Source organism: Engystomops pustulosus, chromosome 7 (genome assembly GCF_040894005.1).
Source record: "Engystomops pustulosus chromosome 7, aEngPut4.maternal, whole genome shotgun sequence".
Lineage (NCBI taxonomy): Eukaryota > Metazoa > Chordata > Amphibia > Anura > Leptodactylidae > Engystomops > Engystomops pustulosus.
The window spans coordinates 117,279,877-117,351,965 of NC_092417.1; the positions used below are offsets into that span (position 1 = coordinate 117,279,877).

Sequence of the window (72,089 nt, forward strand, 5' to 3'; positions counted from 1 at the left end):
AGGGAGGGCGATGTGGCTTCCTCACAGATTATGAAAAAATAAAAAAGGTGTGAGAGAGACACAATCCGTACCTCCTTATATACGCAAATTCCCTGCGAACAGCTGGTCGGTCACCTGGGAAAATAGGCTAAAAATAGAATAAAAGCAGAAAATCTGGCTCACAACTCACGTTTATTGCCAAAGGGGTGATGGAAGAAACCAAAATGATCCCTAAAACATTAAAAACCATTCTGACAAAGAGGACCAAAAACCTGAGGTAAATATACCTTAAAATGACCAATTTTGACAAAAATTTACCTATACCAAAGGTATCCCGTGAGGGGCAACGCTCACTTAGTGCTCCTGCCACATTTCATTCTTATATGCAGTAGGCTGATTTCTAGAGGGAAGGAGGATCCCGGTCATTTTGTCCAGGGAGAACCCCTTCATGACTGGTCAGGGCTGGCACCAGCACTGGGTGTACCTGGACAAGTGCCGGGGGCCAGGGTTGCTTGAGCTGCCACATAAGGCTGTAAATAAGAGTCACGGCGAGGACGCCGCCGCCTCGTCACGTGACTTGGGGTGCAACTGTACGGGTTAGGCCGCGGTCACACGATGCGCCTGACGCATGCGTCCTACGTCTTTTTGACGGACGCATCCTTTTTTTTTTCTATGGTTATCAATGGCTTTTCTTTCTTTCCGTTTCGTCCTTGCGTTTCTATGCGCTTAGCGCATGTGTTTTTGCGTCCAGTTGCGTTTTTCATATTGTTGCTGGACGCATGCGTCTGGCGTGTTGTCAGTGAACGTTGTTTAGCTCTGTGTGCGTTTGACGGATGCGCCTGACGTTCAGTACCGGTTCTGTCTGCTTTTTCATGATGTTTTTCCCGCTGTTTACATTTTTGCAAAGTTGGCATTTCATTTCTTGTGGTATTTGTGTCAGGGTGCACTTGCCAGTATGGCATCTGGTGTTCGCTCGGATCTTGATGCCTCACATGTCATTTCTCTTGTAAGTTTTTTTTACTTTTTCTGTGTCTCTCATTCTTGCTTTAATTCCCTATAGCACCTTTTTTTTTTTTTTGGTGGTGGGGCAGGGGTAAATGCTGTATGCATTGTCCTTTAAAATCTTTTTATGTGACTTTGCTGTTGAGTTTACTTTTTTCTTTACTAAATTTTTAAACTAATGTGTTTCTAACATTTAAAATATGCTTTATAACACGGCGGCCTGGCAGTGTATATACACGTGTGCATTCAGATGATGCCTTGTGTTATGTTGTGTTGTTTTTTTTTGACACAATGTGGTTCATTTACTAAGGGCACAATTTGTGTTTTCCCAACGTCTTACCAGAATTTATAAGATCTGTTCAGATTTTCCCTGCATTGCCATGGGTTATTTTGCACACGCGATCTGATTGTGGTGCATTTGCGCTTGCACGCGCGCAATGGAAATCGAGGGGCGTGGATGAATGAAAACCCAACGTATTTTGAAAAAAAAATGCATTTTAAAACAGAAAATCATTTTTGGAGCTTGCGCTTACCTTCACTCAGCCGGCCTTGGTGTATTGAAGAGCATTCCGATGCTTTTCAGTGCAGCAGTGCCACCTGGTGGACGGCGGCGGAACTACCTTAATAAATCCCTGCCGGACCAGAATCAAGTGCAGAGAATGCCCCGATGGATCGCAAATGGGCCGGTTAAGTAAATCTGCCACAATGTATCCTTAGCATGTGATTGATCAAAACGCAACCCAACGCACTACACAATGCATTGTCTGAATGCGCCCTCACACTCCATAACATGTTGTGCACATTGCGGGGGAGAGGAGGAGGAGGAGGTGAGTGCTGCTCAGCCTTGACCCTCTCTATAGGTATATATGTTTCAAAGTGTCATTTGCAGCATAAATATTGCACATGTCAAATCTTTGGACGGGGTACGAAGCACAACGTGTGATGCACAGTACTGCTACCGTTGGAAGACTTGATCCCATTTGAATGTATGTTGAACATTTAATGGCCGTATATACGTCCATCTTAATTTTTATTAAATGTAGCATATGGGCATGGATACACATTCCACTCTCCGCCCGTTCATAGTGAAACGCTTGCACACAGGGTGCCGGCTTTGTCCCCAAATTTCTCAAAAATCTCCATTGTGAATCAAGAAATTGATCTATTGGTCACATTGTTTTCAACAGAAATGCATGTCTATTTTGAACTTGGACCGCCCCCTGTGCACTAGCATAGCATTATTAACGGATGGTTAGCTGAATGTGTCAACACGTCCTAAGGCAGTGTGCATGTAGCTACATACTCCATGGTGCGCGCAGGCTATATACTGTATATGCTTGTGTATATGCCTACTTTTAACATGCAAAATAAATCAAAAATAGCTCATCTTTGCTTATCCAATAGTCTTTATTTAAAAAATTCTGTAAAAAACATCCATTGTCCACAATGTTGATTGCGGCTTATGATCCCCATTGCGGCTCCCTGTGCTTCATTCTCTATCTTCTCTCTTCTCTAGCTGGCATAGTTGCATCCATGCAATCTGAAGGCCGTTGCACACTATGATGCAGCGCTGTTGCCACTGATGAAGTCATCAGTGTCAACAGGGCTGCATTGTATTGTGCTACGGCCTGCAGCCATCTACAGAAGAGAGAAGAATCCGCCGGGAGCCGTGGCGTGGATTGGGCTCAACAGAGAGTGAATATAAATTGTTGAGTTATGTCTTGTTTAAAAAATAGGGTGTCCAGGCTGTATACTACATGGGGGCTGCCTGTATACTGTATGTGGCTGGCTGTATACTACACCCTGGGCTTACACTGGAGACAATTGGTTAACGATTTTTTTTTGTTTTAAACTACTGGTCACGGCTTATATTTTCATCCACATATATTTTTATAAAAAAATTTTGCCAATTCGATTTTTCAGTTTGAACTTAAAAAATATAAAAAAAAAATAAATGCTCGAATACAATTTCAACGTTTTTTAAATAGTACAAAGTTTATTAAAAATTTAATTTTTAAAAAATGGCCATTAAAGAAACATTCAAAATATCACAATGAAAAGAAAAAAGATGTTTGACATAAATCCACATTTACAAATTTAAAATGTATAGTTTTTATTTACAACATTAAAACAATTTGCATTGTAAAAAATTTTTAAAAAAATGTGTGCTCATACATAGGTGAAGGAAAGACCAATGCTATGGGACTTACAACACAAACATTATGCCAGCAAAAGCAAAAGAAGTCAGGCATGGATTCAAATATGCAAGGAATTAACCAGCGATTGGGAGGAGATGGAACCACGTGAACAGTGGAAAATGGGTAAGTGCAACAAATTTATGATTTTATTTTTTTTATTAATAAATTAAATATAATAACAGAAAATAATTATCATTTAAAATAGAAGAGCAGGTTCGCACAAGGTGGCGGTCATGTAGGGATCGCTTCAGACGAGAAGTTGCAATAAATGAAAAGAGTGGCTCCTCCCCGTCTCACAAAAGGCCATATCAACATTTTGAGGAATTACTTTTTCTCTTACCAACTCGTACTCTTCGGCCGTAAGTTTATTTTAGAAATAAGATCATTTTGTATTCATGTATTGAAAAAGGTTAAGTAAATTTCTGTAAAGAAAAGAAAAAAAAAAAAAAAGGCAAAGCTTGATGGTCTTTCAAGTATTGCCATACTGTGAATGGCTCAGTGCTTGGACGAGTATTTCCCCAGCTTGAGATTTATCAGTTTATTATGTAAACACAGAGAAGCAAAGATATGAATACAAATAAATTCTTAAACACAGGATCATTGAATTGAAGAACACAGTGAAAAAACACAGAATACAACACATTGCCAATGTTACAAACAACTGATAATTTTATGGTATACACACATGCATAACTTTGCATGACTTTGGATAAGTTAGCAGATGTAGGTAACATCTGCAATGTGTGCAGATTACGGTTCTTTCAATGTGTTTATTCATTACAAAAAGCTCGTGTATCCATTTGACTTCAATGTTGTTTGTTATTCAATACAAGCACTCTAGCATTTTTTGGATTGATCCTCTCAAGTATAAATTTAATTATAAGATTATTTTACTTTGTTTCATTTTTGAATGTACAATGAAATTACTGCATCTTATTATGATCTTTTACCATACAATTATACTCTATTTTCTTTCTTTTTTAAAAAAAAAAAAAAAAAAGGACTCAAGGAAACATTCCAAAAAAAACAAGAGGACAAGCACACGAACATCTCGATACTGATGACCAAACAATGGAGCAGAGCCACACATCTTTGGTTGAAGATGCACATGGTACAGATTCACAAACAAACGTGGAAATTGATGACTCTCCACCAGAACCACCACCCATCAACACCAGGCAAACTCGAAGAAGGGCAGCACGTGTGCAGTCAGATCCAATAAGTGCTATTGAACATGAGGCGGTAAACATGATGCGTCGTGCAGGGTCACAAGACATGTATGATGGGTTGGGTGTTGTTGTAGCGGGCCAATGCAGACGCTTCCCTGCTGGGAAACGCAATTTATTTATTGCTTATGTCATGACTGTGGTGGAACTGTTTGACAATTGTGATATTTTGCCTAGTATTGATGTTTTGGTCAACAATTTAAAAGACTTATTGTGTCCAAAAACAACAACCACACAACCATTTGAAACTAGTCCAACTACTAGTCTTGTTGCATCACCTCCAAAAAAACAAACATGTACCCAAACAGAAACTACACAAACTCATGCATTGCCAAGCACATCATATTCCGAGGATCCAAATAGTTCCTATCTTCAAATGCTGCTTTCTGATTCAAGCCCATGGAGACAGCAAAGGCTACATGAAGAGTTGCAGACAGTAACTGCATTGCCAGCCTCAACATTTTCATTTTCACCAACACATAGTCCAAATGAACCCCATGACCTTACACGACGCAATTAGCAGTCTTTATTGTTACAGTTTCCGTTTAACTGTTATCCAAGTTTTAAGTTTCTATAGTCAAGCCATTACAATACAGGCAGATGTTGCTCAAACAGTCCGTTTATAATGCAACCCAAGTGAAAATGTGGTTAGCCTCTGCCCATGCACATATGCATTTATATAGAGACACATGCAATGTGTCTATTTGTCACATGCATATCCCTGTAAGCACATATGCCATTTGTCACAGTGCGGACACCTTGGGCTTGTGTTACATTTAAAACTGGCTCCAAGCAGAACATGTGTCAGTGGCTTTATTGGTCCAGTCATAATGAAATGCTGGTGCACAGGGGGCGGACCTTTGACAATACTTACAAGCCTTTCCATGCAAAAGCATGTGATCAATATGTCATTTGCAGAAGTATACCTCAAAATGCATTTTTACAAAGGGAAAGGACCGTCCCCTGTGCGCTAATGTTGCATTATGAAAGGACAGATACCGGAACGTGTGACCACGGCCTTACTTGCTGGGTTTAAGCATAATCCAATTTTATGCAATGAGGTTTAACCATTTTTGTTTTTTGAAAAATTTACTTTAAATTTTCAAAGAGATCCAATGGATCATATTGTGTTTGAAATCTTAAACACCTTTTTTTTTGTATTTTTCTAAATTTGGTTTTACAAATATAGCCTTTTGGATATTTAAAAAAAAAAAAAAAAAGAGGTTAATGTTTCAGTGCATTATAAAATAAAAAAAAAAAAAAAAAAGAGTTGTTTTTAGAATCATTGAACATTGTTAAACCACATAAGCCCAAAATAAAGAAAAATTAGATTTTATTACAACCATCAAAATAATGAAATGCAGATACAGTAAATGAAAAATATAAAAAAAAAAATTAAATGGCATCATACTGCCAAGCAACTGCCCCGTGCTCACTATTAAAATATTTGAGAAATTCATCTCTTGTGCGCCATCCAGATAAAGCACGGCAATTGCATTGGTCTATTGTATTTGCAAGGTTGACATCATTGCCAACGTCAAGCAGTGCATGTGGAGACATACCAATTCGACTGAAATTATGCAGAACACAGCATGCCTTCACAACTGTGTCTACATTTTCTACACTTAGGCATATAGCTGCTTTAAGTAAACGCCATTGCCCACTTAATATGCCAAAAGCGCACTCCACAGTCTTGCGGGCTCGAGATAAACGGGCATTATAAATCCGTTTCATATTTGTCAAACCCCGCTTACAGTATGGTCTCAATAAGTGAGTGCGGAGACCAAATGCCTCGTCGGCCACAAAGACATGGGGGAGAATTGTGGAGCTCCCAGTAAGTGCTTTGGCCGGAGGAATATTAATATGTTTTTGAAGAAGCTGTCTTGCCATTGCACTGGTTTCGAGTATTCTCGAATCATTTGTGCTGCCATACGAACCAGTTTCAATGGCAATAAAATTACTGTCACTGTCCGCAATGGCAAGTAAGACAATTGAAAAATATTTTTTATAATTGAAAAAAAAGAGTCCCTGAATGAGGTGGCTGTATCACACGGATATGCTTCCCATCAATTGCTCCAAGACAATTTGGGAAATCCGTCTTTTCCTCAAAACCTTTCGAGATGGCTTGAAAATAGTTTGTGGTGGGAAAAGGCATGCAGCGAGGCTGCAAAGCAGCCCATATCACCGCGCAAGTATGTGGAATGATCTTGCACAATGTACTTTTCCCTATCCGAAACTGATGCTGCATGGAGTGATAGCTCTCCCCTGTGGCCAGGAACCTTTATTGAAAGAAAGAAACAAAGATATCACTTTGGTGTAATAATTTCTTTTTTACAGGTTAAAAAATTTAAAAAAACAAACCTTAACGTTACAAGTAGACGTTGTTCAGGAGATATTGCTTGCCTCATCACAGTAGATTGGAATGTTATTTGCTGCTTAATAAGGCCAAGCAAAAAGTCATATTGCTCTATACTTAAACGGCAATATTCCTGAAATTTATTAGGATACCTATGAGACAAAGAAGAGATAACTTTTTTAATAAATATTTAACTATAAAGCACTTAATAAAATGCACACATACATAAAACCAATACAATTCTTAAAATAAGCCAGCTTTTTTTTTGCTTTTTTGAAAATAAAAAAAAAACGGGGGTCCAAAAAAAACAAAAAAAAAAACATGTAGGTTAAAATAAAAAATAAGGATACTTTCACAACAACAGCCGCAATTAAAAACATGGATCAACAATGTGTGCACGGGTACTCTTCTGTATTGCCCGTGTCCACTCCTCTGTATTTGGTGTTCTGTAACAGGCGGCATAGTTATCTGCCAGCTGTTGCATAATATGACTTATTAATCAGCGGCATCATAGTATGTGCCTGCCTGCATCTATGCAACAGAATACAGAAGTCCAAAAAAATAGGAGGAGCCGTGTGGAAGAAAGAAGATCAGCCACGTCAAACTCATGGAGCCACGCAGAGCATCGGGGCTGCCAAAGGGGTGAGTATATAATGTAACATCATTTAAAAAAGAATTGACCTGCCTGTATACTTCTGTTGCCTTGTTGGCTATATTCTGAAGTGGTGCTGTGACCAATGCATTTCCCACCCACACCTTAGACTGGAGTCAATATGGTTGTCCATTTTGTTGACAATACGGAACATAGCTTAGACGCTGGTCCACAGATATACAGGTATTTACTAAACCAGGATAATGTAAGAAACATTTTAAATATATATATATATACCTGCGTAATTCAACAAACAATTGAAAAAACTGTCCGTGGCTATCCCGTCCTTGCAACAAAGGATGAACCCATAATCGTCTTCTCAAATGGCGCTGACTTTGTTCCTTTAAAAGAAGATTAAAAAATAACTTCCAAAGCAGTTCTAGAAAAAATAAACAAAATGTAAAAGTGAAAGAAAAATACCAATTTGCGAAGCCTGCGACGACGCGCTGCAAGTCCAAGAATAACAGCACCACATCCCATGATAATATCTCTGCTTGGCCCAGTATATTGCTCCATCATTAGACACCACCATCAAACACAAACACCACAAAAAAACGGACCTGCGTTTGCACTTATATATTGCTACACAGGTGTCCATGGCTTGCAATTGGGGGTTGGCAATGCAAACGCAAGAAAGACGCATGCGTCACAGTAACGCATGCGCTCTTGAAGCATGCGTCAAACGCACGCGCCAAACGTGCGCCTTGCAACGCATGCGTCAGGCGCATCGTGTGACCGCGGCCTTAATTTAGCCTACTCAAACTTGCGCTCACCTTTCACTCAGGACACAAATTGAGCCTAAATAACACCTCATACAGATCCAGCAACCCCAGATCCGCTGCCACCACTTATTGCATTTATACTGGGACCAATAAGTATCCCACTCTACATCAACTCTTGCTACTAAGGGCACGTTCACACGTTGCGTTTTCATTGCGTTTGAAACGCATATACAACAGCTGATGAGAGGTGATTTGCCTAATTACATTACCGTTTACATTTGTAAACGCATGCGTTAACAAAACGCACATGTTAACACATGCGTTGACATCGTGTTTACGATGCGCTTTGTAAACGGAAATGTTAACAGTGATGTAATTAGGCAAATCACCTCTCCTCAGCTGTTGTATATGCGTTTCAAACGCAATGAAAACGCAGGTCAAAATGCAACGTGTGAACGCACCCTCAAGCAGTCACTTTGTCACACCACTAGACTTGCACACTCGGCACTCTAGCAGTAGCACAGCTAACCACACTTCACAAGGCTTTGAGTTCGCAGAGCATACAGGGACCAAAATTAAAGTGAAAAGCTTTCATTTCAAAAAGTTGGTCATTGCATAAAAAGGATATTAAAAACAAAAGGATTACAAAATAAAATGACACACAACACGGCAAAACAGTTATAAAATAAAAAGGGAGAAAAATAACAGAAACTTACAACTTAAAGTAAATCCTGATTCCCTGGAGGTGGGAGAAATAAGGAACACACTTAGCTTGTCAAGCAGACCCCAAAATGTGAACACCAATTCCTGGATTTCATATTGTTTTATTTCTTCTCAGTTTGGTTCAGGTTTCAGAACCTCCCATTCATTAATTAGTCCAGAGAGTCATTCAGGATTGGGCAAAGTGTTAATGAGGGGGAGAGTCCAGGAATATTAAAGGGAACCTACCACCACAAATCTACCTATAAAGGTAGATTGGGTGGTAGGTGGATCAATGGGACGTGAGGATAGCCCTTTTAAGGGCTAATCCTCACGTCCCCACACTTTTTTGTTAACTTTTATTAGACATATATTCAAACTTACTTATGCGGCTACTGGGGCGTGGAGTAGCCGCATCTGAGGTTACACGAGGCGGCTACTCCATGCCCCGGTAGCCTCTTTTCCCCTCCTACTCACCCATCTTCGGCGCGCAGCTACGGCAATCCTGCCGTCTGCGCAGAAGAGCAGGCCCGCGCCTGTTCCGGAGCAGTGACCGCGCAGGTGCGGGCCTGCTCTTCTGCGCATGCTGCGCGCCGAAGATGGGTGAGTAGGAGGGGAAAAAGAGGCTACCTGGGCGTGGAGTAGCCGCCTCGTGTAACCTCAGGGCGCGTTCACACGTTGCGTTTTGACCTGCGTTTTCATTGCGTTTGAAACGCATATACAACAGCTGAGGAGAGGTGATTTGCCTAATTACAGCACTGTAAACGTTTCCGTTTACAAAACGCATCGTAAACGCGATGTTAACGCATGCGCTAACAAAGCGTTAACACATGCATTTTGTTAACGCATGAGTTAACATTGCGTTTACAAACGTAAACGGTAATGTAATTAGTCAAATTACCTCACATCAGCTGTTGTATATGCGTTTCAAACGCAATGAAAACGCAACCAAAACGCAACGTGTGAACGCGCCCTCAGATGCGGCTACTCCACGCCCCAGTAGCCGCATAAGTAAATTTTAATATATGTCTAATAAAAGTTAACAAAAAAGTGTGGGGACGTGAGGATTAGCCCTTAAAAGGGCAATCCTCACGTCCCATTGATCCACCTACCACCCAATCTACCTTTATAAGTAGATTTGTGGTGGTAGGTTCCCTTTAAACAGTTCTTTGTTTCCAAATCCCTAGATTCAGGGATGGGGGTAGGTGCACAGAAGAGGTGACCAAATAGCTTTTGAAGTCACCACAGAACATTCTGCAGGTCAGAGTTTATCAGGTTGTAAGGATCTCCAGGATGTTGTAAACGAAGCCTGGACGCTTCAATGGATGCCATATATTTCCACAAAGTATGCAATTGCCCTGTAGTTAAACCCATCTTATACATTCACGATTAATATCTCCTTGACAATAAGGAATCCATGGAGGTGAGGGGGGCTGTACCGAATGAATCCATAGGGGGTGAAGGGGCCTTGTATAGATTAACCATGAGGGTAAAACTATGGAATATTTTAGGGAGCAATCATCACACCCTGTGACATCCCTGGTGGGCACTGATCAGTTGCCATGACAGCTAGACGCCTTTGAAAGGCTCCCATAGCTGTCATTTGACATCCTGTATTATAATCTGTCATAGACAAACTGTGGTGAACCCCATAACAGAAAGTGGAACTTAAATTTTCACATCACCAATTTTCTAGAAATTTCGCCTCCAATAAAAATTTTAATTATAGGCGATCAGAAGGTCATACAGTCTTCAAAATGGTATCAGTGAAAACGTCATCCCATCCATCAAACAACTTACACAGCTCAGTACACAGGGGAAAAGGTTACAGGTCTCACAATATGGTGACACATTTATTTTTTTAAAGGTTTTAAGACGTAATTAAACTATATAAATTTGGTATCAGTGCAATCGTGCTGATCCAAAGAATAGAGGGGAGATTTCATCTCGACCACACATTGAAAGTAATGCTGCATCATGTGTGCCACAATGGTCAGGATGGGAGTCCCCGCCTATGTGGCCTTCAGTGTCGGGTGGCACCACAGGAGAACGGAGCAAGGAGAGTGACGAGTGTTACCTCTGAATCTATTTTGGCACAATGAGCTGGTGACGGTTTTTAATTGTGAAATTTGCATTGGATTTATCACCAACCTGAGGAGTGTTTATATGACAAGATTTCAACAAATTTGAGGTGCATAAAGGGAGAAAATTTGGCTGACCGATATACAACTTTCTTGGCACAAAGGCATTCCTTAAAATGTGATCAATACAGTGCAACTATCAGTCACTTAACTTTTAAAAGTCACAAAAAAAACGCTGCATTGCGCAAAGGTGCACATAAAAGCACCTGGTTAAAGACAATAACCCCTAATAAGTCTTTTCTATTGTTTTTGCATCAGAAGGGGTTAATTTACCATACTTCTGTCTTTCATCACGTGCATTTATTTGCACCTATTTTGGTTCTGCCTTTTTTGCAATAAAGATATTCTGCGAACAGTTGCACTGGTTGATAAAAGTTCTAAGGAGTGTTTTTTTTCCTCAAATGCTGCATAATTGCGCTGAATTTGCAACATTTTTGGACCAAACATTTGGTGCAAACAAGGACATGCAATTTTCAGGGGTTGCAAAAACACTGAAAAAAAAAATGCATTAAAATGTCCCAAAAGTCCCTAACACATATAAAACAATAAATAATAAATATAAAATACCATCACTAGGAAATACAATTTGTTAAGCAGAAAACAAGCCCTCACACAGCTCTGTACACGTTAAAAAAATTAAAAAGTTAATGATTTTTGAAAGTAGGGTAGGCAATAAACAGAAAGTAAAATGGAAAAAACCTATCAGTGGGAAGGGGTTAAAATGCCCTCTATACCACATGATGAAAAGTTTACAAATTCTCTGGGATGAAGGCGTGTGGTATCTGAGGCCACGTTCACACGTTGCATTTGAAAACGCAATACAAAAATTCCACGTGATGACATATTTTGGTAACATTGGGGCACATTTACTTACATGGGCCTGTTGTGATCCCTGCTGTGTGTTGTCTGACGAGGATTCGGGTCTGCCACGATTCACTAAGGTCGTGCGTCACATTTCCTTCATGTGTTGCCTCCACACTGAGATCCGCCAGAGTTCACCTTTTTCTTCCTGGTGCATGTAAGTGATGGATCTTGCGTCACAATTTCGTTTTTAAATTCCGCGGTTTGACCAAATCCGTCTGGTTGTCCGAGCCCCCCCCCCCCCCCCCCGATTTCTGTTGCATGCAAGCTGGCACCGATGCGCCACAATCCGATCGCGTGCAGCAAAAACTTGGGGGTCTTGACAGAATCGCGGTCCGCGGACCCTTAGTAAATGAGCCCCAGTGTTTCCAACATGTTAACTGAACGCAAAGTAAATGTAATCTTTGGATTGTGTGTCAAAATGTTACCAAAATACCACGTGTCACCGTGGTATGGCATGTCATGGCACCTGAAAACTATCCTGAACTACAAAAACTCAATGGCTCCTTCCGCTCCGCACCTTGCCATGTGCAGTGACAGCGGGTTACATCCACGTATGGGGTATCCTCTTTCTCAGGAAAAACTGCAGAATATATTCCTAGATGTATTTTCTACTTTTATTCTGTTTATGTGGGTAAATGTTGCAGTTAAATGAATGTAATAATGATAAATATTAGTGCATTCCAAATCAAACCTTTGTTTTGTTTACATTTCTATACATAAAGGGTTCACCTGCTGTTTTGAATACTTTCAGGGTTGAAATTAATAGAATGGGATGATATGTGGGGGGTTTCTCTTAAAGGGGTTGTCCGAGAGTTGTGAAAAAAAAATAAAGGTGGCCGGAGGGGGCTGCTTAAAAAAATAAAGATCTACTTACCTTCTGGTGCTCTCCGGTGTCCCGCGCTGCTTTCGCTCCGGTCCAAGCGCCATGTAAACAAACATGGCCACAGGAGCAGTGCTGGACCCGACAACTTTCCGACCCCCATACACAATGCTGTGAATAGGGACGGATAGGTATGGCCGGCCACCTTTAGTTTTTTTTCACAACTCTCAGAAAACCCCTTTAACAGAACTTCCATAACACCTATAGAAATGAAATGGCCCCTAAAATAATTGACTGTAAAATTTTCTTGAAAATATAGAATGCCATTTGATTTGTGATCTTTCTAGCATCATTATAAAACAAAAGGACACTTCTAAAATGACGCCAACACAAAGCCGACATATGGTAAAAGTTAGTTAGTAATTACTACTTAGTTAGTTATTACTTATTATTTGGGTAATAAGACTATCAGTTTAAAAAAACAGAACATTTTGAAGTCCTTGAAAGCACTTGGATCTAGCCCCTTAATGACCGCCCTATCGGGATTCTACGGCGGTCATTAAGGGTACTTCTTCTGACGCGACGCCTTTCTACGGCGCCGCGTCAGAAGAAGATTTCGGGACATCGGGTCAGTTTAGTGCCGGTGTCGGGCTGTGATATCACAGCCCAGACCCGGCACTAACACCCAGGATCGGAAAAACTCCGATCCCGGGTGTTTAACCCCTTACACGCCGCGGTCAAGCATGACCGCGGCGTGCAAGTGTGTCCCCCGTGGATCGGACCCCCCCGGTGTGCTTACCGGGGGATCCGATCCCTCCTGCCGCTGCCCCGGGTCCCGGCGAGTGACCCGAGGCTGTCGGCTCCTCTTCTTGCCGCGTCCTGCCTTCCTGGCAGGACCCGGCTGTAAGTAACTGAGCATGCGCAGCATGCTCAGTTACTTACACTATACACTGCAATACAAGGTTATTGCAGTGTAGAGGCTTGAATAAGTGATCGGATGATCGCTTATTCAAGCCAAAATGTGGAAAATGTAAAAAAGTTAAAAAAAAAAAATTAAAACTTTTTATAATATAATTAAATAAATAAAATAAAAGTCCCATAATCTCCCCAGTAACACATAAAATGCATATACAGTAAATAAAACACAAAAACATACATATTTGGTATCACCGCGTCCGTATTAATCTGTACAATAAATCTAAATCAATATTGAACCCGCTCGGTGAACTACGTAAAAAAAAAACTCGGAAAACTTCCCATAATATAACATTTTTCATCAAACAGCATCACAAAAAATGTTCTAAAAAGTGATCAAAAAAAGTTACGTTCCCTAATATGATACGACTGAAAAGAACAACTGTTTTCGCAAAAAATAAGCCCTCAACCAGATCTGACAACAGAAAAATACAGAAGTTATGGCCCTAAAAAGTTGTCAATAGTAAAAACAAAGCGATTTTCTCCAATATTGGTTTTGCTCAGGAAAATTAAGCAAAAATAAGAAAAACTATATAAATGAGGTATCACCGCAATCGTAGTGAACCAGAGAATAAAGATAAAATATTATTTTTACGTTACGGTGAGCGGGGGAAAAAAAAATGCTAACAATCCAAAATAAAAATTGATGATTTTGTTTGTGTCCCCCTTGAAATAGTTAATAAAATCTCAAGAATAAGCTTTAGACTCCCAAAATAAATTATCTATACATTGTATCTCATCCCGTACATAATAAGCCCTCATATGTTTGTATTACCAAAAAAAAAAAAAATTTATAGGTCGTACAATGTGACAATACAAATCTGCAGTGAATGGCGCCTCCATTCATTCTATACTCGGCCGTGCGCCCGTACAGCAGTCACCACCACATATGGGGTATCAGTACACTCGGGAGGAATTGGGCATCAAGCGTTGCAGTGCGTTTCATCATTTAATTTATTCTGAAAATTTCAGTTTTGGCCTAAATGAATGTATTTTCCAAAAAAATTCAATAGTTTCTAAATCGCAGGTCCATATTTTTTAACCCATGTGAAACACTTAAAGGGTTAATAGACTTAATAGAAGTTGTTTTACATACGTTGAGGGGTGAAGTTTCTATAGTGAGGTAATTTATGGGGTTTTACTATTATTTAGGCCTCTCAAAGTCACTTGAAAGCTGAGTTGTCCCTCAAAATGTGAGTTTTGGCAATTTTCACGAAAATAAGAAAAATCGCACCTAAAGTTCTGCACCTCATAACATCCTAGAAAAATGACCGGAAGCATAAATTATCATCCCAACATAAAGCAGATATTCTGTAAATGTTAATTATCAAACTTTTTGGGTAGTTTTACATCTTGTCTGGAAACCAGAACATTTCAAACTTGGAAAATGAAGAATTTTTACAAACTTTTGCCAAATTTTCACTTTTTTTCAGAACGAAATGCAAAACTTATCACTTAAATTTTATAACTAACATGAAGTACAATGTGTCACGAGAAAACATTCTCAAAATCACCGGGATATGTTAAAGCGTTCCGAAGTTATAACCAATTATCGTGAGACTTGTCAGATTTGAAAAATCGAGTCTGGTCATTGAGCTGAAAACTAGTGTCGGTGATAAGGGGCTAGACACAAGCGTCCTGTCAGCCGTGGTCAGCTTGTCACCTGCCAGGACCTCCCAGCTAGGCCTCAGCCCTTCTATCAGTGGCCGCTCAGGTGTCACAGAGCAGGGTATGAGTGCACGTTATCTGTGTCACACACGGCTCTGCCCACAGCACAGGCTTCCAGTTTCTTCCTAGTACTAGAATTTGATCCGAGCCTTATCGCCGTGACGCCAGCAGCGCCCCGCCCTCTTCTCATGGCCATAGGCTTAGCGTTGGTGGATCTTCCCGTGACGTTTAGTAAGTGGCGATCAGCTCGCACATGCGCAGTGACGCAACGAGTTAGGGGGAGTGAGGAGCCGCCATAGCTGTGGCCGGTGTGACAGAAATCCAAACCCTGAGCGCATGGAACCCCTACACGTTTGCGGCCCGTAGCTCCCGGGGGCTGTGCCGCCATCATTGTGTAGCTTGTCAGCTCTTGTTTTGTTTTTACTGTAGTGTTAGTTAGAAGCGACAGACTGGGGGAGGGGAGTAAGAGCAGTCAGGGAAGCTAGAAGGGGTGTGGGAGGGAGGTAGTAATTGGGGGAGCCCATAAGTAGGGAGGGGAGGTGACTCACTCGTACGGTTAGATAACGGTTACCGCTCTTGAGCACGGAGGGGGCAGCACTCGGTGAGGACCGTTAGGATAGGAGCCCGTGCTGGTGAGAGGGCAGCCCCGGAGCGGGGGAGGACGGGGAGCCCCAGGCTCCGTTTGATGGATCCTCGGATCGCCTGGTTCCAGCCAGAACAGCTCGGGCCTTCTAACAGCTTGTGGATGCAGATTTGGGAGACTACGCAAGGCCTGAGGAACCTATACTTCAACCACAACAGCCCGGTCGCGTCCCCCGCACACAGCGGCTCGTCTTCTTCCACCACTAGCTCCTCCGGCTGTGAAGCCACCATGTACCGGGACAGCGGGCCGGCGCAGGCTTCTCCGCCCATTCCTGCCACCCCCCTACTTGCTGAGCAGGGCGACTTCTTACCGCTGGAGACCTCCAATAACAACAACCAGCAGCAGCAGCTTGTGAGCCCCGGGGCCTGGAGGAAGGGCTACGACCACAGCAACCGCAACAAGAGGAAGCGGGACAACAAGGCCAGCACGTTCGGACTCAACTACAGCCTTCTGCACGCCGCGGCCCCGGGCCACCACGAGCAGGGAGACGCCTTCAACAGCACGCCATGGAAGACGAGGAACTACAGCGAGGAGGTCATAGGGTGAGTGACCCGACCTGAGGCCTGCACATGCCTGCTACTCTAATACCTTACTCCTTATACCCTGCTCCTGCCAATCACATTTCCTGTCTCATACCATGCTTCCATCACACACTACATCATCTCATGCCCTCCCCCTGTCACGCATCACACTACTCCTGTCACACACACTACAGCATCTCATACACTACTCCTGTCACACACACTACAGCATCTCATACACTACTCCTGTCACACACACTACAGCATCTCATACACTACTCCTGTCACACACACTACAGCATCTCATACACTACTCCTGTCACACACTACAGCATCTCATGCACTACTCCTGTCACACACACTACAGCATCTCATGCACTACTCCTGTCACACACACTACAGCATCTCATGCACTACTCCTGTCACACACACTACAGCATCTCATGCACTACTCCTGTCACACACACTACAGCATCTCATGCACTACTCCTGTCACACACACTACAGCATCTCATGCACTACTCCTGTCACACACACTACAGCATCTCATGCACTACTCCTGTCACACACACTACAGCATCTCATGCACTACTCCTGTCACACACACTACAGCATCTCATGCACTACTCCTGTCACACACACTACAGCATCTCATGCACTACTCCTGTCACACACACTACAGCATCTCATGCACTACTCCTGTCACACACTACAGCATCTCATGCACTACTCCTGTCACACACACTACAGCATCTCATGCACTACTCCTGTCACACACACTACAGCATCTCATGCACTACTCCTGTCACACACACTACAGCATCTCATGCACTACTCCTGTCACACACACTACAGCCTCTCATGCACTACTCCTGTCACACACACTACAGCCTCTCATGCACTACTCCTGTCACACACACTACAGCCTCTCATGCACTACTCCTGTCACACACACTACAGCCTCTCATGCACTACTCCTGTCACACACACTACAGCCTCTCATGCACTACTCCTGTCACACACACTACAGCCTCTCATGCACTACTCCTGTCACGCATCACACACTACAGCCTCTCATGCACTACTCCTGTCACGCATCACACACTACAGCCTCTCATGCACTACTCCTGTCACGCATCACACACTACAGCCTCTCATGCACTACTCCTGTCACGCATCACACACTACAGCCTCTCATGCACTACTCCTGTCATGCATCACACACTACAGCCTCTCATGCACTACTCCTGTCACGCATCACACACTACAGCCTCTCATGCACTACTCCTGTCACGCATCACACACTACAGCCTCTCATGCACTACTCCTGTCACGCATCACACACTACAGCCTCTCATGCACTACTCCTGTCACGCATCACACACTACAGCCTCTCATGCACTACTCCTGTCACGCATCACACACTACAGCCTCTCATGCACTACTCCTGTCACGCATCACACACTACAGCCTCTCATGCACTACTCCTGTCACGCATCACACACTACAGCCTCTCATGCACTACTCCTGTCACGCATCACACACTACAGCCTCTCATGCACTACTCCTGTCACGCATCACACACTACAGCCTCTCATGCACTACTCCTGTCACGCATCACACACTACAGCCTCTCATGCACTACTCCTGTCACGCATCACACACTACAGCCTCTCATGCACTACTCCTGTCACGCATCACACACTACAGCCTCTCATGCACTACTCCTGTCACGCATCACACACTACAGCCTCTCATGCACTACTCCTGTCACGCATCACACACTACAGCCTCTCATGCACTCCTCCTGTCACGCATCACACACTACAGCCTCTCATGCACTCCTCCTGTCACGCATCACACACTACAGCCTCTCATGCACTCCTCCTGTCACGCATCACACACTACAGCCTCTCATGCACTCCTCCTGTCACGCATCACACACTACAGCCTCTCATGCACTCCTCCTGTCACGCATCACACACTACAGCCTCTCATGCACTCCTCCTGTCACGCATCACACACTACAGCCTCTCATGCACTCCTCCTGTCACGCATCACACACTACAGCCTCTCATGCACTCCTCCTGTCACGCATCACACACTACAGCCTCTCATGCACTCCTCCTGTCACGCATCACACACTACAGCCTCTCATGCACTACTCCTGTCACGCATCACACACTACAGCCTCTCATGCACTACTCCTGTCACGCATCACACACTACAGCCTCTCATGCACTACTCCTGTCACGCATCACACACTACAGCCTCTCATGCACTACTCCTGTCACGCATCACACACTACAGCCTCTCATGCACTACTCCTGTCACGCATCACACACTACAGCCTCTCATGCACTACTCCTGTCACGCATCACACACTACAGCCTCTCATGCACTACTCCTGTCACGCATCACACACTACAGCCTCTCATGCACTACTCCTGTCACGCATCACACACTACAGCCTCTCATGCACTACTCCTGTCACGCATCACACACTACAGCCTCTCATGCACTACTCCTGTCACGCATCACACACTACAGCCTCTCATGCACTACTCCTGTCACGCATCACACACTACAGCCTCTCATGCACTACTCCTGTCACGCATCACACACTACAGCCTCTCATGCACTACTCCTGTCACGCATCACACACTACAGCCTCTCATGCACTACTCCTGTCACGCATCACACACTACAGCCTCTCATGCACTACTCCTGTCACGCATCACACACTACAGCCTCTCATGCACTACTCCTACCAGTGACATGGCCTCATTTGTGTTTAATGTTTAAAAAAATTTCAGTTTTTTTCAAAATCCTAAATTCTCTACTTTTGAAACAGGTAGTCACAACACCCAAATTAATTATTAACTTGCATTTCTCAAATGTCTGCTTTATGTTAGCCTGGTTTTGTAAGATTCCACATATTTTACTAGAATGATATGAGGCTTAGAATTCAGGGTCCTTTTTTTTCACATTTTATGGAAAATCGCCAAAACCTGTATTTAGATGGATCTGCTTAACGTTCAAGACTCGTAATTTCCCAATTATGTGTTTTATAGGGGTTAAAACAAAATTGTATTCTTGTTGGACAATGCATTAATTTTGGACGGAAAATTAAACAATCGCAGTGGATTAAATGACAAAAAGCTCCACAAAGTTTCATACTTAAAGGGGTTATGCCACGAAACAATTTACTACAAAAAGCTGTCAAAGAGGTTAAAATATCTCAAAAATCTATTTGTAATGGTTACCTGGCATTAAAAATGCCTTTCTATTTGTTATTATGATGCTTGTTCAGCCTCTATTCTGCTCCACACAGAAGCAGATGTGGGAGGGGCTTAGCAATCAGCCTTCAGAGTCTCCTTCCACCTGCTGTGCTCAAATAGTCCCTGCATTCACTGATCCCCAGCACAGCAGGAATCTGCTATTGGTGTCACCTACACTGCTTCATCTCTAAGCTCAGTATAAGGTGTGTGTGTGTGTGTGTATATACCGTATATACTTGAGCATAAGCCTACGCAAGTATAAGCAGGCTTTACTAATAAACTTTTGTAAAATTTTTGTATGTTACTTTGGGGCCGTTAATTGCGTCTCTTTCTGTGTATTTTGTAAGGAATTGCAACTAAATCACAAGATAGATAGATAGTGGATGGATGGATGGATAATAGGACTTGGATGGATAGATAGGTGACAGCTTATCACATGTTGCTGATCTTTAGCTACTTCCCTGCTAGTCAGGGACAGGGGCCCCTTTGCAGGACAGCAGTGTAACATGGAGGGACAGTGCATGGTGGAGAGTACAGGAGGAGGACTGCATCAGGAGAGATCAGAGCTCAGCCTGTTACTTGTGTTATCTCTGCAGCCTCCTGTGTGACCTGACTAATGGTGGAGGGAGGAGAGGGCTGCCACATTGCTATGATCCATATTGGGGGAGGACTCCTCTGAGCAGCAGATCACAGCCATCACTCTGCCCCTCCTCCTCTCTCACTTCCTATTGGCTGCAGTGTGTCAGCTGATCTCTGTGTGGAGAGGAGCTCTGCGCCCATGGAGTGATCTGTAGTGCAGAGCAGCTGCTGACTCCCTGTGCGCAGACTCGGCCAGATCAGCTGTGGCTCAGGACGGGACACAGCTACCACCAGGGGGCGCCAGCAACCAGGACAAAAGGAGTTATCTCAGTAAGGCTGCAGATTTTGTAATAAGTGTAAATGGTGAAAGTACTTGTCACAATGCATTGGACCCAATTACAGCCATTTGCTATGGTGACACAACCCCTTTAAGTTCTCCTAATGCAAAGATGCCCCATATGTGGTGATAAACTGCTGTATGGGCACACAATGAAAGGAGCCCCATCAAGAGGAGATTTGCATTGTAATATTGCACAGGCTATAATTTTATTTTTAATTTTTTATAGGGGCTTATTTTTTTACTACATAAGATGCACTTTTACATAATTTTGGGGCATCTATAGCTAATTAAATTTTATAAATTCTTTGTAGGAATTGAAAATAATCAATTTTTGGTAACAATTTTTTTACTTTTTGGGCGGGCTTTTCACCATACCATAAATGATATGCTTTTATTCTTGCATGGCCGCATTTCTATAAAATATTACGGTGAAGCCAATTATATATAATTTATGCACTCCCCATAATGTAATGCCAGCCGCGTTCTGAGAGCCGGTGATATTCGAAAAGAGAGCCGATCACCAGCTCTAATAACGCGGCTGGTATTATATTACAGAGGAGCCTGATGGTGCTCTGCAGAGCGCTGTAGGCTAATATGCATATCTTATAAACTTATTCTTTTACAGAAATGTGATCATGCAAAGATTTAAGAAATGAAGCTTGGGACACACTGGGAAGGGGAGGTGCGTAATAGTCATCTACTATCAGGTAATCTGATGGTAGATGTCCTTTAACTCTTTACAGACCGTCCCTGGGTAGTCTTATCTCCTCAGCAGAATCGTCAAAGGAAATATGCTTTAGGTTGGTCCACTACAGACAGATACCTCAGACGGCTTTCAGATACAGTGGGGGGGAAATAAGTATTTGATCTATTGTGCCAGTTTTCCCCACCTACAAAGAATGGAGCGGTCTATTTTTTTTTTTTTATTTTTTTTTTTTTTTTTGAGGTAGGTACACTTTGGGCCACATTTATCACTTGTTTTTTCTGTTGTTTTTGCGCCTTTTCGTTTAGGCGCACCGTTTTTGCGCCATTTTTGCGATTAAACGTCAAATTAGCCGCGCAGCAAAAATAACCACCTTTCCCTCATCTATCGTTCAATTCCAGATGTTTTGCTGCGCCTAATGATATTCATCACGTGCGACTTTTGCATTTAGGCGCAAAAACGGGCGCAAAAACACTCCAGCTCGAAGGTGGCGTTATCTGAGAAGAAAGCACTGAGCCCCTTTGCAGAAGAGCTCATTTCTAGCAGCAAAGCTCAGCCAGACACTAGAACAGATAATAGATACAATTAGATACATTGCAGACAGGAGCTGCAGACTCTATTTACAGTTCATCATCTTCTATTTACAAAATATTTTGCAAAACCTGAGCTCAAAGCAAGAGCAAGAGAAGTTTGCACAAGTTTGCAGAAGCTTGCAGAATTTTGCAGATACTGCAAACAAGTGTCCCCCATGTAATTCTGCACAGTGTCTGAGGGGGATATTGTGCAGAATTACAGGGGTGCAGCAGGAGACCAGCACTGGGGGATCCCCTCCAGGAGAAGCCCCTGCTGAGGAGGTCACTGGGTGCAGGGTGTCACACACCTGGGTGCTGCTGTGAGTGTTATCTCCATTCTGGGCTGTGGGAGAAGCAGAGAGGAGCTTGTAGCAGGATCACATGTAAGTGCCCGAATCTAACATTGCGCCTAAACTGCGCCTAAACTGTGTTAAAGTAAAGTGATTAATAAGAGGCAGAAAATATACTTATCACAGATGGTTGTAGCTTGTGATAATTCTGGCAAAACAGTGCGCCCGAATTTAGGCGCAACTACTACACTTAGGCGCACAAAAGTGATAAATGTGGCCCTTTAACTGTAAGAGACAGAAATTAAAAAAAAAATCCAGAAAATCACAAAATTTGAATTTTTAATAATTAACTAGCTTTTTATTGTATGTTACTGTCACTGTGCAACATTGTGTTTTAGCTCCCTCCAAAGATTTCTGATTGGGTTCAGATCTCGAGGTTATTGTCATACTGGAACGGCCAACCACAACCCATCTTCAATAATACTGAATAATACTGAAAGATGGAAGTTTTGGTCCAAAATCCGGCCCCATCCATACTCTCTTCAATATTGTGAAGTCATCTTGTCCTCTTTGCATAACACAACACCCGCAAAGTATGATGGCACTAATGATCTTTGAAGCTGTTCCCAACTGGCTTCTGGTCACTGACCAGGTCCTTTTATCTTGAATGGAGCCTCGGACGGCCCTCTAGTTTGTTATAATTGTGGCAACCATTGTTGCCTTATCACCAAGCTACTTGTCTAGTGTTCTGTAGCCAATCCAAACCTTTTACAGGTCTACAATTTTGTTCCTGGTGTCCTAAGACAGCTGTTTTGCCTTGCCCATGGTGGAGTGTGTGGACAGGGGTCTTGTATACAGGACACCAGTTCAAACAGTTGCAATTAATACATGTAATGAGTGCAGAGTAGGAGGAGCTTCTTAAAGAGCACCTATCGCCCTATATAAAAAAAAAAAAAACGATGTTACCCTCCGACACAGTTAGCAAACATTGCAGCGCCATACCCTTGGAACACTGGACTAGGCTTACAGCGGCGCTGCCTCTCTGCTTATACCCCTGGATGGCCCATTCCACACCATAGGACGGCTAGGCTTCATGCAGCAGCGCCTCCTCGGATCCCCCCCCCCCCCCCTTCATGAATAAGCTGGACCTCTGTAAGCCTGTGCTTTTTTTTTTTTTTTTTTTAACCCCTTAACGCTCTGCGCCATAGCTCTACGGCGCAGAGGTATAGGGGATGTATGAAGAGGGCTCACGGGCTGAGTCCTCTTCATACAAAGGTGGGGGTTGTTGCATATTGCAGCAAACCCCCACCCCTAATAACCGTGGTTGGTGCTTGCACCGATCGCGGCTATTAACCCTTTGATTGCCGCCGGCAAAGTCGACGGCGGCATTTAAAAGACGGCGGCGCGATCGGTTGCCATGGTAGCCTCGGGTCCTTGCAGTATATGGTAGGAACGATCTGACTATCTAGGGTTAATGTACCCTAGATGGTCTAAGATATAGTGGAAAAAAAAAAGTAAAAAAAAAAAAATTTAATAAAATATTAAAAATTCTAATCGCCCCCCTTTCCCTAGAACTGATATAAAACATAATAAACAGTAAAAATCACAGACACATTAGGTATCGCCATGTCCCAAAATGCCCGATCTATCAAAATTTAAAAATGGTTACGGGCGACGGTGACCTCCTGAGACGGGAAATGGCGCCCAAATGTCCGAAATGCGACTTTTACACCTTTTTACATCGGATAAAAAATGATCAAAATGTCGCACAGACTTCAAAATGGTAGCATTGCAAACGTCGGCTCATTTCGAAAAAATGACACCTCACACAGCTCTTTGCGCCAAAGTATGAAAAAGTTATTAGCTTCAGAAGATGGCAAAAATTTTTCTTTTTTTTTGTACACATTCGTTTAATTTTTGAAAATGTATTTAAACACAATAAAACCTGTATAAATTTGGTATCACCGCAATCGAACCGAACCAAAGAATAAAGCTAAGGTATTATTTGGAGCGCACAGTCAGTCGTAAAAACTGAGCCCACATGAACGTGACGGAATTTTTTTTCAGCTTCGCAGTACACGGCATGTTAAAATAAATAACATTACGGGAAAGTAAAATTTGTTACGCACAAAATAAGCCCTCACACAGGTCTGTACACATAAAAATGAAAAAGTTATGGATTTTTGAAGGTGGAGAGCTAGAAATGAGCGAATAAACCCTGCATCCTTAAGGGGTTAAAGGGTGACAGGTCCTCTTTAACCCCTTAAGGACACTTTTTTTTTTTTTTTTTTTTTTTTTTTTTTGTGCTCATTTCTCACTCTGCACCTTCAAAAAAACATAACTTTTCCGTGTACAGAGCTATGTGAAGGCTTATTTTGTGTCTTCAACAAATGTTACTTTCCCGTGATATTTATTATTCCATGCCGTGTACTGGGAAGCAGGAAAAACATTCCAAATGTGGAAAAATTGAAAAAAAAAAATGCATGTGCCTCACATTCTTGTGGGCTCAGTTTTTACGACTTTGACTATGCGCTCCAAATAACACCTCTACTTTATTCTTTGTTTCGGTACGATCGCAGTGATACCAAATTTATACAGGTTTCATTGCGTTTTTAATACATTTTCAAAGTAAACAATGTCAAATGAGCCGACTTTTTCATTGCTACCATTTTGAGGCCTGTGTGACATTTTGATAATTTTTAATTAAATTTTTTATGTCATTTAAAAAGGTGTAAAAGTTGCGTTTCGTACATTTGGGCGCCATTTCCAGTTTTGGAGGTCACCGTCGGAAATAGTCTTTTATATTTTTAGAGATTGGGCATTTTAGGACCCGGCGATACCTAGTATGTTTGATTTTTACTGTTTATCATGTTTTATATCAGTTCTAGGGAAATGAGGGGGATTTGATTTCTTAAAGAGAAACCGTCATGCAAAATAACCCGCCTAAACTAAATATATTTTCATAAACTGCCATTAGAGAGCATTGCCTCTATCCCCTCATTGTCACTCTACATGCCGGTAAACCTAAGCAATGAGGTCCTAAAGCTGTATGCAAATGACCTGTGAAATGTCCAATTAAGCATTAGCATATTCAAGCTGTCCACCTTATTCATGAGTGGGAGGCACAGCCACACCCCCAGTGCATGACTGACAGCCTGTATAATGATGTGAGGCTGTATGATGTGCTTGCTGGTGGCCACACCCCCTGCAGCCTGTGTGTGCATGTGTGTGTATATAGGAGAGATACAGCAGCTCCAGGCAGCCATGTTACAGCAGAACATGTCAGATTCATGTGTAGCTGATGTCTGTGTCTCTCACCTGTATATTAGGAGGATGCAGCATGTCAGCAGATGCAGCACACACACTAGCCATGCTTTACTATACATTACACACAGACATGAGGAGGGGGAACAGGGGTGACATCACTGCCTCTGACCATGTGACCAGCTTCATTTACATGATAAAAAATAGATGATTTTACAATGAATAATGTATGAAATAACTAGATAAAGGCTGTGATGGGATCCTTGTGAGCTGCTCCAACAGGTAGTAGTGACAGGATAAGTGACACAGACCTGATGACAGGTGTCCTTTAATAATTTGTCATGACAACTGATCGCCGCCTTCCGATGACGTTTGGGGGAGCGATGATCTCAAGAAACATGGTGGCACCCATGCGCCGCCATGTTTTAAGTGCCAGCGGCGTCTTTGCCTGTGGCAGAGAAAAGGTTGACACCCGCAATCGGTGAAAGAACCGACCACAGGTGATAGCAATGGGTCTTTGCTGCAATATGCAGCAAAGACCATCTCTATATGAAGAGGGCTCAGCCCGTGAGCCCTCTTCATGCACCTTTCATAGCTCTGCGGCAGATATATCCGCTGCAGAGCGTGAAGGGGTTAAAGAAACTAACAGAAGGAATTCCTGCTTATTGGTAAGGGTTTTAATGCTTTTTTTTATGCAATAAAATGCTAATTATTTAAAAATCATACTGTGTGATTTTCTTTTTTTCTTTATAATTGGTCTCTCACAGTTGCAGTGTACCTACGATACAAATTATAGAGTTCTCCATTCTTTGTAGGTGGGAAAACTTGCAAAATTGGCCTGAGATCAAATACTTATTTCCCACACTACACTGCTAACTAGAAGAGAAGTAAGAACTTGTTTTCACTACTGGTGTATATTTGTTTACACCAGAACCATTATTTTTTTGGAAATAAAAATTAATTAAAGTAATTAAAAATTGGCTTCAAAGGTCTAGTTACTCCTTAACGATTGCGGTCTTTATTTATTGTAGGCATACACATCTTCAACCTTGCACTACACATTAGAGGCTTTTCGTGTTCTATCAACATTATCCCCCAGAAATTAGAAGAACATTAGGGTGATTGTCAGAGGTCGCACTAACATTTTTCCAGAAGGGTAATAATACTCCTCTCACCATTTTTGAGGAGTATTTTTAGGCGAGGAGGAGTATGAAATTTTCAGTAATGCATATAAATAAATACTGCCTGCAATCATTCATTTATGCATGAATATGATTGCAGACAGTGTTTTGTGTGCTTAAATAGCCAATTGAGACAATTGTATTAATTTCACATCATGCATTAAATAATGGGGCATAAGCTTTTTCCTTTTGTCTCCTTAAATTATTTCAACCTACATACCAGACAATTCCCCCCCCCCCCCCACCTTTCCAGACCACGGCTTACACCCCAGCCCCTCATCCAGACCATGGCTGACATCCCAGCCCCACCCCCATCCAGACCATGGCTGATGCCCAAGACTCCTTCTGTCCAGACCATAGATGACCCCCAGCACCCCACTCCAGACCATGGAGGCCGCCCCAGACCACCCCTGACCACGCAAGGGTTGTGATGCTGGTCATGCAGACCTGATTGTGGACAACGCTGGCCGCTAGACATGAGCAGTCACGATGTCCGCGTTCTGGTTCTACCGTGAGTCGCGGACCCAAACAGCCCAGCAACAATGCGGCAAATTGAAGCTCCTTGCAACTAGCTGTGACTGTGATTGGCCAGGGATGGCCATATCCACCAAAAATCATTATGGTCTCAGAAACTGACTGAAAGTAGAAGGCCACTGTCACCTAAAATGTAAGGCTGCCTTTACACATTGTATACATGATATATGCCCCTCCATGTATGCCCCTGCCTGGGCATCAGGCTGCTGCAGGTGTTGCACGGATGTGATTACTCACTATGGAGTCAGCTCTCTGGTTGATCTGTTGTCACCTTGTCCTCTTGTACAGCCCCAGCCTTTCATATCTGCCACAACTATCACACAGAGACATCGGCATGGGGAGTGGGCGTGGCTTCCAGTAGCTCCGCCCACTGACCCTGCTACAGAGAAACAGCATGAGGTCAGGGAGGGGCTGTGTCCCGCTGCTGCACTGCTCGGGGTCACACACGGAACTGGTCCCCTGCACCTCCATAATAACTCCATAGCAGCAGCTGTGCGGGGGCCGAGCTGTCAGGACATGGCACAACTGCTGCTGCTCAGCTCCTTAGTCTCCCCAGTCACAGGGAAAAGTCAGTGCGTGTTTAGACGCATGGGGGGCTTTTCAAAGAGTAATACTGTATTTGGAAGCGTCTATGACGCTTGTGGAGGGGTTAATGCAATCTCTGGTGATTGTGTTTATATTCTAGAATGTTTTTGTCCTAGGATTTGGAAAGTGGTGATAGCTGCTGTCATGGCATGGAAACAAGTTTATTGTGCTTTGGTATAAATTACATAAGGACCTATTACCTATATGTGTATACTATGAACTAAATCTAACATGTTCAATACTGTACAGTGTCTTGAATACATTTGATACTGAATGTCAGACTATCTGCAAAACTACTTTATCTGTTACAACTTTTGTACTTGTTTTTTTTCTGGATTGTGGACTTTGTAGCTCTCTATATGTGCCAATAAAGTTGTCACAGAAGCTTAGAGCAAATTCCAGTGGAACCTGAAGTTGTTTAATAGCTCCATTAGACTTCTTGGATCCATTTTTGATAAGGCATTGGTTATCTTTTCTAGGAGAAGACCCCCCAGTGTGTCCTGCGCCTACCCCCTTTCTCATCTTTACATATTTTCCTTGTGTACTCCAAGAGGCTGGTACTTCACACATTTCACAGCAGAAAATGCCTGGTTGTGAAACATTGGAAGCAGGTCTTCACTATATGCTCAGAGATAGTCCCTGGAGGAGCATCTAACAATGAAAAGATAATGTCAGGGTAACTAGTAGCCTTGGTACATTAATTGGATTACACTCAATTTGTGGTGACCTCCTTTGATCTACAAATCTACACCTTTCCATCCATTTTGTTTTGTGGTCTTGTCTTAGGGCAGGTTCACACTGCTGTTGTCAGACTGTGAACCACATAATGTTCGGAAAACTTTGTCCTGGACTGACAACACTGCAGGGGACAGCACAGCGATGTATAATGTAAGGAGTCACTAAACAGTACGGCTGCAAACTGTAATGGCAACTGGCAGCTGTGTTCAGTCTGTAGCATAGGAATCTGCACTGCCCCTCGTGCACGGACTGACAATAGCTTTGAAGCTGCCCTAAGTCTGAATACTTGTTATTAGTTTCATGTTCTTGCCCCTGTTCTTGAAGGTTATATATAATATTGCTGAATCTGTGTGATCGCTTCATGACTAATGGTACAAACCTTTGTTGGAATATGCAGAGTGTAACTTAACACCTTCCTGCCAATGCCTTTCTTTGTTTTTGCTCTGCTCCTTTAAAATTTCAGTACTGTACTTTTTATTTTTCGAACTACAGATATGTATGAAGGCTTGTTTTCTGTGTAAATAATTGTCCTGCCTTATGACACTATTAAAGGGAACCTGTCATAAGGAGCCCTTTTTTCAGGCTTCCCCCATGGAGAATACCATAGTTTACATATTGCAAAAGATTTTTAATAGTAAAACTGGCTTTTTCTGATCAGAGTTTACTTTCCTGTGTGCTGAGCTGTCGCTAGTTCCATGGGAGTGGCCAGTGAGCAATTCCCTCCCACCCTCGGGAAATCGTTCCGTCATGCATAAATTTCGAATATAAAAAAAATAGCCTCCCATGAGGTATCGGTACAATAGAAACCCCTGAGAAGTGACCCCTTTTTTTGGAAAAGGCACTCCTCAAAGAATTAATCTAGGGTTGTATGAGTATTTTAACCCCAAAGATGCTTGCTCAATGTAATACAAAGTGAATAGTGCAGAGATAAAATTGCATTGCAATGTATAAAATATGCCATTGTAGTGAGGGAAGGGGCATAGTTGAGGAATCTACCCTCAGGATTTACTAGGTTGCATTCACACTGCCGTTGTGGGGACAATTTGCAGCTGGATATAGGTCCCCATAGACTACTGGTGACTAAGCACCGTGCCTGGGAAATAGATAGAACATGCACCATTACTGCCTGTACGAACAGCTGTGCCGCGCTGTTTCTTATAGAGAAAGGTAAGCAGCACTGCCATATGCTCTCTCGGCTACAGCCAGACCAGCATATGTCTGTGTGAATGAACCCCAAGTAGATTCCTGGCAGTAGATTTCCTTTTAAGACTGGTTCCACATGACTGTGTTCTGTTTGTGAAAACAGGACCATGTGCTGGCTGGATTCGATGGACTGGGGCACGGTACCAGGGACCAGGTCATAACCGGTCGGTGCTTCTGATTTGCCAGAAAGCAGGAACTCATTGTGGCACATGTATCGTATTTCTGTTACCTCTTTTAAAAGTTGTCTGGTGTGGTGTATCTGAGAGACGCAAGAACATTTTTTTTGTTTTTGTCTGACTTTTTACATTTAAAATGTAAAACCTTTTATGAATGTATGGGTCAATTGTACTTCAATTTGCACCTATAGAGTATCTAATTTGCTCAAATTGGGTATGAAGAAGGCGCAAATAAATGAAAACCTCTGTTTTGCATACATACATTAGGAACACTGCAACAGAGACCTACACACTGATGAACTTCTTAAAGACCCTGACGTAGGCGCAAAAAAATGTGCAGGGTTTCATTTATGTTGGTTTCCTCAGCAGCGTTCAGTTTTTGTAACACAAATGGTTTAAAGGAACCAGAGATGCGTTTGTTTTTGTAGCAGCAAAGAACCTAATCCAATGACCTGCAATAACAAAATTGTGTTTTTAATTTTTTTTTTCTTAAATCTAGATACTTAAATGGCATAATCCATGTATTTATCTTAAATGCAACCTCCCATTTAAAAGCACCCAAAATAAATTTCTTTTACCCCTTAACGGCATGTGACATATTAGTTGCAAGTGTTAATGGTGTGTTTTTTTTTTTGTTTTTTTTTTTTTTGTGTAGAATGAAATCTAGTGCAGCCTACTCTCTATATGACTTAAATAAATACATGCATGCATACCTACCTCTGAACAAGACTTCTGTCTAGCAATGCACATGAGCCATCTCTCTAGGTCAGTGGTGGTGAATCTATGGCACGGGTGCTAGAGGCGGCACTCCGAGCGCTTTCTGTGGGCACCCGGGCCATTGCCGCAGCACACCAGACAGAACTCCTGCTGAATTTTCCTGTAGTTCCAAATAACCTAAACGATGCTGCTTTCAGTGATATTTTAAAGTGATACGTACTTGACTACATGGGACTGTAGGAAGAGGGGAATCTGTAGACAGGGACAAATTATCTTTGGAGGACCTCCTGCTGGCCTCATGATTCTCTGTGTGCAGAGAGACACTGGAAAGAAGCTAAAATGGTGCAAATTTTCCATCTTTTTTTTTTTTTTTTTTTTTTTTTCTACTATGTTGGTGTCCTCAGGAGGCCAATATGATTGAATGTTGTTGAAGAAGCAATAAGGGAGGGAGATATAAGTTACTGCTTTATTTTTTGTTGGGAACTCGCCATAAATCGGGGGGCTTCGTGGTTGCAGTTTGGGCATTCGGTCCCTGAAAGGTTCGCCATCACTGCTCTAGGTCCTGGAGCCCAGAATCGCCTCCTCTTCTCCCCTAGGGACGGTGATGAACAGTACCTAGAGCTTCTCAAGCTGAACGATTCTCTGATGTAAGAGATGGTGTAAATAATAGTGGTTATTCGGGAATTGAGGGAAAAAAAAAGCTTCATGCTGTAGCAGGTGTACAGCTGTGTTGAACGTAGGTGGATGGGAGTGAGCTGTAATACCAAACATGGTCACTATATAATGTACTCACTATCAAATTTTGTGCTGCTTTATTCTGATGAGCTTATTTTTATGGTCTGATTTAAGTTGTGTTGAATCCTTATGTGTGGAGACTTGGGAGCAAGTGCATATGAATACACAATTTTTAGCTTGTTTGCAGTTTTTAAATAGTTATATACCAGTCTAGATACTAAACCAGGTAGATTATGTTTTGCTTTAGTCTAGTGCAGAATAGTTTTTATCTGATCCTTTTTCGTCGTCCTGGAGAATATTGGTTTACTGTTTATTAATATTTATCAGTTCAAGGGGGTGATTTTGAATTTTTAGGTATTTTTATTTTTTGCTTTCACTATTTTTCAGACTACCTAGGGTACTTTAACTGTAGGTTGTCTGATCTATCCCATCATATACTGCCATACTACAGTATGGGGATTTTCCTCCCATTCAAAATTGCAAGGGTTAAAGGGGTTTGCCCAAAAGCTCCAGTTAAAAGGGCAATTTAATGAGAAAAAGAGGGCATTCAAAAATATAAATCTGACGGGTCACCTGAGGCTTTCAATACTTAAAAAATTTCTTTTGCTATCTTTAGCCACTCATTTTTCATTTTGTATTTCGGATGATTTGATTTCCCTTTTAGAGAATTTGGTAAGTTTTTTTTGTAAGTATATCAATGCAACAAAAAAGGGTCAGAACTGGTTGGACCCCTGTATTCTGAAAATGTGTCATCGTTGACTGGAGACCAAAAGAAGGCGGAGATACTTACTTAATAGGTGTTTTAGCTCCATTTTTACGATGGAAGAAAACTTCTGAAGTGGGTGGTGCCAGTGCGGGTCATGCACCCTGTAATATACTGGAGTATGTGAGACCAAATAGTATAATAAGTGACAGCCAGCATGGGTTAACTAAGAATAGAAGTTGTCACACTAACCTGATCTGCTTCTATGAAGAGGTGAGCAGATGTCTGGATGGAGGAGCTGCTGTGGATATTGTGTTCTTGGACTTTGCAAAGGCATTTGACACTGTCCCTCATAGACGCCAGATGGGTAAAATAAGGTCTATTGGTTTGGCAGAAATCATTTTGCAATTGAATTAAGAACTGGCTGAAGGATCGTATCCAGAGAGTTGTGGTCAATGATTCCTACTCGGAATGGTCACCAGTTATGAGTGGTGTACCCCAGGGTTCTGTGCTTGGCCCACTACTATTTAATATATTTATTAATGATATAGAGGTAGGAATTAATAGCACTGTGTCTATTTTTGCAGATGACACCAAGCTGTGTAGTGTAATACAGTCTATGGAGGATGTTCATAGGCTGCAGGGCGACTTGGACAAAGTGACTGTTTGGTCATCCACTTGGCAAATGATAATGCATAATAATATCTAGTCAAATGAGCGACAGACATACCACCATATTCTTATGGTAGTGCATAGGGCTCACCTTTTAGGCCTCTTACCTGGCTAAATAAAATGATTGATGACAAGCCTGGTCTTGACGTGAAACACACCTCGTATCTCATGCACAACATGTTTTTTGCCTAAATTTTACCATTGTTATTTCATACAAACAATCGGTATGTCCAAGGACGTACGAGATCCTCATCTTCAGAGGGCTATCATTTTGGGCCTGTGGTACCTAGAATCTTTATTTTTTTTTTTCTTCTTTCATATGAATTTTAAAGTTCTGTTTCTAGGTGCGATCAATGTTTAAAGTCATCATTTTGGGTGCAATTATTTTAAAATCCCTCCTGATGGCACTTTAACAGTTAATAGCTCCGAGGGTTCTGATAACGCTAGCAGGGTAACACTGCTGCATCGGATATAGCGCTAGGAGATGCTTACTTTAGTAGTGGTTATGGGTGACAAGTCCTCATTAAAATTGTAAAACTTCCTCTGACGAATTAACATGACAAACTTTATGGAAACGCCAGGGAATGGCCTAAGCCAACTAATAAACATCTACAGGCGGTCCCCTTCTTCAGAACACCTGACTTGCATACGAATGCTACTTCCAAAAGGACCTCTAGATTTTGGTAATTTGCTGTACTTTAGTCCTAGGCTACAATGATCAGCTATTACAGTTATCAAATGTGTCTGTAATTAAGATTTATTGTGAATCCTGGTTCTTATGACACCCCAACATTTTCAACCCAATTGTCATGGAGACCAAAAAAAAGTTTGACTAGGGTTACAATAATAAAGTATACAGTTCCGACTTACATACAAATTCAACTTGAGAACAAACCTACAGAACCTATCTTGTACGTAACCCGGGGACTGCCTGTATACCCATTTAATTTTATGAATTCCCCCTTAAGTAATACAATGGTTTAAAACGAGACAGTCATGGCAACGGATCTCCGCTCCCCGATGATGTTGCGTCAATCTCCAACAAGATGGTGGCGCCTAAGCGGTGCTAGCGCCGACCACGGGTGTTACCTGTAAGTGTTTGCTGCGATATGCAGAGACTACCGGCTATGGAAAGGGCTCAGCCCATGAGCCTTCTCCATGTACTCGCAGCCGACCTGTGATGTGCTAATATGTCATGAGTTGTGAAAGTGTTAAGTTTTGTGTGTTATAAGCACAAATCCTATTATAGTAGACTGGAATATTGTGTAACCTGAGTTACAATTGGGACTAAATAACTGTGTAGTCTGTCTGTAGTAAATTCTTTACAAATGTACCTTGAGCCTTATTTTCTCATTTTGCAGGGTTTTTTTTATGAATACTTGCTTTTTCATCCACCCTCATAGGATTTCATTGTAAGATTCAAGAATTGCGGGGTGGTGCGATAGCTGCCTTTTTTGAGCTAAATGAGACCTACCAGGAAGTCACAAAATGCCCCTAAATGTACACGAGATGCCATATGGTCACTCTGTAGTCCTGTTACAGCTGCTTATAGCAGACATTAAAATTATGTATTTAAATTAAGCTTTGTGTTTTTGCAGACTTCATGAAGAGATTCTTGACTTCTACAAATATATGTCCCCACGACCTGAAGAGGAGAAGATGAGGATGGAAGTTGTAAATCGAATAGAAAATGTAATAAAGGAGCTGTGGCCAAGTGCAGATGTAAGTATTGTGTTCTCCAGGTAACACTCCATTGAGCCTTTCCTACTACAAGGACGTATCTGGTGAATAAGGTTTGCTGTATAGGACCGGTCATCACCAGAGCAGATGAATGTTGCTGTACAGTCTGCAGAAGTCGGTTAGCATTAACTGCATCGTTCACACGGGGAGAATTTCTTTAGGCAAGAGACAAACTGGTTGGGTTCACTGCAGCATGTCCCCAGCAATGCTTGAGTTGGCAAAAATCACTCTATATTGTTGGGATCTGTGAGTCTTTCTGATCTGAATTTGCAGAGGCCTAGGGTGGAATTCAGTTGATGTGTATTTTTCCTTGAATATGAACCTTTGCAACACAAAATTATTACAGTTGTTTAAAGGACATCTACCACCAAGATGAGACTGTATGTAAATGAGCCTGAGGGGTTCCAGGCTCTATTAACGCCTATGGAGCCCCTCATGCTCATTTGAATGTAGTCATTCATCCTGGTGGTAGATGCCCTTTAAAGTAATGCTTTATTTATAAATGGCTTTTGTCATGTTGCAGAACTTGGACCTGTTGTTGTTACCAGCAAGCCACCATTCTTTGCGAATTTCCTAACCCATAAATCTTTCTTCTTTATACTTAAACAGTAACGCATAAGCGGGATGGCTGCATCAGTGTAGCTATAGCTACAGAACCTCTGTAGATGGCAAAGTCTCCAGTAGAGTTGAACAAACCCCCAGTTTTAGTTAGCCGACATGACGTGAATGTGTTGGCAAACAGCCAATGGGGTGGGGGGTGCATATACATGAGAAGCTGCTTCTTCCCCCCTGCCACCCCTCCCATAGGTCGACGGTGACTGAGAGGCTTTATGCGGCAGTCACCGCTTCTTGGTCACGGTAGGCCGCTGTAAGCTCATTCCGACTTTCTCAGGGTATGGTAATGCGGTGTTTGCTAGTTTATAATAAAGCTAGCAGTTTAACACTGCTACATCTGGGGTAGCACTAAGAGCTGCTTACTTAGGTAATCAGCTCCTAGAGCAGTTTTTTTTACGGTGATTCACAAACTCAATCCAAAAATACAAAGAAACTGGCAGGTGCAGTATTTGCACCCAAGATGCCTGTCGTCCAGCAGGAGAACGGGTAATTTCTCTGGCTGAATGGCTCAAGTATAAACCAAGGGGAACTTTTTCAGCATAGTAAATGTGCTGACAAGGTTGGCTTATACTAGAGTATATACCATACATAGTAATCGTTCCTGAGTTATGTTCAGCTACAGCGCTGCTCACCTGTTCTCTCTTTGTTGGGAGACATGCTGCCAATCCGTACTTAAAGGGAACCTGTCATCAGGTAACCCAGATTTAGCACACCCCCAGTCCCCACAGAGCATAGTACATGCACTGCCAATGTGTTTTCTATAAGAAAAGGTTTTACAGAAAAAAAAGATATGTTATATAGATCCTTTCAATACCATATGCTGTGTGACTAGTCACCTGGGAGTGACTGGAAAGGAGCAGTCCCCCCCCCCCCCCCACCCCACCTTTGGGAAACTGCATGTGTCCTTTTCAAATAAATAAATAACTCCCATCTCTCAGGATTGGCTGTAGAGGAGCAGGGGGTGTTGCTAAGCCAGTTGATGGGTGTTTTCATATATTTGAAAAGGACACATGGAGGAGCAGTTTCCCAAAGGTGGGGGGGGGGGGGGAACTGCTCCTTTCCAGCCGCTCCCAGGTGACTAGTGCCTAGTCATAAAGCACATGGTATTTAAAGGCACTATATAACATATAATTTTTTTTTTTTATTTTATTTATTTTTTATTAATACAAGAACACTTTGACAGTGTAAGTGCTAAAAATTGATCTCCTAGTGACAGGTTCCCTTTTAAGGCAAAATACAGAGCACCCCTTATCTTTTTTCCAGCGCCACCACAGTAGGGTGATATTTGTTTGCCATGCCATGCACTAATATCTGCCTTTCTTATAGTCTGCATACAGCCACTGTATACGTTTTGTCTGAAAGCAGTTTTGGCCTCCCCCTACTTACAGAACTAGGATTTGTAATGCCTGTTTCATAACATATTTTTCCATGAGGCATTTCCCTATTAATATTTGGTTACCTGTAGTCCAATGTTTGTATGTGTCAAGGTCAAAAATTACCTTTTTATAGTCCAACATGCGTGCTCTAGATAACTAAGGCAGTTGTAGATTTTCCCATCTAGGAAATTTTAATTTTGAGGGTCTGCTAATCCTGGTTTGTTAAGGTAGCTGCAGATTCTTCATGTAGACTTCACAATATTTGTGCCCAGCAATCATCATGTAGTTAAACATGGTAAACGGTATGAAAGCAAGCTCTGTACCAGGGATTCGGTCTAAGCAAGGGATGGGGGGGCGGGGCGTCAAAGAGTCCTTGCAATTTAAAGGGGTAATCCAGGAATATGGAGTCTGATAAAATAAAATAAAAACCTCAATACTTTCAATAAATGAATATAACATAAGCCCATAACATTTTGTGAATCAAAAGCAAACTATTTAAGCTCCATTTTATGTCTATAGTAGGCAAAGATATTACAAGGATGGCTGCCACTGGAAACTACAAGTCCATGATCCTTCAGTTCTCAGTAGCTCCTCCTCCTCCCTTCTATGTAATGATCTAACAGACTGTTCTGCTCTGTTACTACAGTAAGGATGTGTGTAACTGCCACATAGCACATTACCCCACTGTGCAACCAACTGACTACAGCCAAACACATTGATCACATGACCTGCCCAGGCAGGTGCAGGACATGTGATGTGGACATGTGACCAGCAGCCATCTTCTGTCCTGTGTGAGAAAATCGCTGATTAAAATGGTAGTAGCATTTTCATTCTTCCTTAGTGTGCATGTCAAAAGCACTATAGGGAAGCAAAATTTGAAGTGACTAATTATATATTGGCTTATATTTTTAAGGACCCATAATTTATGCTTATTCTTGGAATACCCTTTTAATAATACCCTCTTTAAAGGGCCAGTTTATAGGAAGCAGGAGGAGAGGGAGGGCAATCCTAGCAGAGTAAGGTAACAATTTGGAGAAGGAAAGTGGAGAGGCTTCAGCAGGAGCAAGATATTGTATAGAACTGAAACTTCATCACTTTGTTGACCATTGAAAAACCTTAATTTGTGTGTGCACTTGTGTTTTAGGTTCAGATATTTGGGAGTTTCAAAACAGGACTGTATTTGCCTACCAGGTAAGGAGTTTTCTTATCTATTAATAACTATATAAATGGCTAAAATTATATTGTTGGCTGAATGAATTGGCGCTCACTTGTCCTAGATATCAGTCTGTATTTATCGCATTCATAGGTGTAGCCATGGTACTGTTTCAAGGTCAAGTCCTGCAAGCAATGGCTCTTTATTTCACACTTCACATTTTACAGCTGTAGGCAGTAGAGGTTTCCATTCAAGCATACAGATTTGGATGAAGGAGGTGATCATATACCCACCTATATTTCTCCTGGTGGTATAGGTGATATTTTGAGTAAATGTTTGTGTATCTCCTTGCTATGACTGTACAAGTGGACAGAGATGATGGTGGTGATAGGCTGTGAGATTTGTTATGTTCATTGCAAGCTCCCACGCCCTGGCTGAAACATAGAACCAGACAGGGAACCTTTCTGAATATTGAGGCTTGTCTGGTTGTACATAATAGTTCTTGCAATAATGTGGGTATTATAGTTCATATATGGTGTTGTTTAAGATTAGATGGATGCCTATGGCTTTGGGCATAGAATTCATGTGCATTGTGATTGGCCTGGATTAAAGCCTACATCGCGAAACTGAAACACGCTCTTGGGCATGTGGGGGCCTCGATGCAGTTTTTCAAACGTAAATATTCTTTCCAAATATAGTAAAATAACCTGTAAAAACCTCTCCTCGTTCTATATTGGGTGAAGATTGATGTTGAAACACTATTTATGCTCCAATCGAATAAATTATTTGATTTGTTCTTGTAGTGACATTGATCTTGTGGTTTTTGGGAAATGGGAGAATTTACCACTTTGGACTCTTGAGGAGGCATTGCGAAAACACAAGGTGGCCGATGAAAACTCTGTCAAAGTACTGGACAAAGCCACAGTGAGTTCTGGGTTTTACCACTGAATAATATGTCTCTGTATTAATGAGAATATTTCATCATAATGTAATATATTTTCATAATTTATTTTTTCTATATCCTATATTACATGGGATTTATATGTGCAGTTGTGGTCTTTGAATTATTTTGCTTTCTCAATATTCAATGAAGTGAAGATCAGAGGCAGACAATTTAGTAGTATGGCAAACAATCCCACTTCCCAGGGCTTTGTGTTTTTAACCCCTTCACGCTCCGTGGCGGATATATCCGCCACGGAGCGCAGTGACTTAGCGCTCAGTGGCGGATATATCCGCCACGGCGCTTATGCCGGCTCGGCTCTGGATCAGAGCCGAACCGGCATCGGGAGACACGGGGTGCCGGCTGTAACTAATAGCCGGCACCCCAGTGTAACACCCGCGATCGGAGTTGTCTCCGATCGCGGGTGCTTAACCCGTTAAATGCCGCGGTCAGCGCGACCGCGGCATCTAACATGCATCTGGGGGATCTTTCCCCCACGATCGGCCCCCCCGAACTGTTTTCGGGGGGCGCCGATCGTTGCTATAGTAACTCTGGGGTCCGATCTGGACCCCAGAGTTACCTGCAAGAACTGCCAGTAAGATGGCGTCTGTGACGTCATCTTACTGGCACAGTGCCAGCCTATGCAAGTGTATAGGCTGACACTGCTAATATCCTGCAATACATGAGTATTGCAGAATATTATCATGAAGAAGCAATCAGATGATTGCTTCTTCATGTCCCATGGTATAAAAGTGAAAAAGTTAAAAAAAAAAAAAGTTATTCAATAAAAAAATAGTCATAAATCACTAAAAATGCCCCAAACTCCCAAAACATATAAAGAGACATATAACTCAAAAAAAAGTCTAAATCATAACACAAACCCCACATATATAGTATCACCGCGTCCGTAACAACCCGTAGAATAAAAGTAAATCATTATTGAACCCCCACGATAAACGCCGTAAAAAAAAACTGCTATAAACCTTCCAAAAATTATGATTTTTACCTTTTCAATCCCACAAAAAATGCTATAAAATGCGATAAAAAAACCATATGTACTCAGACATGATACTGGTGCAAAGTACAACATGTCCCGCAAAAAACAAGCCATCAACCAGCTCCGTAGCCAAAAAAGTAACAATGTTATGCCACTTGGAAGACGGCAATACATAAATGATAGATTTTTTCCCCACATTAGGGTTTTGTTTGACAAATTTAGTAAAACGTAAGAAAAAATATTCATGTCTGGTATCCCCGTAATCGTATCAACCCATAGAATAAAGATAACATGATTATTAGTCTATACGGTGAACACCAAAAAAAAAAAAAGTAAAAAATCCAGTACAGAATTGATGCTTTTCTACTCCTGCCCTCAAAAAAAGTTCCTAAATTTTCAACAATAGGTGATACCAACCCCAAAATGGTAACAATGGAAAAAGCATCTCGTCCCGCAAAAAAAATGCCGTCACATGGCCCCAATAACGAAAAAGCGAAAATTTTATAGCCTTCAAAAGGGGCCAATGAGGAAACTAAAATCCTGGCAGCTGCAGCGCCCTCCTTCCCTTCTGCACCTCGCTGTGCCCCCATAACACAAGTCACAGCCACATGTGGGGGGTCTTTGTACTCAGGAGAAATTGCAGAACAAATTGTATGGTGGGTTTTCTCTTTTTTTATATTTTGGAAATGTGTAAATTTTAGTGCTAAATGAACGTATAAGGGAACAATATGACCATTCTAAATTTCACCTCCATTTTGATTCAATTACTATGAAGATCTCAAGGGGTTAACAATCTTCGTAAAAGCTGTTTCTGATAGCTTGAGGGGTGCAGATTTGAAAATGGGTAGATTATATAGGGGGTTTTGATGCTAAATATGTAAAATTTCATTCAAAACTGTATTTATCCCCAAAATAGTCAATTCTGAAAATCCGGAAAAGCGATATTCTATTTGCAAGCCGCGTGACATCAAAATAAATTATCCAAACATTTCAGAAATTATGAAAATGTAAAGTAGACAAATGGGAAATGTTATTCAGCAACTTATTTAGGTGGTAAATCTATCTGCCTGAAAACGCAATGACTTAGAATTTCGAAAATGGCAAATTTTTCAAAAAATTTATCATATTTTTTTTTTTTTTTGTAAATAAACGCAAAACTTATCAGCCAAAATTTACCACTAAAATGAAGTACAACATGTGGGGAAAAAACAGTCTCAGAATCGCTTTGATAAGTAACAGTGTTCAAAAGTTATAACCATATAAAGAGACGCAAGTCAGAATCCAAAAAATCGGGCTGAGCCTTAAGCTACAAAATGGCTGCGTCCTTAAGGGGTTAAATTAAATAATGTCAAAATATGTATAAATCTGAGGGTACATTCATAAGCGGCATGCCCGCCGTGTGCTGGAGAGGAGGTGGTGGTGACCCCTCCTCCTTCCATAGAGAATAGCGGCGCACGCCACACTCGCCGAGAGAGAGGGCATGCTGTATCTTTGTGCGATGTGTGGCACCGTATCCCGGCCATGCCACTATTACGTCTATGGGGACGTACATGCGGCTGCAAATTTGCGTCCCCGCAGACGGCCATGTGAATAAGCCCAAAGATGACACAGTGGTGAAGATTGATGCAAACTAGCACAAAGGAAGATAAAGTAGTTGTCCATGGTGGCTAGTATCGTAACATGACAGGTGGGTACAAGTTACCTCTGTGACAGAGTTCTTGTATATGCACAGGGCAGTCTGTAGCTGAAGGTGGTCAGAGAACCTCCTAGCACTCTCCTCGACTTTATGCTTTTTATTTTTGAATCCTTTTTATTTTTTGGTCTGGAGGTCTGCCCAACACAAATGCCCCCCACCTTCTCATAATTTAGAACTGTGATCACCAGGTGTATCTGTAAAGCGCTACAAAATATGATGGCGCTTTATAAATATATTATTTTCCTGTGCACAGGCAAGCAGCTAACTCAATCTGTCTTTTGAGCTTCTCCATAACCGCTTTTGATCCACAAAGTTGACTATCCAAAGATTTTGTTGGTAGAGGAGGTCGCTTACTGTGACCCCCCCCCCCTACCGAGGAAGTATGTATTTTGTTTTATTGAGTGACTGATTACAACATTGTGACCCTATGCACCCACCTACGACCTTCCCTCCTGGTCTGCTACCTGGATGTCCCTCTCCTCGTGCTAAAAACTGCCGTGTATATTTCTTCCCATTCTTTCTATTAATAGGATTAGTAAATTGTTTGTTTCTGTGCATTTTCTCTATCAAATCTTTTTATTTTAGGTACCCATCATTAAACTAACCGATTCGTATACTGAAGTCAAAGTTGACATAAGTTTTAATGTTCAGAATGGGGTAAAAGCCGCCCAGCTCATCAGGGATTTTATCAAGGTCAGACAATTTTTTTTTGTGTGTGTATGTATGTATATATATATTTGCATATTACTGAGCCACTTAGGTGATTGTCCCTTGCCATTAGAACTTTAATACCACTTGCAGTGGTTTCAAATTGGTTTCAATTAGAAGAAGGGAGAAGATGCTTGGAGAATTCTCCCTGCCTTTTCTTCTTTTTCTTCCTTCTTTCTCTCACTATTACTATGCTAAGAAGGCAAATTCATGGTTAGTTCTTTAGATGCTGCCGATTCTGCGAGGGGCGGCTGCCTGCAGAGATCATCAGCCAGGGGCATAATGAAAGCCCACATGTATGCCCTTAAAATATTCTATTAACAGTAACTCATTTTGGTACACTGTACTACATGAGTAGAGTGGTGCAATTTACAAATGAACGTAAAAATATATATATATCCCATATATTTTGGCTATAGCCACGCCTATTGCAACTTGGTAGCTAAACCAACTAAAATAGCCCTCATATGGCTGTGATGGCTATAAATATGGGTCAAAAGGGGATGGTGAGAAAAATGTGTTCTGCCCAAAGCAGACTAAACAGTTACAGCAGGTAACTGGTGGGTATATTCAAATCGGGATCGGGAACTCTCAGCCAAAAAGGTTCCCAATCCCGATTTGACTATACCCACCAGTAGATGGTTAAACCAAAAAAGATAAATTCCAGCAATCATGTTGAAATAAAAGAATCAATGTTTATTGTAAACAATCTTAAAAAGTACAGTATTTTTTTATTAGACACCAATGCACAGGAGAGGAATAACCTGGCACTAAACAGTGTGGGCTAGTTAAATATATAGGAGTTATAGATTGATACATGGTCAATATATTCACAACAGTGAAAACAATAATATAATATCATATAACCATTGGCAGCAAGAAGGATGTAAAAAGTGTATTATACCAACTCATCCTACAGGCACAGTGACTATATCACATCATGTTGTTAATAGCAAAATATTCTAAAAGCCCACATGCCCTTGCCAGTGGAAAAGGAGCCACACACCGACCCTGATGATAGGTAGTCATAGCAAAGAAAATTCAAAACTAACCTACCTATGCTCCCTGCAGATGGAGCCTTGCCACTCCCTTGCTGTTCTCTATGACCCTGGCACCGCTATCATTGCTTAGGCAACGGTGTCTGGGTCACGAAGAGGAATGAACGCTGGCATCCAGTGTCCCCCTACTCTTTAAGAGCCAGGCGCCGTCGCCTAAGCAATGATACTGGCAGCAACGGCACCGGGATCACATGTCTGGTGATCATAGCTGTGTGTGTCTTGGACGCACACTGCGCCAATCATTATTTATTAATTTGTCCAAGATGCAGCGATCAAAAGAGCCACATCTGGCTCCCGAGTTTTTTCCAAGAATCCTGGCATGGGTAACAAAAATAAAAGCACACTAAGGCCCTATTCACAACTTGTTTTGTGCATCTGTTATTACCATACATCAGTAAAGCACTAATGACTGAGTATCAGTTCAAATGTTTGATTTCCATGGACTTCTAGGTGCACAACTTCTTCCGTTACTGCTTCCGTTATTTGAGTGGAAATGTTGAAGGAAAAAGCAGCTCTATATTTCCAAATAAACAAAAGTAATGCATTTGGTACAATAGAAATTTAAACTGGTTCGTTATACTGCTGTCATTTTCATTTTGGTGATTGGCAATAAGAGGTTTTAAGCCTTACCCTGCTCCCGTACCCCTTATGCCACTCTAAAGTTTTAAACGCCTTCAACTTTACTTTTAAGGAACAGGCCGCTTGACCAGCTGATGTTTATACATTTTAGCTTCTATATAGTGCTATGTCAATTTGTCTCAAAGGAACTGCCAGACTAAAGAGACCTTTTGGGGAATGGATTTGTTAACTCTGACCTAATCCTTCAGTGAGCATTGTGTAATTTCTTCTCCCATTTTAGCTATTAACTGGGAAGCCTTTTTAACACATGATTTGTGGGAGGAGGCTGTACTGGTTCTGCTTACAGTATATAGAGGATGTATTTGTTTCTAATACTACAGTAAAAATGTTCTGAGTTGGGAAATTAATTTCTTTTCTTTTCTGTTACAGAAATACCCAGTTCTTCCATACCTAGTGCTGGTTTTAAAGCAGTTTCTGTTACAGAGAGACCTCAATGAAGTTTTTACTGGTGGCATAGGCTCCTACAGTCTCTTTTTGATGGCCGTCAGCTTTCTGCAGGTAAGATGGTCTTGTTGCATTATTGCTACTTTAGCAGTCCTGCAAATACATTGAGTAAAATGAACTCTTGTGTTTTTTGACCTGCAATCATTACTTACTGTACTTTTTATGCTTTCCATGCTAGTATTTATCTTCAAACTTTATGGGAAGTTCTTCTTTTCCTTTAACCCCTTACCGAGGCCTCACGTACTAGTACGTCACGCAACGCCTGCGGGTGATTGAAGAGGGCTCACGGGTTGAGCCCTATCCATAGCTGGTGTTTGCTGCATTATTGACCTGAGGCTGTATGGTTTTTTCCTATTCATTACAATGTGCAATTTGCACGTTGTAATGAATGAGGAGGAAAATCCCCACCTACTGCCATACCGTAGTATGGTAAGATCAATCAGACAACCTAGGGTTAAAGTACCCTAGGGATTCTGAAAAATGGTTAAGAATAAAAAAAATTAAAATCACACCCATCGACACTGCCCCCCTCCCCCAAGCCCCTGTGTGCCCCCTCCCCCGTTTCTTAGAAGTCATATAAATAAACCGTAAAAACGTAAATCAGAATGCCCGATCGATCAAAATATCATAGCGGTTAACCCCTTAACAGAAAATAGCGCACAGTACTTGCCATGGAATATTAAATACCATCACTATGAAGTGCAATTTGTTACACAGAAAATAAGTCATCACACAGTTCTTTACATGGAAAAATAAAAAAGTTATAGATTTCTGAATGTGGGGAGTGAAAAATGGAAATGCAAAAACAAACGGGCCTTGGCGTTGAGGGGTTAAAGCTTATTGAGCCCCCAAGATGTGGAGGTAAAAAACGCCAGGTGTATATTAGTCCCTCAAACACAATATTTTATCTTCAAATTCTCCCGGTAGATGAGAAAAAAAATTTTATTTGGGGTTTTTTTCATATACAAATGCAGGGAGATTTATTGGTGCTTCTACGCCAGTTTTTTAACCGGTTAAGGACCGGGTCCTTTCCTGTTTTTTCATGTCCATTTTTCACTCCCCACCTTCAAAAATCTATAACTTTTTTATTTTTACACGTAAAGAGCTGTGTGATGGCTTGTTTTCTGCGTAACAAATTGCACTTCATAATGATGGTATTAAATATTCCATGCCATGTACTCGGAAGCGGGAAAAAAATTCCAAATGCAATGAAAATGGTGAAAAAACGCATTTGCGCCATTTTCTTGTGGGCTTGGATATTACGTCTTTCACTGAGCGCCCCAAATGACATGTCTACTTTATTCTTTGGGTCGGTACGATTAAGGGGATACCAAATTTGTATAGGTTTTATGTTTTCATACATTTACAAAAATTAAAACCTCCTGTACAAAAATAATTTTTTTGATTTTGCCAACTTCTGGCGCTAATAACTTTATTATACTTTGGTGTACGGAGCTGTGGGTGGTGTCATTTTTTGCGAAATTTTATCATATTTTCAATGAAATCATTTTTAGGACTGTACGACCTTTTGATCACTTTTTATAGATTTTTTTAGATTTTTCAAAATGGCAAAAAAGTGCCATTTTCGACTTTGGGCGCTATTTTCCGTTACGGGGTTAAACGCATTGAAAAACCGTTATCATATTTTGATAGATCGGGCATTTTCGGACGCGTCGATACCTGATGTGTTTATGATTTTTACTGTTTATTTATATTTATGTCAGTTCTAGGGAAAGGGGGGTGATTTGAAATTTTAGGTTTTTTTATTAATTTTTTTTTTTAAACTTTTTTTTTTATTTTTATTTATACTATTTTTCAGACTCCCTAGGGTACTTTTACCCTAGGTTGTCTGATCGATCCTATCATATACTGCCATACTACAGTATGGCAGTATATGGGGATTTTCTAACTCATTCATTACAATGTGCTATCAGCACATTGTAATGAAGGGGTTAAAACGAAATAGCCTCGGGTCTTCGGAAGACCCGAGGCTACCATGGAGACGGATCGCCGCCCCCCGATGACGTCACGGGGAGCGGCGATCCCAGGTAAGATGGCGGCGCCCATGCGCCGCTATCTGTTTGAGGCTGCCGGCAGCTTTGCCGGCAGCCCACGCTGTGAAAACACCCGCGATCGGTGCTAGCACCGATCGCGGATGTTACCGGTAAGCCTTTGCTGCAATATGCAGCAAAGACTTACCGGCTATGGAGAGGGCTCAGCCCCTGAGCCCTCTCCATGCAGGCGAACCGGTTAAACATATAATTACTGACCTAATCACACAAGAAATTGCACAAAACAAGAAATTGCGATTTAATCCGGTGACACCACCTCCACACCATTTGAGTATTGAGGGGTGCAGCAACTAGTGGAGTGGGTGGGCACACGGCGTGTCTGTGCAAGTTGAAAATTGAAAACTACACCAGCTCTGCCCTAACGGGATCACTGCCCGCAAATGTAGTTGTAATGGACAATGTGAACAATCTGTTTAAAATATAAAGCATGTCCTAGTCAGAACTGTTCTTCACAGACCACTCATTGGCATACGTTTGTCATGGATTATGGAAAACTATAGGTTGACTGACGTAAATCTACCCTTAAAAAAAAAAAAAACCTGACGCTTGCACCCATTTTCAGAGCCAATTTTGCACGTATTCAGAATTTAGATGGAAATGTATTTCTAGGTAATGCATATGGCAATCATCAAATTAGTGTTTAGTGGGATTTTCTGATCCAAAAAACATCCACCTGTTGGCTTCCTTGTTTACTACTTCAGATATGGTAAAGAGTGGTCGTATTTTTTTACTTTTTTTTCCACCCAGCGTGTCCATGATAATCTCCTTGCCATTGGAGTCTGTTTTGAATATGTTGTGTATGCCGCAGGTTTATGGGGCATTCTGTGTGTGTTTTTTAGAAGGCATACTTTGGGATAAGAATGTCCATTTCTCTTAAAATTCTTGTGGGGCAATCTTTTTGTGGCATCCTGGATGACCCCTGTAAAAGTGATCACTTTGAACAAATGCTGTAATGTTTTAGATTCTAAGTTTCCTTTCCAATGCTTTTTTTTTTTTTTTGTAGCTGCACCCACGAGAAGATGCCTGCAGTCCAGATGCCAACTATGGGGTTTTGTTAATTGAGTTTTTTGAACTTTATGGTAGACATTTTAATTATTTAAAAACTGGAATCAGAATAAAAGATGGTGGTTCATATGTTGCCAAAGATGAAGTCCAAAAAAGCATGTTGGATGGATACAGACCCTCCATGTTGTATATTGAAGATCCTTTGCAGCCTGGTAAGTATGTTACAGCCTCTGTTTTATAAAGTTCATGTTTCTCCTTGTGCACAAAATAACTTTTTCCCCCTACCCGCTTTTTTTCTAGGCAATGATGTAGGAAGAAGTTCTTATGGAGCAATGCAGGTGAAACAAGCCTTTGACTATGCTTATGTTGTCTTAAACCACGCAGTGTCTCCCATAGCAAAGTATTATCCCAACAATGAAAGCGAAAGGTAAGGCTTGTTAACTGTTGGTAAGTGTATTGCACAGGCCCATTATGAAAATAGCAGTAGTATCTTTTGAGTAGTAAAAGAGAAATGGCTATGTGGGTCATTGGATATCAACATGCAACGATGCCAACAGAAGAATGGATGCATCCTGTCCGCTAGCAAATTAATGTAAGAAGCTGATAGTAGAACAGGGGACTTGTGTGGTGCTGAGCATGTGTCTTATAAACAGTTGCTTGCTTAAAGGTGTTTATTTGGGTGTCTTGTGTAGAGGTTCAGGTTCTCCGTCGATAGAAAAGGTTGGCTACAGAATAAATGATAACTCGTCCCTGACCACCCACTGACTTGGGACCAGCACCTGCTGACGTCTTAAGCCTACAGCATCTTATTTTGATGTCACTGTAGTTTTCTTCTGCTCCTACACTAAACGAGGAGCAGGACCCAAAGGAAATAGCAGAATTGGTTTATTACTACTTATTCGCCCCTCAGTGCTGTTCAGTGAAAGCACTGCTGCTGTTCTATACGTAACTTCTGGGTCTGCAAAGGTTAGGCCCCATGCACACGACTTTTGGGGTGGCCGCACATTCGTCCCACATAGACGGCAATGGCCACACAGAGTGATGCTGTGCAGCACCATACCGCTCCGGACACTGTGAAAAGATAGGACAAGTCACCACTCCTCCCCCCCCCCCCCCCCCCCCCCATCAGATATGCCCCAATGGGCATATGTTCGTGTGAATGTAGCCTTAATCAGATCAACTTACAGCTATAATCAGACCCAATACAGCTATAACATCAAACATCTACCTCCAGAATGTTTCCCAGGGGTCTTCTATGACATATAAAGTTAAAACGCACATCAAATAAAAAACTAAACTTTAATATTACCAAATAAACCACCTGCTACACTGTAAAAATCAGTGGCATCAAAACTAGCGAATTTATCATGCTCGTTTAGAATTTGAAACTGAAAAAAAAAAAAAATCTAAACATTCCAACAAAAAGTTTGGTTTTAAACTAAATTAAAAAATAAAAATTCAAATAACCCCCCCTTTCCCTAAAACTGATATAAAATATAAACAGTAAAAATTATAAACATTTTGGGTATTGCCGTGTCCCAAAATGTCTGATCTAAGTATAATAATGGTTATTCCCGGCGTTTAACTCTGTAACGGAAAATGGTGCCCAAAGTTGAAAATGGCACTTTTTTGCCATTTTGAAAAATATAAAAAAATTCTGTAAAAAGTTATCAAAAGGCAGCCAAGTTATTAGTGCCAGAATATAGCAAAATGAAGATTTTTTTTTTTTTTTTTGTACAGGAGGTTTTAATTGTTGTAAATGTATGAAAACTTCATAAAACCTATATCAATTTGGTATCCCTGTGATTTCACTGACCCAAGAACAAAGTAGACATGTCATCTGGGGCGCACAGTGAAAGCTGTAAAATCCATGCCCATAAGAAAATGGCGCAAATGCGGTTTTTCAATTTTCACTGCATTTAAATTTTTTTTTTTTTTTTACCCTGCTTCAAAGTACAGCATGAATATTAAATAACACTTCAATGAAGTGCAAATTGTTATGCAGAAAAATAAGCCGACACTCGGCTTTTAACATGGAAAAATAATAAAGTTCTAGATTTTTGAAAGTGGGGCGTAAAAGAATTGGGAATGAAAAAAAACTAAAAATTACCTCGGCGTTAAAGGATTAAGTAAGAAATTAGTGTGTCACTTCAAAGACAGAATTACCGTATATACTCGTGTATAAGCCGAGTTTTTCAGCACAAAAAATGTTGTGAAAAAACTCACCACGGCTTATACATGAGTCAAGTAAAAAATAAAAAACTTAATACTCACCCTCTGGTGTCCGTTGGCGCGGATCCCGGCATGGACGCGATCTGCCGGTTACAGAAGAGAGGAGCCGCCGGGACCTGCGCAGAAGATCTGGAGCCTCGTGCTGAAGATCGGGACCAGAAGGTGAGTATTAAGTGTTTTTGTTTTTTTTTTTTGTTGTTTTTTATGTGCTTGGCTGGGGGCTGGCTAGCTGTCTACTACACCCTCTGCTTATACTCGAGTCAATAGGTTTTCCCAGTTTTTGGTGGTAAAATTAGGGGTCTCGGCTTATACTCGAGTGTATACGGTAAGTCCTGGAGGCAAGTTCTCCCTGGCAGATTCTCCCCTTTATGTTAATTGACTGCCCTGCATACAGGGACATCACTAGCCAGAATATTTATTCTATAATTGTAGCTCCAGACAAAATTGTGTTGGTTCCTGTGACAATTGGATTTTTTTAAATTTAGTGCTGTCACAGGAACAAGGATTATCAATGAAGCCTCATTACAAGGCACCTTACAGCTGATCACTGCAGTCTGGAGCTAAAGAGAAAAGAGAGCCTCCTAGGGAGTCAGTGGGCAGAGAGACCCTTCTGTAACTAGGAATCATCTGTTAGTTGGGTGACCTTAACCCCTTACCGACATGTGACGTAGTGTTACGTCACATGCCGGGTGCGGGTGCATGGAGAGGGTTTATGGGCTGAGCCCTCTCCATAGCCGGTAAGTCTTTGCTGCATATATGGCAGCACAGATCGCGGTTGTTTCCCCACTGGTCGGTGCCGCCAAAGTTGCTGGTGGCTTCAAAAAGATGGCGCCGCAAGGGTGCCACCATCTTTCCAAGGATCGTCACTCCCTGTGACGTCATCGGGGAACGGCGGTCCGTTGCCATGGTAGCCTCGGCAGTATATGATAGGAGCGTACAGACAACCTATGGTTAAAGTACCCTAGGGAGTCTGAAAAATAGTAAAAATAAAAAAAGTTAAATAACTCAAATCACCCCCTTTCCCTAGAACTGATATAAATATAAATGTATATTAAAAATCCTAAACACATTAGGTATAGTCGCGTCCGAAAATGCCCGATGTATAAAAATATGATAACGGGTGCTCACTGCGTTTAACCCCATAACGGAAAATCGCGCCCAAAGTCGAAAATGACACACTTTTCTCATTTTAAAAATAAAATAAATTCTATAAAAATTGATCAAAAGATCGCACAGTCCTAAAAATAACATTGTAAACGTCATCAAAATATTCAAAAAACGACGCCTCCCAAAGCTCCTTACACCAAAGTATAAAAAAGTTATTAGCGCCAGAAAACGGCAAAATCCCCCCAAAAAATTTATACAGGAGGTTTTAAATTTTTTTTACATGTATGAAAACATTATAAAACCTATACAATGTTATCCCCGTAATCGTACCGACCCAAAGAATAAAGTAGACATGTCATTTTGGGCATACAGTGAAATCCGTAAAATCCAAGCCCACAAGAATACGGCACAAATGCAGTGAAATTGGTAAAAAAAAAACCTATTTGGATTTTATTTCCTGCTTCCCAGTACACAACATGGAATATTAAATGCCACCGTATTGAAGTGTAATTTGTTACGCAGAAAATAAGCCATCACACAGTTCTTTACATGGAAAAATAAAAAAGTTATACATTTTTGAATGTGGGGAGTGAAAAATGAAAACGCAAAAACAAAAAAGGGCTGTGGCGGGAAGGGGTTAAAACCGGAGGCTTACAAAGGATGCTTCAAGGAGGTTGGTTTACTACCACATGTGACGAGCAGTATTTTTTAAATTATTTATTTATTTTTTTTACAGCATTTTGGGACGTATCATTAGGGTCACAGAAGAAGTAGTTGCCTACAGAGAATGGATATCGGCAGAATGGGGGCAACAGAATAGATCTGACCCAATTCACAATGGTAAGAATTTAATTGGATTTTTAAATTTCCATACCTGAAATATGGGAGACAATTCTATTCAGAATGCCCTTTATTGCATGGATCTTATTTATGATTGCGTTATGTTTTTATCGTTTTTTTAGGAAATGATGTTACCTTGATTGTGGATGTTCACAATTTGGATCAGTGTAATAATAACTTGTCTGGGCAAAATTCGACCTTGGGACAAACGAAGAATAAAACCGCTGAAACACTTGGAAAACACTCGTCCAATTCCTCTGGTCCTCTGTCTTCCTCCTCTTCCACCCTTTCCAGTTCTAGCGATGTGGTGAGTTAGACACTTCTGATCTAAACTTTGCTAATTAGTTGACTGTTGCTTTGCTTTCATGTGATAACATCAGTCAATGCTAATCTTTTTTCAATACACATCAAAGCCTTACACCTATTATTGATGGTGAAAAGTTTTGCTTACAATCCAATTGCTTGTATCTGGCCTTTGACTGCTCTAAAGACCGGTTTGGCTTTTCGATATTTTTTTCTTAACCTATACAGTTTACATGTCTGATACAACAGGATTAAGTGGAAGTGAGGTAGGAGATAAATCTGTCAATGACTTCTCCTGCTGTCCCAATCCAACTTGCTTGGTCTTTTTCTTCCTTTCTCCCCTGCATTTGGAACAACTAATTAGCAAAAATGCTTTGTCATCACAACCTATTCTGGTGTTATATGGTGAAGTTTTGTTAGCTTTAGTTTACTTTTAAAGGAAACCTACCACTTGAAATGGTAGGTGTAAGATGCAAATACCGAGCACCAGCTCAGGGTGAGCTGGTGCCAGAGCTTACTTTTGTTAGTGTCATAAACCGCTGTATTGCGGTTTTAACACTTTTTAATCTTTATATCTGAAGCAGCTTTGGCGCACGTGTTTAAACCACGATACAGCGTTTTAGGACACTATCGAAAGTAAGCTCCGGCACCAGCTCACCCTCAGCTGGTGCTCGGTATTTGCATCTTACACCTACCATTTCAAGTGGTAGGTTTCCTTTAAGGGGGTTTGTGCTTTTCAAATCTTCTGACAAGTGAGCAAGTATCATTGTAAACAGTGATACAAAAGTGATACAAAATTACAAATTCTTCCGGCTGTTGGGTACCATTATAAAATGCTGACCTTTTCAGTGAATTGATAGCACAAAAGCCACATGAAATAATATATTTGCATGAAAGAGATCCACTGCAAAGCCAGTGGTATTAAGTCTCATTGCATGACACATCACGTGTCTCCCGTAGAAGAAAGTCATTAAACGTCTGTGCATTCAGGACTCAGACGGAACACCATTCAAGACTTCAAAGCAGCCCAGTTGTCGGCAGGCAAACGAGAGTCGAATTCCTCAGGAATCCTGCACCAGCTCATCACAACCCAGCAGCAAACCACAAGCTAACCAGAGTGTCAGCTCCTCAAACAGCAACAAGGCCCAGGTATTAAGAGCACTTTTTATGGATTTTAATGTAAATGGGGAGCTTGAATATAACATAAAAAGAAAGGGCCTGTTATTGGAAAGGGGCACATGACAAAGTCTTTTTAGTCTGAGCTCAACGTCTTTGAACAGCAGAATCAAATAGATAAAACCAAAATAGATCTATTAGATTCTGCTGTGTGAATCTCATAAATGTACTGATATGGTGTCTTAGAAACAAGACTGTGTCCTTTGGATACGGCCACCTGCTGGAGGGATTGCACAAGGAAACAAAGTTTCTTAATATTAAATGTAGTTGCTGCATATCCTACAGCCGTCCTGTGGTAATGAATGCTGAATCCAGGGGGTCAGGCAGGGCTCAATAGCACATGTCTGGCCACCGCTGCCAAAATGTGAGGTGAACGTATCCGAGGAAGCTATCTCATTCGTAAGGGACAACATGGCCACCCCTATGAGAAATAATTTTCACACAGGAACATTTTTTTTTTTAATTAACATCCAATTGAAGAAATGTTTACATATGGCAAATGAATTTAATTTAATGTGAATGCCCAGATGGGAAAACCCCTTTAGCAATATTTGGATAAAAATTTGCAAGGTCATTTCAAGCTGAAAAAAGCTCAACAGAGCAGAATAACACTGCTGAGAGACGTATTAAAGTGGCTTTTACACTTAGAAAAAGTGATGGGTACATCTGCCTCATGATAAATGTCCACTATCTCTATGGTCTGGAAGAAAGAGTTCTCCCCACGGAGACTGGACATTTTCCCAGAATCCCCCTTAGTGGAGCATCATGGTGGCCCTAATTGGCAAAGTTTTCTAGGATGGGATAAGGAAAACACCTTTTAGCTACCTTGTAAGGCCCTTATGACATAATGCGGGATTAAAACCAATATTTCTGTTCCAGAAGGAACTGACTCCCAACTGTAGACAGCAGTGTTTCGACCTGATTTGGTTTCCTCAGTGTAGCATGGGGAACTGGTTAAGCCTCTTGTAGGTCATGCCTGATGTCAAGGAAGCTTTCTTACAAGGTAGCCAAGAGGTGTCATTTTCCTTATCCCATCCTGGAAAACTTTGCATATTTTCCCAGAATCCCCCTAGTGTGGAGCATCCATGGCTAGAAGACTCCATACGCCTAAACTGGCAGTCTCTATAAGGAGAACTCTTACTTCCCAACCCGAGTCACAAGCCTCTCGCCCAAGCCAAACCAGTTCCTTATGCCGGACTAAAGAGACCGAAACATTGCTGTCTACAGTTAGTCTGTTCCTTCTGGAATAGATATACTGGTTTGGTTTTAATCCTGCATCATGTCATAAGGCCTCTTGTAGTTTGATGTCAAGGGAGCTGCCTTACAAGGTAGCTAAAAGAGGCGTGGTTTTCCATATCCCATCCTGGAAAACGTAATTGCATATTTTCCCTATCTCTAAGAAAAGCTACACAACACGTCAATATAAGCCAAGATGCTTGAGGCCTGTTAAGCTGGTGTTTACTGCTTTACAGTAACAATGTAAAACTTCTGAGAGCTCCTGTGCATTTACTGTTACATGCTCTGCTGCTTTCTGTAGAGCCACTAATCCATAAGAAAATGTTTATTTTTCCAGTCCACCTTACCAAACCATGTTACTCAGTCTGTGCCATTCTCGTGCCATCCTCCTGACTGCAAGGGCATCATTTCATGTTGCATTACTAAAAGCACTTTTTTTTTTTTTTTTTTTTTTTTTTTGCTTACATTTTATTTGCAGATGTTACTAATGTTGCAAAAAATCAAAACACATGTATTTTTAAATAAGATCTATCAATTGATTACATTAATTTAAAATTTAAGACAGAAAAGTAAAAAGATTAAATTTGGGAGTGGTGATGGGTTAACAATCTGCCTTCATTGTCAATGGGCTTCAGAGACTGACCTTTTCTTTCATTTGTGTGGGCATTATAAAGAGTTTAAAGGAATACTGATGTGTTTAAGTAAATATCCATAAAACTATTTTTGAATATTATAATTTGTGTAACATTACAAGCAGTTTACTGTTTTATTTTATGTTCATTCTTTTCCATTACGATAATACATTTTTGCTCTAAACTTTCAGCATGGCACAACCAGACTCTATCGTTCAATGTCCTCCAGCAAAGGTTTCCAGAACCAACCCAACACAAGCCAAGGCACATCCATGCCAAGCCGACACCTTCAGAGTGGTAAAGCACAGCACCAGCACTACAATAGCAAAAAGCGCAAGCACAAGCGGGAAACGGACCTGTGTAGATAGCTGACGGAGCTAGACTTATGTGACACTTCCATCTTGTGCCCCAAGACAGTTCAACTGTATCAAACGGCTTCATGACTGTCCGGAAGCTTATAAACTCTTGTGTCAGTTTATTTTTATTTTGTTTTTTTTTCCTCCCAGCATACCACAGAAATGGATCATGAACATTAAAACACAAAAAGAAAAAAAAAACAAAAAACAAAAAAAATCTATATATAAAATGGCTGCTCATTTGATAAAACTTTAAGGAGCTAAAACAATTATTTGCACTTCTTTATCAGCACCAACATGCTGGTTTATAGGACTTAAAAGATAGATAAGAAATAAACAAACTTAGATTTCAGCAGGGGTGCAATTTGCAGATACCCCATTGTTATTTGGGAACTTTATTTCTGCATGATGTTTTTTTTATCATTTTGATTATTCTTCAATTTTATTGTGCATACCACAGTATATAAAATTGCACCTTTGTCATGGTGCAAATGCTTTTTACATAAATCTTTACAAAAAAATTGGTCTAGTTTAGGGAAAAATGTACATCTGCATTGAGATTAATTTGGTCACCTGAAAGGATTATTTCTACTCACTGTTGCCCTTTTGTCATTTATTTATTTATTTTTATATATTATATATTTAAATAATGGCAAATTATTAGAAGGCAGATGGCCTGACCATGGAAGGAATGTAGCACATTTTTTTTTAATAATATGTCATTTTGACAGTCATAAATGCTTTTGTCATTCATTTTGAGGCGTTGGACTTTGTTAGAGTTGAGTGAATGAGGGACAGGAACATGAAAGGCGTATCGAAATAGTCTGTGTGTGTGTGTATTTCAGGTATTGTGTATATGATGCATAACTTTAAATACTATATTGCAGGAACATTTTAAGCAGCTTTCCTGCCAATGGTGCATAGCTCCAAGACCTGAGACAGCAGTGCATAAATGCCCCATGTGCACATGCTTTATTGGAGTGCCAGAAATGGCCTTGCTGGAAGTACCACAAAGTGAATGGTGCCAGATATACACGACCTTACTAAGACACCCAGCAATCAGATGATTTCCCTCTGCTGTGGGTATGTAAAAGTGCCATTTGTGGAACAACCCCTATTAACACCATACAATAGTGTTGCCTAAAAGCCATCAAAATGAAGCTCCATGTGCTTCATCTCTTTTCTCATTCCCTGGACGGTTTTCTATAGAAAAGGAAAAAACTAAAAATAAAAAAAACCCTTAACTTTAGAGTGTCAACAAAATGCATATGGAAACCACAGCTTAAGTGTGAATAGGGCTTTCGATAATCTGCTGCTGCTGAAAATGACAGATTTTTCTTTTCAGCATTAGGTTTCAACAGATTGACGTGTATAGAATAAGACTAGAAGAATGATCTTTTTCCTCTCAATGGAACAAAACAGAGTTAATCTCTATTTTAGCAGCTATATGCTGTGGCTACTTTTCTCCAGAACCCAACATCTTGTATGACAATACAGATATTATTTAACTTCTTGGTTTCGTAAAACAATCTGTTTGAGAGGGATTTCCGGATGGTAAACTATGCATAACGTACATCTCTGAGCATGGCGTCACTTCCAAACTGTAACATTCTTAATTCTCACACTTCATGTAGAAGTTTCCTACATTTCCACGTCTCTACCACTTGTCATGTTGTATTTAAAGCATGTATCCAGGGACTGAGATTCCCTACAGTTTTGTGGGTTCTATGATCCCCTATGGGGGAAAAAAATAAGGGTTTCGAGGAGGGTGCTTTCCTTTTTATAACATTTACGTTGTCAACTAAATGTAGGATTGGTATGTTATATGGTTTTTGTATTTTGATTGCTTAGTATGGATGCCTGCCTGTAGCCTGGGTAAGGATCTGTGCTTGGAGTGTTACATTGCATAAATGTGGTGGTATAGTAGTAGATAATTAAAGTTCACTTTAAGCCTATGCAATATCTACAGCTTTGAATTGGACATGATCAAAAAACATTCAACCCTCTTTTTAATGTCCTTTTTATACTTTTTAAAAATTTTTTACCACTTATATTGTTTAGAAAAATATTAAAGGGTTTAAAGCTGACTTCTGAAACCATCATTGTTTTATATGAAAAGTTTTGCCTAGTCATCCATAATGCAGTGCCCATCGGCTTATTAGTTTCATTCAAATTACTCTTAAAGGCTTGTTAAAAGTGTAAATCTTGTAATTGAGATCACTGTTTCTTGACTTGCACCCTACTGTCATCAAAAACACTTGACAACCTATTAAAATATCTCTTGGTAGGTATTGGAAGTTGAGCTTCCCAATAACAGTGATATAAGTTTTGTTGATGTAATGCTTCCTTTGAGAAGCACCCACCCAAAAAAACAAAGAAAAAGAAAAAAAATCCTGCTGTATAAATCAATTGTGGTGTCACCTTTTTTTTTTTTATACCAGCTCATATCCATTGGATATTGGTTTCCTCTCCCCTACAATCAATAGGGTCCTTTCATATAAACAGTTAAGCTTTGTCCTGTAGGTGGTAAATGAGGGGAAAAAAAGTGATCCCTGCACGTACAGAGGACTGCAAAAACCAATATGCATTGAACGTTTGGTAGCCTTTCTGTGCTAAACCACCTCATGCGTGTGAAAACCAGATTTTCTATTAAGATTTTTATTATTTGTTCTATCCCATGGAATTAAATGTTAAACTGTGACTGGGCTTGCTGTTACTAAAAGGAAATCTAGCGTTGGGAACCTACTTACCTGCCTCATCCCTATACAGTTTTTACTTTTTTGTGTAATGCAGCCTAAACATTTTAATACTTTATTTGGTACATATGCAAATTACCTGCAGCGGCTACTCGAGTCTTGGAGTAGCCTCTGAGAGCTCCTTGGACTAGTGTTACTCCATGCCTTGCATATCCACTGCTTGTGTGCCCATACCACTTGTGCAGAGCTCCCTTCTATCCAGTGATGCGCTGGGAGCCACTGCTCCTGTGTGGGCTATGCTGGCACGTCCACAAGTGTCATGGACGCGGAAGGAGGTGGATCTACAGGGCTATGCAGGGTGTGGCCTTAGCCCAAGGAGCTTGCAGGGGCTTCATGCCCCAAGTACCCTCTACAGGTAATTTACATTTATATCAAATAAAATATTTAAATATTTAGGCTGGGAAAATGGCAAACATTGTATAGGGAAGAGATAAACATTTTGTAATATGAAAGAAATCTACTCATCTAGATACAGAGGTAAAGTAAAATTAGCCTGCAGAAAGCCTTAGGCATTCTTCACATTTTTCTGTTCAGTCCTGTGCTACAGACTGATCCCTCTGCTGGGGATTGAACTGTGTGCATCATATATCAATGTAATGCACAGAGTTGCCAGCACACGATGAGGGATTTTGGATCTGGCTAGCCGTTCCAAATTATTTACAGCTGACATAGGTCCTTATTCTTTTGGGCTCATACACAGGCGCTGTGGATTCTATGGCCGCGTGCATGAGCTGATAGTCTGAGCCGCAAAAGTAAGGGCAGGTCCTATTCCTGCCCTTATTGCAGTCTTTTAATGTGATCATCACTGGGTGTGGGGCACCTGCCGATGATGCATGTAAACAAGGGTGCTCGGGACCATTGTTTGCAGCCAGTTGCACTATAGCCCTAGTTTGCAGGTAGTTTTACACTGCTCACTGCAGGAGGAAGAGCAGAAAAAAGGCACTGAGAAACCTGCTTAACTTAAATATATCACAAAGTTTCTCATCACCCAAGCTATTTATTCCTGAAATATAAAAAGGCTTTAAAGGTTTAGTTACACTTAAGGGAATGATGGGAACACTTTGCATTATGATGTATTCACATATTGTGGTCAGATCATTTTTCCTATGAATAGCATCCATTTCATACTTATGCTATGCAAATTGTGCTCTTTAGACATTTTCAGACATGGTTCTGGTACATGGTTGAAATTTTAAGTTTTCATCCTTTATGAACATTAAAATATTATGTAAATATACATTTACAAGCTCTTTGGTCACTGATCTCTATTTGGAAGTATGTAATGAATGGTTTCATGACCTAAAGCGCCTATAACACATCTGCATATAGGTGAGAGCCACAGCTGTACCCCAGCAGGGAAGAAATATTGTCTAAAGCATGCAGATATATTACATTTTCTAGATTATAATAAAACTGGTTTGCAAGTTACAATTCAATAATAGACAACGTACTAAATATGTAGTATTTTTGGTTGTCACATTTAGTCAAATATTTAATTGTTTAAGTACTAGGTCATTGCTGTCTTCAGATTCAACTTGAAATAAGTCGATCAAATTTTCCTGTTGTGCCATCTGAGTTAAAGCCTCTCTGCCCCAGTAGAGGGCCAAGGATACTGCCCCTACCAAGTGTTTTAGTGAATGCCCATTTAGTCTCAACTGCTTGGATTTCAGAAGTACAAATGTTCTAGTATATATTGGTATCTATTTTGTGAATACAGGCAGTCCCCGGGTTACATACAAGATAGGGACTGTAGGTTTGTTCTTAAGTTGAATTTGTATGTAAGTCGAAACTGTATATTTTATCATTGTAGTTCCCGACAATTTTTTTTTTTTGCCCCAGTGACAATTGGAGTTTCAAATTTTTTTTGCTGTAATAGGACCAAGAATTATCAATAAAGCTTCATTGCAGACAATTTTAAGCTGATTATTGCAGTCTGGGACTATTTTAAAGCATCCAGAGAGCTTCACCAGAGGTCACAGTGGGCAGAGGGGTCTGTCTGTAACTATGGGTTGTCTGTAAGTCGGGTGTCCTTAAGTAGGGGACCGCCTGTATAGACATATAGACTTATACCCTCATTTCATTTATTGTATAATTTGGTTGAATCGGTGTAAAGAATGCCATAAGGGGGGAGATTTCATTGGTTTTGCTGTTCTTTTTTTTGTCGTAAAAAAGTTGCATAGAGGGTTTTTGTGACTTTTCAGTGGTCGCACAGGACCATTTCTGCCACTTCACTATACTGGCATGAACCTAGAACTACTGCTAGTGCCAAGCCAGCATCATGACTTGCGCCTTTTTGAAAGAAAATTCACATTTATTAAAGGGCCAAAGTCACTAATGATGAATCCGACAAGCAGCGGATCTCCAAAGACATGGAACTGTCCCGAGGAGCCTGTGTAATAAGTCTCCCTCAATGACTTTATGTGCAGACTGGGTGGTGAAACGTTAGTTGTACTATGCTTCGTGTCCTTTTTTAGTTTTCAGACTTGTGAAATATTACAATGGTTACTGACTGTTATCCTGGTCCTTAATACGTTAGATTTTTTGCTGCTCTTGATATAGGATGACGTGTGATCAGTTTTGTTAAAAAATGTAATCCATTGCTTGGCATATAACACAGGCAGTGCTACTGTAACTGGTGGCGTAAAGCACGAAAACCGTACGGTACATTATTTGTAACATTAGTATCAAGATATATCGAACACTACAGAAGTTGACAAATCTCTTGAGGGTGGCATTGTGTTGCTTGAATACTAGACAACGGTGCTAATGACATGTGAAAATCCAATAAACCCTTAAGGTTAAGCATAGAATGGGTGTCTGTAGACTACTACGGCTTTGAATATGGGCCACCGGTCCAAAGTGATGTGCAGCACTCGTGTAAATGAAACAAGTTTGGACTTTTATAAGCACATGCATATTGCTGAAGTCTTCCCAAAAGCATTCCTTCTGGGGAAAATATATTGGAAATGCAGTGCTATACTGCGCACCATATGCTGACTTTCCCAGTGTTACCTTTTGTGCTATGTATAGATGGTTCTGCCATTTAAATGAGGCCTTAATTCTGGATTTTGTATGGATTTTTTTTTTTTTTTTAACCCGTGACTGCAGCTCAAGTGCTTTAGAATAAATCAAAGCCCTGTAAAATCTTTATTTAGAGTTAATACTGTAATACAGTTTCCCTGATTATATTATGGAAAGCAACAACCCCTCATTTGTACAACTAGTTCAGATTTCTGGTATAAAATGTGCAATTGTTAAGTTTATATTAAAAATTAACCCGGTTATGCTCATTTTAAAGCGGACCTGTCACCCCAACAAAACAATCTAGGGGCTGCTTACTGTAAGCAGCTCCTAGCACTACCCTATTATTAGCAGTGTTAAACTTCTAGCTTTAGCAGAACCTTCCAATAAAGCTAGTGAACACTGCACTGCCATAGCCTCAGAACGCCGGACCTAGTATGTACGAGGAGGCGGTGACTGCAGCATGAACCTTGGCAGTCACCACTGGCCTATGGTGTGTGAGGAGCTGCTCCTCCCCATGAATACACCAGACTGCTGTAAGCTCGGTCCGGCGTTCTCAGGGTATGGCAGTGCAGTGTTTGCTAGCTTTATTGGAAGGTTCAGATAAAGCTAGCAGTTTAACACTGCTTGCTAATAATAAGGTTGCGCTATGTGCTGCTTACTTTTGTTTACGTTTTTTAGGGCGAGGTGTTCTCTTTAAAGGAAATCTACCATCAATGTCCAGCATGATACACAAGTAACACTTAGTTATAGAACCAGACTCCATGGGACACATTTACCAATGCTTGTACACCTGAAACCGCCTGTAGAAACAGTGAGTTTTGCGCAATTCTCTATTTTGCAAACTCTACCCCCTTTACGCCAGTTGGGGGTGGAGGGGATAGTGCTGCGCTGTTTGCCTTGCGCACTGCCTATAGTCTGTGCCTGTTTAGGTCAGACCTGGGGTAGGAGAGCTCCGGTAGCACATCACTGCTGGAGCCTGACGGGAGAATGCTGGAGGAGGGGACACCATCATACGCTGACACAATTGGTGCCTACATATGATAAATGTGCCCATATGACTGTGGTAATCTTCATATATTTGTTATCCATGGCCTCCCTCCTTGTATAAACGTTTATAACTATGTTAATGAGTCAGAAACGCTCTAAGGTGGGTTTCCCCTTTTTGCTGCAGATTTACAGGTTGTTGGTGTGCAATGAGATTACATCAAACTGTGGGAGGGAGAGACAGTGAAAGTGTCTGTGGAGCTGCAGCACAAAAGGGCTCTGGTAATGCCCACCCAAAGCCCATCAGGCTTTTTAGCATAATTTTAAGTTGATTTAATTATGAAGCAGGCTATGCATAACAAATATAAAATTACCACAGTTATTGCTGGGATGGATTTTTACAGGTCAGGAGGCATTCATATCGATGTAAAACATGGGTTTTATTTTTGGATTTCGTCTACACATTTTAAAGTATTTTTTATAACGAAAGCGGTATTGAATCCATTGTATCTATATACTAATTTTACTGTGCTAAAAATTTGAAATGGTAAAAGTATTGCTTTAGGATTTGTTTGCACCTACCTTCCATAGATTCCTCATGTATTAAGCAGATTGTGACCATTGCAGCTCTTCTAATGTGAATGGAGATTTCCTGAATCTTTCCCCGATGGCAGATGTTAACGTTGTTGCCAGTAAGCTGAGCAAGTATTCAACCAAGGTCACTTTCTACTCACGATGTGCTGTAAAGTTTGGCCATTTCATCAATTCCCTACCTAAATGTTTTGGCTTCCTATTGGATCCTTGTATTTCATGTACTGGGAAGCAAATATTGCCTCTGCCGTTGATATGTAACAGGACACTTGTTACTATATGTGTGAAATTGCACCATGCCGGACTTTATTGCTTAATTTTCTAAAATTCAAAAATTTAAAAGCTATAAAAAAAAATGCAGCCATCTTATTTTCTAGCAAGTTTACATATCAGTGGTGTTTTGCGGGAAGGTTATATTGATTCCTTTGGAATCTCCAGTTTGCCCCATTTTATGGTTTTCATAAATACAGCAGGAAAAGATCTTTTTCTTTCCTGTAGGATGTAAAATCACCTAAAGGGTAAACTAATTGAAAAAAAAAAGCATAGAAATTTAAAACCTATAAAAATGTGTGTATATTTCGTAATGCCTATAAATAAAAAGGAACTTTAAACTTTTTGTATTTTTTTTCTTAAATGCTTTATTGTATAATTCATCTGTGTAGATCACTCGATTTCATTTTAATTCTTTCAGAGTTGATATACTTTTGTGACAACTTTGTGAAACTCATTGGGTGGGAAAGGGAATAAATGTTTAATTTAACTTTTATGCCTTTACTTGACTTTGTTAAGTTCACTGTTCATGTGTGGAAGTGTTTACAATCTGCTGTTTTATCAACAATGGCGATCCGAGCTACGGACGACCCCTAGATGTGAATGGGGTATTCGGCCTGTCCTGTGCACATATCGCGTGTTGTTGGTGACCTGCCCCCTCCACTACCAGTGGTTTATACTTCCTGACTTCTGTGTGTAGGGCAGTGATGGCTAACCTATGGCACTGGTGCCAGAGGTGGCACCCAGAGCCCTTTCTGTGGGCACCCAGGCCATCACCAGAGATGACTCCAGGTATCTTCCTGCAGTCCCAGACAGCCCAGGACTTGCTGTGCACTACCTGGGACTACTGGAGGAGTGGGAAGGTGTGGACAGATCTGGATTATCATTGTAGCTCCTGCTCCGGTCCTGACAATTCTTCCTGGTTATGGGACCCTGGAGGGAAGCTACAATGATCATCCAAATTTCTTCTATTTTCTGCTTTATTGGTGTCCTCAGGGTGCTGGTACAAATGAAAACTGTGACAGAGAAGGGAGTATAAATCACAAATTAAATTTCTGTGTTGGCACTTTGGGATAAATAAGTGGGTCTTGGTTGTAGTTCGGGCACTCGGTCTCTAAAAGGTTCGCCATCACTGGTGTAGGTAAATGAACACGGCTCTTATTGTGCAAATGCGTTCTTGGTGACCTGCCCCCTCCATGTGCCAGAAGAGAAACAAACCTTTGATGCCAGCGGCTTGTATTTCTTCATGCACACAAAAGTGAAGTACAAGCCATTGGTAGCAGAGGTGACTGGTCACTAGAGGTTGTTTGCCGCCTCCTTCTATTCCTTGTGCATGGCTTGTGCCCAGAACAGAAACTAAGAATGCATTTAGCTGATGAGTTTCTTTTGTCCTGTACAACACTACTTCCGGTGTGAAGGAAGTAGTACAAGCCGGAAGTTACAGGGTACGAAGGACAGACTCGCCAGCAATGGATCCCTAGTTACCTGCAAACAGTGGGTTGTTCTACAGTGCTTCATGCGCACAAAGGCGCAGTATATTAGGGAGGGGATCCAGATCGGACAGCCGCATTCTGTTCTGGCACACTTTGCACAGAAGTGCAGGCAGAAGTACAGTCTGCTGGTATCGGGGGTGCTAGGCACATGCATGCAGACTTGAATTGTTTCGTTGGCATCCGATTTAGTTAGATGCAACTTGCATGCAAATTCGTCTTCTAGGGAACCTGTCATCAAAGATGTTTTTTTTTTTTTTGTTTTTTTTTTTAAATTGCCCATGTCCCCACAGCGTTAATCCTCATATCCCCCAACAGTTTTCACAAAATTTCTGCCGTTTATTGTGAAAAAGATTAATTTAGATCTAAGTTTTGCCTGGCTCCCTGCCAACTTGTCCATTAGGCGTGGTTTCAGCCAGCAGCAGTTTTGCTTGCCCTATGTGACATGTCACACTGCATTTTTAAAATAAACAACAAACCTGCCCCCTCCCTCCTCCTCTTCCTGTTCTCGCTGACCGCAGCAAACAAAACTCATGCTGGCACGGTCCGCACCTTCTGCGTAGAGTGGAGATGGCTGGACCAACTTCCCTGCGTATGTTCGGCATCGCCTGGTTGCTAGGCATAGTGCCAGGTAAGCGTCTAACTATGGCGCAGATAGCAGTGAAGTTGGTCTGGCCGACACCACTTTATCTGAGCTGTGCATTAGGTGCTGACTGCACAAGCGTGAGTTTCGCTTGTTTGTGGTCAGTGAGAACGGGAAGAGAAGGGAGGGGGCAGGCTAGCTGAAACCACGACCAGGGAGCAAGTTGGCAGGGAGCCAGATAAAACTTATCTTTTTCATGGCAGAAATTTTATTTTAACTGTTGAGGGATATGATTATGGTCTGTGGGGACATGGGCAATTTGATAAAAGGGTCTCTGATGGCAGGTTCTCTTTAAAGGGAACCTGTCATCACCACACTAACATGCCCCCAAAGCCCACAAACAGTACCTCTATATGTATGCCCCTATAGGTCCTTTTAGCATATTTGTAAGTTGCAGAATGAAAATAATCTTTTATACGAGGCAGTCGGGTAACCCTGCCTCCTGCAGTCAGTTTGCTCTGCCTCTCCATGCATCTGGCATCCTAGCCCTGCCTCCTAGATCTCAAGATAGCCGGAGAATGACATCACTATTAGGAGGGGGGATGTGGCTGCAAGAAGAAGGGTTGTCTGACCATCATACAAAAGAATAAAAGATTATTCTGCATTCATTCTGCAACCTAGAGATGTGCTAAAAAAAACCTCCCAGGGGGTGTTCACATTATAGAAGAAGGTTCTGTTTGTGGACTTGGGGGAAGGTTAGTGTGGCAACAGGCTCCCTTGAAGTACAGTTTGCATGAAACCCGAGGACTACCTTTATTTTGTAAAACTTACAATGCCTAGTTTGTTTTTTTCAAAGTGACACTGCAAAATGTGTGAGCATAGTTAAACCACTACTAAAGAGACCTTACTATTGGTCATTTTAGATGTTCATCTTGTCTTTAGTAGTGGTTCTCCTTGGATCCTGTATAATTTCAGCTTCTAGTTGTGTGTTAAGGCCAGCGCTGCATCTGCCATGACCCTGAATGAAAATCCCTCCCACGACAGCAGGTTTGCTATCGATACTGTGGGTGATTTCGGCAATTGCCCAAATTGACTACCACCAGTATGGACTTGTCGTACTAAGCACAGTACGACTGTGTCGTACTCTTAGACACAGTTGCAATTGATATGCAGAATGGTGTAGAACTCCACCCGTTCTTATGCGTCACTCTAATGCTCTTCAGGACCCAGACAGCATGTGATAACTCCTGCAGAGAGTATCGAAGGAGTCTGAAGGAAAGTATGTTTTTTTTCTTTAAAATGTCAATGTTTACTATTTGGCGAGGAAGGGGATGATTTTATACTTGAGCTGGAGTTTAATCAAATGGGAAGTGGGGGGGATCTGCAGCAGCATATGGGGTAGGAGGGATTTTTTTTGGGGGGGGGCTCTGTATATGACTAAGCTTAGGGTTTATAAATACAGGTAGGGGTGGATTTGTATATTGGGGACTAAATTTAGTTAAACTGGGTCGGGGTATGGTGCTGTATATATTTAAACCTGGGGGGGGAACCAATCTGTACTATATTTTAGACAAATGCTTTGTTAATGTTTGATTCTAATGTTAAAAGGCAAAACACGTTATTACTTGTATAAATAACTTTTACGTATGTGTTGGTGATGCGTTTTGTGCAATATGTAAATGCCTTGTGTGGACACGGCCTTAGTGGGTAATGTATATGATTTATATGTGTGTGTTTATGTAATAATTAGGTGATTCTGTATGTTATCAGTTTAGGGAGGTCTAGTATATATAATAAGTGGGGGTGTTGTAAATAAAATAATTTTATTCTGGGCGACTACATGCAGCGTAATTAATTTATAAAGCCAGGTACAATATGATAATTTATTCAGGGAAAAATTAGTATTATACATTAGGTTGGGGCTATACATTATTTAGGAGCGCTGTGTTGTCTAGGTCATATTATATTGTAAGTGACTGTGGTATTTTTAGTGTGTAGATGTGTACAGCTGAAGACATTTGGTGGCACATTCAACAGTGATGGCGAGGAGACGAATGAATGTCTTTGTCACCTGTAAGTGAACAGATGTTGCTTCTGTCTGTTACTGACTAATAATTTAATAATGGTTAGTAATGCTGTCAGCATTTTTATCAATTTGTAGAAACATATCTTTTGCTTTTCATCTGTATATTTCTTAATTATTCTATAAACACAAAGTTATTTAGAAATACTAATAGCTACTGAAGCATTATGTATTTGGCAGTTTTTCTCTCAATTCTTTTTTGCTAAAAAATGTTTTCAATAATTCAAATGGCTTCAATACTTTACCCATACAAGACAAGCGCTATACTAGTATGGCGCACGGAGGGCAATAACAGGCTGATGGTCCCTGAATGATCATTTAGAGAGTCAGTAGTCCTGCTACTTACTTTTGTACTGTGTACTTTTCTTGATTCTTTGTTTACATGTCTGAGCACTGATTAATTTGGTACATATACATATAGAGACATGTAATGAAACAGATTTATTGAAAAGTGGCCAAGCCCTTTTAGAGAAACTTTTCTTGTGTTCGTATGTGGTTTTGGAGTCTGAGTCTCTGAAGTCTTTTTGAACAGAAATGTTTGAGCTGATTGTGTACATAGTAACTCTGTGTTATAAATGTATATCGGTATCCATACATATAGAAAAACCCATAGGGAAAATATATTATTGTAGAAAAAGGAGATAAGCAGTCTACCAAAAACTGTTACCATGAAATGTGCTTAGCTTCATCATGCATATATTTTTTTTTTCAATATGTCACTTAAATATTTCCTCTTCTGAGAAAATGGCTTAAAAGGTCCAATGGATTGAAAATGTGATTGCCTTTTTAAAATAAATAAAACTATAGCTTTCTCTTTTTTTTAATGTTCAAACTAAAAACTTACACTGTAGACTTTCCACTCTTACTCAAATCCGTAATGGGATTTCCAGCTGATTCAGTGGAATTCATTAGGTTTTCTACCAGGATGCCCTTTCTAATTCTGTCACAAGAGCACTTGGATATAATATTTAAGCTTAAAGGAAATCTACCATCAAAATCAAGCAGGGATAAACCAGGGACCATGACTGTGGTAATAAAATGCCAAGTCAAACAGCCCAACTCAGGCGTTCACCCTTGATGGCTTCTTCTCCGGCCTTTTATTATTACAGGTCAGTTTTTTGCTTATGTTTGTGAGTATATTGTAATAAATTGAATTTCTGGATATTCTCCTGGGTTATCTGGGGGAGATTAATCTGTGCTTCTACACCAGTTTTAACCACAGAGTGGTTAACCATGAGAGTTTATAACGGAGAAACGACACCATGTCAGACCTGTTGCCTCTTGACTTTTATCGTATGCCACTCCGCAATAAATTACCTCATGTGTTTTCCGCTTAGACGGATCATTGTGCTCTGAAAGTACTCTGCTAGCATTCAGTAGTCTTCAGCAGCCTAACCTTGTTGTTTTTTCAGCAAAACCACTCAACTCAGGGATTAACCAAGATATGATTCTGCATCAGTGTAGCTACAGCATTCTTAAGGTATGTCTGCTTCATAATGCATCAAATCAAATGGTAGGTTTCCTTTAAAAAGGAAAGCCACACATTGGATGTGGGATTTTTTAGGGTTACAAATCCCCCTGCTACTTTTCTGGGAAAATAAAATGCCAAAAACTTCAAGTTACTATTGCCTGATGGCTTCCATCTGTGATTCAGGACTATACCTATGGGGTCAGCCATAAAATTAAACATTACAGCTCTTTCATACAAGGACTACAGACTTTAACAGAATGCCTTGGCCTTTGGTCTGAAAGTGCTACAGTTTCCTACTCCAGATTAACTATTTTTTTTTTTTTAAATAAATTATAAAAGAAAAGTTTAAATGAAATTATTTGACAGGAAGTATAATAGACCCTGTCTGTGAGGAATGCAAAGGACAGACATGGTGGTCTTAGTAAGGCTATACTCACAATGCCGTTGCACGCTGGGAGAGGAGGAGGTGAGCACTGCTCACCCTCGCCCCTCTCCATAGGAACATATGGTGCACGGCACTGTAATACGGGTAAAAATAGGACATGTCCCATCTTTCCCGGGTACAGAGCGGTACGATGCCGTGCGCCCATTGCCCTCTATGGGGGGTGTATATCGGCCGTATATACGTCAGCCGTATATACGTCCCCCTTGCGACAGTGTGAATATAGCCTTAGTCCCCCTGCTAACCTAACATGAAGATAACACCACATAATTATACTGTAAGATGCTAACAGAGGTAAGTAAAACACCCTCTTCTACCATGTATCTTATTTGTGTACTTATGTGACACCATCTTTACTTTGGTCGCTGCACAGCTATAATTATATTATAATTCATGTATATTACAGCCTGCTATTCTGCAGTCTTCCACTAATGTGTTTTACATTTGTACTGACTGGTAGCAAAAACGTATTCTGGAGAAATTCACAGACCTTTAACCCATTTATGCTGCGTAATAATAATACGGTGTAGCAACTTTAAGAATGTATGGGAAGGGCTCATGGGCCGAGTTCTGTCCATACATGGTGGATGACAGCTGTATTATACGATTTGCCTGCATTGACTTTGCAGCTTCCACTTTGGTTGAGATCATCGCCTTCGCCACCCCATGTTTTTTTTTTAATTCCCCAACCTGCGCTTAATCCCTAGTTATACCTTCCCCGAAACTGTTTACAACATTTGCTAAATTAATTGTGATAAGCATTGCTATACCTCCCCAAAAGCACTAGATGGCGGAAACATGTCAGCCTTTCACAATGTTTTTATCTTTTGTATTTGTGTTGTTAATTGGGGACAGCAAGTGGTAAAACATCTCTAGAGAAATATTCAAAACATTTGAAATCGTATGAATACCAGGTTTCTAATATATAGTTGTTAAAGGGTCATGTCACAAGATCAGAGAGCATGAATGCAATGCAGAGTGTGATATGTGATGTTTATAGTTGCAGTCACTTTAAGCTTCCCAGCAATGAGCGCACAGGCGCAAAACTATACTCCACACATGAAGAAGGGCACTGTGCCCTAAATTAGCTTGCACAGGGTGAGCTGTGGTTGGCTTGGGGGGCTGTAAAATGTAGGGCATCAGAAGGCTTCGACAGGCAGGTCTGACAGGGCGTAGTTTGGCTTTTTCAATATTACACGGGCACGGGGCAGGCATGTTCCAGTCCTTCCCACTCCACCAGCCACTTGGCCTGGAGGTGGAATAGCCGCTGTAAGAATTGCTAATTCTTGCACTGCACAAGAATTTGTAATTCTTTTTACTGCTTCTATGTTCTTATTTGTTTAAAAAACGGAATCGTTTAACTTTGTCTTACTAAAATTAATTATATTTTTGAACATTTCTATACATTTCCCTGTTTGTATGTCCATGAAATCTCCTGTGGTATAGATAATGGAATCTTTTCTCAGAATGTATTATGGCTGTTAGCCACGTATCTGTGGCAGGACTGTAGAATGTAATTGAAGATGGCAGATCCAGGAGCTTTTATCAGGGTCCATGCTCAGCAGTCCCCGCACAGTGTGGCCTTCACCCTAAATTACCCCTTTGATGTTAGTGTTGCTAGGGACTTATTCACACATGAAGCAAACCGAGGAAAATGCTTGGGCCCCTATAGTGATGTCCTCAGAATGTTAGAGTGTAAAGCAATGCAGCACAGGGGGGCAAAAGACCTTTTTCCACTGTCACTCACAGTGGAAATGTGCATTAGTACATGCTAAATACATCACTGGGTTTAGATGTAGAATTTAGATATAGAATAGTGGCACAGCAAACGGCTTAGTATGCAAAATCAACATTGTTAAGGTCTGACTTGACATAACAAGCCATGTGGCATTTTTAGTTCCAGAAAGCAAAACCTACATTTATTATGGTGAAAAAGTCACTTTTATTTTTAACATGGTTTTTAATGCTGAAATTAAGGACTTCCATCCAGTTCCCTGCACTGCTGACCTTCTTTCTTCTGTGACTAGTGATTTGTGCTCTGTGACATTACAATATAATTCTAATAAGCATAAATACGTTTATGCCGGCATCCTGTATTTATACGCCTCAATAACATAGAAGTAAATGGGTGACCAGCAGAGAGCTGGACCAGAGGCAGGAGGCAGGAAGCAGGGAGAGATGTGTTGTTTGAATGTTATCTTACAATGGAAGGCGTAATAACATGCTTGATTGCTTCCAACACAGGATTAATAATTCCCAGTCTGTTATTTATAGCTCTGCCACTGCTATGGAAGCAGAGAGCCATTAAAAAGCAGGCTTCCCTTCCGTGTTTGCAGATATATTTACACTGTTCAATATCTATGCTTATTTCGCAAACTTAATATGCGACAGCTATTTTCTATAGATATTACACATAGCAGCTTCCCATTTGTATTGTTCCTGGTAAAGGAGGCAAAAGAAGCTGATAATGACTGTTTACATGTCCTGTGTCTGTCTGTAAAGGTGATAAAGACTGTTTCTTTCTTTTTTGTTTGTTGTAAATGATCCAGCCAGGAATATTTTGCTTGCTCCTCAATTAAGGAAGTTTTCTAGCGTCTAACAATGCATATACCTAGCCTCTCTTCATAACCAAAAAAGTAAAAAGTGTCAAATGATTAATAAAGTATTCTTAAAAAGGTTTGCCCATAAAAGAAAATTCAAATTCCAATCCCCTAGTGATGATTAAACAATAAAGATCATTTTAATCCCTTACTTAAGAATTTTACTCAGTGATGGGAGCTAAAACAGCAATAGCAAGTGATGAGCTGTGTAAGTGGGTGAGGACTCTGAGTGTGGACGGGGACTTTCTAAGCAGACACTTTGTGATCCCTCTAGTGCTGTGTTCTGACAATGTGGTTAGATGATCAGTGTTCAAGGTTTATTTACACTTTCACTTACATTCTGAATATTCTACTAGTATCTGACAAATTGAAAGAGAGATGAGACAGATTAAGAGAGGTCATGAGATGCATATTACACACATTGACATTTCATAGTTTATTTGGTTGAAAAAATACAATTGTCCATCAAGTTCAACCAAGGAAGGGAAGGGATTGCATGAAGAAGGGATTTAGGGGAAACAATTCTATATAACATGACCATTCTTGAAGCTCTCTGCTGTCCCTGCTGTGACCAGCGCCTGAGGCAGGCTATTCCACAGATTGATAGTTCTCATAGTAAAAAACCCCTGTCGCCTCCAGTGATTAAACCTTGATTTCTCCAGACGGAGACAGTGACCTCTCGTCTTTTGATTTGATTTAATCTGAAACAACTTACCACCTTTTTTTTTTTG

The 72,089-nt window shown here is 41.0% G+C and overlaps 2 protein-coding genes and 1 long non-coding RNA gene across 5 annotated transcripts; 2 read left to right on the forward strand and 1 right to left on the reverse strand.

The window, feature by feature from the left end:
• Nucleotides 1-2,992: 2,992 nt before the first annotated feature.
• LOC140070778 (uncharacterized) lies at nt 2,993-4,925 on the forward strand. The gene is made up of 3 exons (XM_072117669.1): nt 2,993-3,302; nt 3,385-3,538; nt 4,181-4,925. Exons 1-3 carry the CDS (start codon nt 3,176-3,178, stop codon nt 4,923-4,925), a joined length of 1,026 nt encoding a protein of 341 aa, XP_071973770.1. The 5' UTR covers nt 2,993-3,175.
• LOC140070779 (uncharacterized) lies at nt 4,453-8,254 on the reverse strand. 2 transcript variants are annotated; one of them, XR_011848985.1, is made up of 4 exons: nt 7,651-8,254; nt 6,767-6,913; nt 4,637-6,684; nt 4,453-4,578 (listed from the first exon to the last, which is right to left on the reverse strand). It is a non-coding gene; the product is annotated as an uncharacterized lncRNA (long non-coding RNA). The 2 variants fall into 2 exon arrangements; XR_011848984.1 differs by lacking the exon at nt 4,453-4,578 and having other exon boundaries at nt 4,636-6,684; nt 7,651-8,167.
• Nucleotides 8,255-15,530: 7,276 nt separating this feature from the next.
• On the forward strand, nt 15,531-55,798 carry TENT4B (terminal nucleotidyltransferase 4B). Of its 2 annotated transcripts, none has more exons than XM_072117683.1 (12): nt 15,531-16,487; nt 34,338-34,461; nt 37,615-37,661; nt 38,427-38,547; nt 41,842-41,949; nt 44,031-44,159; nt 47,181-47,394; nt 47,483-47,609; nt 51,258-51,361; nt 51,484-51,668; nt 52,625-52,813; nt 54,900-55,798. In XM_072117683.1, the coding sequence occupies exons 1-12, from the start codon at nt 15,988-15,990 to the stop codon at nt 55,074-55,076; spliced, it is 2,025 nt and encodes a 674-aa protein (XP_071973784.1). In that variant the 5' UTR covers nt 15,531-15,987; the 3' UTR covers nt 55,077-55,798. The 2 variants fall into 2 exon arrangements, with proteins under 2 accessions (XP_071973784.1, XP_071973785.1); XM_072117684.1 differs by having other exon boundaries at nt 52,655-52,813.
• The last annotated feature ends 16,291 nt before the right edge of the window (nt 55,799-72,089 follow it).

What these genes read in the sequence shown, in the direction of transcription:
- TENT4B (XM_072117683.1), top strand. Translation starts at nt 15,988, where the DNA reads ATGGATCCTCGGATCGCCTGGTTCCAGCCAGAACAGCTCGGGCCTTCT. An exon ending in AAGTACTGGACAAAGCCACA is followed by an intron (nt 38,548 to 41,841) that starts GTGAGTTCTGGG and finishes TTTTTATTTTAG; the next exon opens with GTACCCATCATTAAACTAAC. An exon ending in CAAACAGCAACAAGGCCCAG is followed by an intron (nt 52,814 to 54,899) that starts GTATTAAGAGCA and finishes CTAAACTTTCAG; the next exon opens with CATGGCACAACCAGACTCTA.
- LOC140070778 (XM_072117669.1), top strand. Translation starts at nt 3,176, where the DNA reads ATGCTATGGGACTTACAACACAAACATTATGCCAGCAAAAGCAAAAGA. An exon ending in ACGTGAACAGTGGAAAATGG is followed by an intron (nt 3,303 to 3,384) that starts GTAAGTGCAACA and finishes CATTTAAAATAG; the next exon opens with AAGAGCAGGTTCGCACAAGG. An exon ending in CCAACTCGTACTCTTCGGCC is followed by an intron (nt 3,539 to 4,180) that starts GTAAGTTTATTT and finishes AAAAAAAAAAAG; the next exon opens with GACTCAAGGAAACATTCCAA.